The sequence below is a fragment of the Nicotiana tabacum genome, chromosome 19, assembly GCF_000715075.1.
Source record: "Nicotiana tabacum cultivar K326 chromosome 19, ASM71507v2, whole genome shotgun sequence".
Taxonomy (NCBI): Eukaryota; Viridiplantae; Streptophyta; class Magnoliopsida; order Solanales; family Solanaceae; genus Nicotiana; species Nicotiana tabacum.
In genome coordinates, this window is record NC_134098.1 from 138,246,337 (window position 1) to 138,317,839 (window position 71,503).

At 36.6% G+C, this 71,503-nt stretch overlaps 4 protein-coding genes across 14 annotated transcripts; 3 read left to right on the forward strand and 1 right to left on the reverse strand.

The window, feature by feature from the left end:
• Positions 1-7,468: 7,468 nt before the first annotated feature.
• LOC107783770 (potassium transporter 7) lies at positions 7,469-16,345 on the forward strand. 3 transcript variants are annotated; one of them, XM_016604790.2, is made up of 10 exons: positions 7,469-8,136; positions 10,517-10,745; positions 10,834-11,082; positions 11,235-11,285; positions 12,159-12,419; positions 13,003-13,055; positions 13,218-13,332; positions 13,546-13,800; positions 14,565-15,087; positions 15,486-16,345. In XM_016604790.2, the coding sequence occupies exons 1-10, from the start codon at positions 7,846-7,848 to the stop codon at positions 16,018-16,020; spliced, it is 2,562 nt and encodes an 853-aa protein (XP_016460276.1). In that variant the 5' UTR covers positions 7,469-7,845; the 3' UTR covers positions 16,021-16,345. The 3 variants fall into 3 exon arrangements, with proteins under 3 accessions (XP_016460276.1, XP_016460277.1, XP_016460278.1); XM_016604791.2 differs by having other exon boundaries at positions 7,526-8,147; XM_016604792.2 differs by lacking the exon at positions 7,469-8,136 and adding an exon at positions 8,536-8,675.
• A 344-nt stretch (positions 16,346-16,689) lies between these two features.
• Positions 16,690-47,583, reverse strand: LOC107811884 (copper-transporting ATPase PAA1, chloroplastic). 2 transcript variants are annotated; one of them, XM_075238737.1, is made up of 17 exons: positions 46,965-47,583; positions 46,833-46,886; positions 43,065-43,218; positions 36,706-36,780; positions 36,312-36,589; positions 34,420-34,653; positions 34,089-34,187; positions 33,805-33,954; positions 33,502-33,648; positions 33,181-33,231; positions 32,906-33,084; positions 23,999-24,137; positions 22,885-22,982; positions 22,541-22,781; positions 18,909-19,112; positions 18,185-18,265; positions 16,690-17,653 (listed from the first exon to the last, which is right to left on the reverse strand). In XM_075238737.1, the coding sequence occupies exons 1-17, from the start codon at positions 47,424-47,426 to the stop codon at positions 17,405-17,407; spliced, it is 2,895 nt and encodes a 964-aa protein (XP_075094838.1). In that variant the 5' UTR covers positions 47,427-47,583; the 3' UTR covers positions 16,690-17,404. The 2 variants fall into 2 exon arrangements, with proteins under 2 accessions (XP_075094838.1, XP_075094839.1); XM_075238738.1 differs by lacking the exons at positions 16,690-17,653; positions 18,185-18,265; positions 18,909-19,112 and adding an exon at positions 21,003-21,234.
• Positions 47,584-53,799: 6,216 nt separating this feature from the next.
• On the forward strand, positions 53,800-59,538 carry LOC107764305 (protein DA1-related 1). 7 transcript variants are annotated; one of them, XM_075238733.1, is made up of 13 exons: positions 53,800-53,951; positions 54,087-54,118; positions 54,254-54,313; positions 54,927-55,017; positions 55,209-55,290; positions 55,944-56,018; positions 56,347-56,416; positions 56,590-56,691; positions 57,203-57,406; positions 57,497-57,550; positions 57,884-57,993; positions 58,685-58,746; positions 59,148-59,538. In XM_075238733.1, the coding sequence occupies exons 3-13, from the start codon at positions 54,272-54,274 to the stop codon at positions 59,426-59,428; spliced, it is 1,173 nt and encodes a 390-aa protein (XP_075094834.1). In that variant the 5' UTR covers positions 53,800-53,951; positions 54,087-54,118; positions 54,254-54,271; the 3' UTR covers positions 59,429-59,538. The 7 variants fall into 7 exon arrangements, with proteins under 7 accessions (XP_075094834.1, XP_075094830.1, XP_016438351.1 ...); XM_075238729.1 differs by having other exon boundaries at positions 53,801-53,951; positions 54,087-54,160; XM_016582865.2 differs by having other exon boundaries at positions 53,811-53,951; positions 54,087-54,160; positions 58,688-58,746.
• Positions 59,539-62,897: 3,359 nt separating this feature from the next.
• On the forward strand, positions 62,898-66,294 carry LOC107797823 (protein DA1-related 1). 2 transcript variants are annotated; one of them, XM_075238735.1, is made up of 10 exons: positions 62,898-63,020; positions 63,225-63,306; positions 63,531-63,605; positions 63,752-63,821; positions 63,900-64,001; positions 64,554-64,757; positions 64,852-64,905; positions 65,073-65,182; positions 65,603-65,661; positions 65,787-66,294. In XM_075238735.1, the coding sequence occupies exons 1-10, from the start codon at positions 62,924-62,926 to the stop codon at positions 66,065-66,067; spliced, it is 1,134 nt and encodes a 377-aa protein (XP_075094836.1). In that variant the 5' UTR covers positions 62,898-62,923; the 3' UTR covers positions 66,068-66,294. The 2 variants fall into 2 exon arrangements, with proteins under 2 accessions (XP_075094836.1, XP_075094837.1); XM_075238736.1 differs by having other exon boundaries at positions 62,952-63,091.
• Positions 66,295-71,503: the final 5,209 nt, after the last annotated feature.

Genomic DNA, 71,503 nt, shown 5'->3' on the forward strand with positions numbered 1-71,503 from the left:
GATGAACACTCATCCCCTCACACCCCAAGATTGTCTTCTTCATGCATGGATCATCTCGTTAAACAAGAACACATCCTTCTTGTTTGACCTAAGAAGAAGAAATTACCTTCGCGTTAACGCTTCTGAATCGTGAAAAGTAAACTCAATACAGCTGCAAACACTGCGTTTGATGGTTCCGAGAGGGGTATAGTGCTATATGTAGTTAATGAATGATGATTGTCCAGTGAAATTATCTCGATGTGGGATAGGAAAATTCACTGGTCGGTTGACGTTAGCCTTCTCCGAATTGAACTCAATTTGGACAGAAAGAAGAGTCACTGTGAGGATAGGATTCCTTTCCATGTCTTTCTCATGTAGTATTTGTCTCCTTGTTGGAAATGACAAAGGTGTAAGTTTGCGCCATATGGTTAACTCACGTGATTCGTTAGGTGTTTTCTGTTACTTCACCTTGGAAAAGGTGATCATATTCATGGCAATTAAAGCTCAATTGTTACGAGCAAATTTCCTTGAAATTTGAGAGCACTCCAACAAGTCTTGAAGTAAGGAACATTTGTGGGCATATAAATTTTGTAGAAATTAAATTTATAAAATAATTTGGATTATATTTTAAATTCAAGATATATTAGTTCAAATAAATTTATTGGGCTAATATAATTGGATTAATTGTATAAGTCCAATATTAATAGATTAAATAAATAAGTCTTAATCCATTGGGCTAGCTCATTTAATTGGACTAAAGTGATGAGCCCACTTCATTAGGCCCAAGATGTCATCTTCCTATAGGCCAAGTTTGGTGCCACGTGTCAAATAACGTGGTGCGCCAAGTCAAACGGAAGGGCCAATAAGATCATGACACATGTCAAAATGACAAGGCATGTCAAGTCACATTAGAAGGCCAATGAAACTGCGCCACGTATGCAAGTGACATATTTTGGCCAATCAAATGCGGTCATGTCATACTTCAATTTGATTGGTCGGAAAGAGTTTGTTCTTATCACAACTCCTCCCTTCCACAACTATAAATAGGGGTCTTTATAACTCAGAAAAGACACTAGAAGTTATAACAAGAAGCAAAAAAGAGCTCGTGGATCAAACACTGCAAATTTCTCCACAAGTTTCAAGCTTCAAGCAATCAACTTCAAGCTCTAGAACGAAAAACAAATCAAGTTCAAACTCAATAATGAAGAACAAATCAAGTTCAAACTCAATAATGAAGAACAAATCAAGTTCAAACTCAAGAACGAAGAACAAATCAAGGTCAAGTTCAAGCAATCGAGCTCAAGCTCAAGAACAAGATCACCGTTCATGGCAACAACTACATATTCAAGATCAAATTCAAATACCCTTGAATTTATTTACTATTGGAAAGAAGAATCAGAGGATTCATAGAGATTGTAATATTCAAATATTTGAAATAAAATACTACGATTGTTGCGATATTTTTCGGTCTTGATTTTATTTTCTTGACACAAATTTATTGTCTACAAATACAGGTGCTTTACTAGTTAGACATACGATTAAAATTTAACCTTAACATATTTTTGTATATCTATTATCTCTCTCTATTGTTTAGTGACGCGCTATAACTAACAATTAACATAGCATGCGTGCAACATGTATATAGAGTAATACACAAATAATCTACTAGTCTTAGTAAATTTGCTGACCAAGATAAAAGAAAAAATTGGCATTGGAACATCAAATTTTATTTTATTGGTAATTGGTTTAACTACTCAGCGATCACGCTGTAGACACCTTGATATTATCTATATTATATTAAAAAGAGGGTAGTGAATCATGAAATTAAATCAAGTGGCTTATTGAGAAAATGTAACTTGGCACTTATAAGACAATATCAAAATAGATTTTAGGACAAAATCTAATATAGATTTTAGGACAAAATCTAATATAGATTGACAAGATTAGGATAAAGATAATATAAAATATGGTATATTTAGGAACATTATGCTGATTAGAAGAATACCAAATCTGTTAATTGTTCAAGAAATTTTTATGTAGTAAATATTTTTATTTAAGGAATATTCTTTCTTTAATTTTGGTCAATGTGAAAAACGAAAGAATTGGATTTGGACTGATTTTCCTTCATGATACATTTCCAACTAAAATTTAGGTGATATTATCCTTTTAATTTAGGTAAATATTAACAAAATATTTAGTTTGACAAATATGATATGAAATTTCATAATTAATCTCTCTCAAGATATCCATTTCCTCCTTACCTAAAATATCCTTAATAACATACTAGCCACTGCTTGTCGGCGACGAACAAATTCCAAACGACACATTCTTCTTTTACATTTTTCTTTACTTTTTTCATGTTCTTTTCCTCATTCATTCTTTCTTTCTTTCTGTGTCTTCTTCTCTCTTTTTTCAGTAGGGGTGGTTCTATACCACCAGTGCCACCACTGATGCAGGGTGGTGTGGACTTATGCGACAGATTGCAATTGCGGTGACAGATTCAACATCAGAAAAAGAAGAAAACCCAGTCGTTGTGTAAATCGATCAACATAGAAGGTGTTTCAATATTTTTTTTATGATTTCCAATGGTGGATTGTCAAGTAGGTGATGAAATGGTGTAGAGGAAATAGGTTTTATGGAGGTTTTAGTGATGTTTTTGATGAGTTTTGTCGGTGGCTGCCGGTGAAATTTTCGTCCAGAAATTAATTGTATTTCTATTAAAAAATAAAAAAAAATTGACTCTATTTGACAAAAAGGTAGAAAAATCTTTTAAAAAGACACTATCAGCTTAAGTTAAAATGTTAGTTAATTATGTGTACTAATTAAATGGAGAGTTGTCCAATAAAAAAATGACATGTGTCTATATTAATCAGATTTTACTTTACTTCTTTGCCTCACATGCCTCAAAGCGAGTGAGCAGACTCTCCCTGCCACGTCAGCACTAAAGGGTATATTTATTCAATTTTAAAGTAGTTCAGGGGTCAATAAAAACCTCGTAAAGATAAAGTGTGCCATAAAATTCGACTATAGTTCAAGGGGGTACTTATGCATTTTCCCTTTTTGAGAAACAATCAATTAAATTTTCATTTTGTATCTTACATATTAATTTTAAGTTGAAATAATAATTCTTTATTTAGTACAAGCTTTGTATCTGGCCTTATTTGTGTACAATATACATTACTATAGATATCTTTAATTAAATTCTATGTATAATTCAGTTATGGTATGTATCCTTTTTTGAGAAAGAATTAATTAAATTTTCGTTTTGTATCTTACACATTGATTTTAAATTGAAATAATAATTTTTTATTTAGTACAAGCTTTGTATCTGACCTTATTTGGGTATAATTACATTACTGTAGGTATATTTAATTAAACTTTTGTGTATAATTCAGTGATGGTAGGTATCCTTTTTTGAGAAAGAATCAATTAATTTTTATTTTGTATCTTACACATTGATTTTAAGTTGAAATAATAATTATTTATTTGGAAAATAAATAATAAAAAGTAGTACAATTTTGTTGTATCTAACCTTATTTGTGTACAATATAGATAACCGTAGGTATCTGTCACGACCCAAAATTTTCATATTCGGACCGTGATGGCGCCTAACATTTCACTTGCTAGGTAAGCCAACGTTAGAATAATATTAACTATTTTTAAAATAATTTTAAATTTATTAATAACAAGGAAACAAATGCGGAAGCAAAGTTTAAAATATAATAAAATAATCCATCAAAATAACGGTGTCTAAATACCATCCCAGAATTGGTGTCACAAGTGCACGAGCTTCTAGAATAAATACAAATAAAGGTCTGAATAAAATAAAGTTGTCTCGAAACAAACACACAGCTAAAATAAAGTAGACGGGGACTTCAGAACTGCGAACGTCGTGCAGTTATACCTCAAGTCTCCTCTGAATAGCTGAAATCCGAGCAAGTCTACGGTACACCGCTGGGACCAACTCCAAAATCTGCACAAGAAGTGCAGAGTGTAGTATCAGTACAACCGACCTCATGTACTGGTAAGTGCTGAGCTTAACCTCGACGAAGTAGTGACGAGGCTAAGGTGGGTCACTTACATTAACTTGTACGTAATATTAGTAACAACAACAATAATAGAAATAATTCAGGTAACTCATTTATTATAATTGAAGCCAACTCAGCAGTCATAACCAATTATCATTTCCATCAATTCTGTTGCAGCGTGCAACCCGCTCTCACAATATATTCACATTCGGTTCTGTTGCGGCGTGCAACCCGCTCCTCCAATATATTCATTTTAATCAAGTCTGTTGCGGCGTGCAACCCGATCCACCAATATATATATATATATATATATGTATGTGGGCTTTTAATAAGTCTATTGCGGCGTGCAACCCGATCCTCCAATATGGACTTTTAATAAGTCTGTTGCGGCGTGCAACCCGATCCTCCAATATGGACTTTTAATAAGTCTGTTGCGGCGTGCAACCCGATCCTCCAATATATTCATTATAATCAATCATGTTGCGGCGTGCAACCCGCTCCTCCAACATATTCATTTACCAATTCTTATAGAAGAAATTTTTCCAATAAATGTAACAATTAATATAAAATTATAAGACAACAAGCATACAATACTTATGATTTAATTATGAAACAAACAATGACAAATAGCAAATTATTATAAAAATCAGGGAGAAAATAGGCAGTTTAATATTTAATATGCTAAATGTCAAATAACAATTAAAACACATAATTCAAATAGAATGTAATAATTAATGCAGGAATTCAAGAATTAATGTTTGACAAAGAATAGGAGAGAAATAATTATTATAATAATTAATTTATGATTTAAAATAATTTATGATTTTTCAAGTAAGCAGGCAAACAATTAATTTGACGACGTATAGACACTCGTCACCTCGCCTATACGTCGTTCACATGCAATTCACATAGCAAATAATTTAAGGGTTCTATTCCCTCAAGTGAAGGTTAACCACAACACTTACTTCGCTTTGCAAATTCCAATCAATTATTCAACCACAACTTTTCCTTTTAAATTTGGCTCCGAAAGCTTCAAATCTATTCACAAATAATTCGATATATTCAATACGAATCATAGGAATTAATTCCATATGAATTTATAAATTTTCTGGATAAAAGTTCGAAATTCATTTAAATATTTGACAGTGGGACCCATGTCTCAAATCCCAAAAAAATATGCGAAATTCGAACACTCGTTCCGATACAAGTTCAACCATATAAAATTTGTCCAATTCCGATATCAAATGGACCTTCAAATCTTAATTTTTCGTTTTTGGAAAGTTTTACAAAAATTTCAATTTCTTCCGTCTAAATCCGAAATAAATGATGAATATATGCTTAGATTTATGAAATACAATCACTATATGATAAAGAACACTTATCCAGTTCGAAATCGTAAAACATTCTTTTGAAATCTCCCCTAAGCCGAGTTATAATTGAGGTTTTGTGAAAAATGGGAAAAATCCCGTTTTGATTCTGTTTTAAGTCACAGGGGTCAGGCTTTCTTCGCGTTCGCGATGAGTAGCAGCCCGTGGCTTTCGCGTTCGCAAGTCCTCCTTCGCGTTCGCGAAGGCTTCCCCCTGGCCTTCGCATTCGCGAGGCATTGCTCGCGTTCGCGATGAAGGAATGATCAACCCTCCCCCATGTGTGCCTAACACTACGCTTTCGCGAGGAGCTTGTCGCGTTCGCGAAGGGTAATGCCTCCATCGCTTTGCGTTCACGACCAAGCCTTCGCATTCGCGAAGAAGAAAACTTCAACTGCCCAGTTTACTCTTCGCGTTCGCGAGAGTACCTTCACGAACGCGAAGAAGAACATGCCAGAACACTTACTGCAGCAAAATACCAGATTTTCAAAGTCCAAAATATCCCGTAGCCTATCCGAAACTCACCCGAGCCCTCGGGGCTCCAAACCAAACATGCACACAAGTCCTAAAATATCATACGAACTTGCTCGCGTGATCAAATCGCCAAAATGACACCTAGAACTACGAATCGGACACCAAATCAAAGGAGGTTTTCAAGAAAATTTTAAAACTTATATTTTTACAATCGGACGTCCGAATCACGTCAAATCAACTCCGATTCCCACCAAATTCGGCAGACAAGTCATAAATATTATAGTGGACCTATACCGGGCTCCAAAACTAAAATACGGACCCGAGGTCAATAATTCCAACATCAGTAATTTCTTAGAAATCATTAAGCTTTCAAGCTTTTAATTTTTCATCAAAATTCCATATCTCGAGTTAGGGACCTCGAAATTCGATTCCGGGCATACGCCCAAGTCCCAAATCACGATACGGACCTACCGAAATTGTCAAAATACTGATCTGGGTCCGTTTGCTCAAAATGTTGACCAAAATCAACTTAGTTGAGTTTTAAAGCTTTATTTCACATTTTTATCCATTTTTCACATTAAAACTTTCCGAAAAATTATACGGACTGCGCACGCAAGTCGGAAAATGATAAAAATGGTGCTTTTCGAGGTCTTAGAACACATAATTACTTTTTAAATTTAAAGATAATATTTTGGGTCATCACAGTATCTTTTTTGACAAGGAAACAATCAAAATACACGTTTTGATATTTGCACATACCTTTTTTAAAAATTAGGTTTTCAGATACCTACGATACCGACTCCTTTTATAGTATTTCCTTAGAAATCTTTGTTTCAACAACTTTTGCTTAGGTTTTGCTTCTCTACATTGCTTAGGGTATAACTTTCGCACAAACAAATTGTGATTTATTCAATTTGAAGTTGCTGCAAAGTATGGCTCCAAACTATAACTATATCAGCGAAATATCAATGTCCAAAATAAGTTGGAACTTGAAGGTTCGTGTTGTTAGATTATAGCACGTTCCAGACCGCGAGAAACCAGAAAATTCTAACTCAATTGAATTAATTATTCAAGATGAAAAGGTGCATACTCTTTACCTGCTATTATTTTTTTCATGTCTTTTGAGTTGTGATGTATTTTCTTCAAGTTATGTGCCTTACTAACTTAAATTTCTTTTTAAATTTATATTTTTAGGGAGATCGAATTCATGCAACTATTCAAAGATCTGTTATGCGTATTTTCAAAACAAAATACATGAAATGACATTGTATGTTATGAAAAATTTTGTGGTTGGACCAAACAATATGAAAATTAAGAGGACAACTTCTCGAATATGCACTGCAATATGTCCATGAGCACTTGCTACAATAATGTTCCCTTAAGCACATGCTTCATATCAAGTAAATTGTATAGCATCATTATTTTTAGTTGAACATTTATATCAAGCAAATTGTATAGTATCATTATATTTTATGGAATATTTATTAGGAGATGGAATAAAAGTTTTAATGAAGTCTCAAAATACTTTTAATGTTTGGTTGTAAAGACAGTATTAACACTAGCAAATTAAACTTTATGATGCGGATCGTTCTTTTTAATTATCCGCTCAAAAGCAAAACAAGCGCGGGTTGTCGCAGATTTACTAATTCACGGCGTGCACCACCACGCTTTGGCTGTTTCAAACAAAAAGGCGTTGCCACTTGCCATCCACGTAACCCCTCACTGCTCGATCCATTCAAAGCAAAATACCAGACACACGCAGCTGAATTTTTTTTTAAAATCTCATCCAAAACCTTCTCTAACTTCTAGGGTTTCGATTCATTGCACTCTCTCAGCTATAGCTACTCTTTTACACCATTACGTCTATATTTACAGAAATGCATACGTATATGAAAACACATACGTCGTCGGAGGAACGTTTCACTTGCCGTTGATTGATTTCGAAATGGCATAGTTCTGATTCACAAGCGCACAAATCGAAGCCTGAGAGTAGTTTTGAGATGATGGACGAGGGTTTAGAGAGGGAAAGGGACCAGGAAAATGGCAGATTAGCGTCTATGGATTCGATTGAATCACGCTGGGTATTTCAGGACGAGGATGATTCGGAGATTGATAGTGTTGATCGCGATACTGTGGACGGAGATGGCGATTCGACACCGCGAAATGGCTTGGAATTGGACTCTGACGATGAGGATAATGCGGAGCAGAAGCTGATCCGTACTGGTCCTCGTATTGATTCGTTTGATGTGGAAGCTCTTGATGTTCCCGGTGCTCAAAAGAACGACTATGAGGTGAATTTTCGGTAATTTCTTTATTTTGCACTTGCTATTAATCCTACTAATTTTTCTAGAAGCTTCTTATACTATCAGTTTATACCTTCCAGACTAATATAACAATAACTACGCCTTAATAGTAAACTATTTGTGATAAGCTATATGAATCTTCTACATCCGGTCACTTTATTTGGGCCAATGTCATTCCAAATTGATTACTGAAAAAAGTTGAAAAAATGAAGTTTTCTAATGTTGCTAGTTAATGCCAGCGGCTGGTGCAACTCTTTATTGCTGTTCTTTCTTTACATGATCAACCTGTCATAGAATCTATTTGCTGTGAGATCATTTTCTTAACAACAACAAAAGAAGGAACTGAAATGTGGAGTCTGTTGATGCTCATTTGATGTACTAGAGGTAGATAAACAGAAGACTAGAAGGACTTTAATAAAAGGACATAAAGAGTTAGTCAAGCTTAGAGAAAGAAGCATGAAACTCAAGCTTGTTTAAGCCTTTTACGAAGAAGGAAAGAACAAACAAAGTTGTTGAACTGGATCTAGGTGCGTGCCTAGCTCTTTTCTTAGTAATCAGAAGCATTTATCTTTTTTCTCCTATTCTGTTTATGAAAATTCTCTCAGTAAATCTGCAAGCTGATATTTCCTTCTGCTACTGAAACTTTGCACTCCATCCCATTAAATTAATGCCTTTAATCATGCATTTTATAGCTCACCAATGCCGATTTATTTCACGTAATCAATCTTGTTTGCTTTTCTGACAGTTAATCACGAGAAACTCTCACTTAGTGTTGTTTTAATCTGACTGGAAGTTTCACCTTTTTGACTAAGCTAATGCCCTTTGTCCATGTTCACATCCTACCATTGCTTGATATAGTTTCTTTACCATGAATGACATGTAAATACCAGTTACCTTCTTGTTAGAGACAAACATTTCCAATGTAGATCGAGACTAGGGCAGAAGTCATTTGATGGCTATACCTGTAGCAAATTAAGGTGTGAAATGACTATCCAGCAAACTTGAAGCTGTGTGCAGAAGAATGAGTATTTCAGCCCGAAGAAATGGCTGAAAGCAAAGCCAGCATTCTGCAGTGAATGCTCTGACAGTGTCATTGGCTGCAAATCTTTTAAAAGAAAAATGATGCTGCCAGAAAAATAGGCTAAAATCAAGGCGCAAAAGGGGCCAAGAATCTCTTAGTGGTGGTTTTTCACTTTTTTGTTATCCACAGTACCTTACCATTTAAAAAAAAGGGGCGAAGAATCTGCCGGCTAGTATTGCTACAAGATAAATGGTAATGCTTCACACATGAGCTAACACCAGCTAGTCATAATGGGCCAAGTCAGGTACTAATAACAAATACTAGAAAGAGGATATAGTTACTACAAGCTTCTAGGTTGGCAGTTGCTTCAAAAAATCTGGAAACTTGTTTTGTATTTTTTTCTTTTTTCCATTTTTTTTTTTTTTTTTGCAAAAGCTATTTTTGAACCAAATACCAAGTCAGGCACTACTAACAGATATCAATTTTATTTGGAAAACTGAAAAAACTTTTCTTTCTTGATGTTTGGTTGAAAATAAGTTTTGCAAATAAGTTATTATTATTATTTTTTTTGCAAAAACCCTTCTCCATTTTTTTGCAATAATTCTTCTTCAAATTTTGAAGCAACACCACCTAAAAACTGAAAATTTCTTCTTTCTTGTTGTTTGGTTGATTTTTTTTTTTCTAAAAGATTTTATTTGCAAAAATCTCTTCTTCAAATTTTGATGCAAACGCCACCTAAGTTCTTGACTGCGTCAACCACCGATCAGTGATAGACTTAATATGAGAACCTTCACCTGCAATTTGCCTTTGGCTTTGTCTAATGGTTCCTTTTTCTATCGAACATGAAAACCAGAAAAAGCGTTAAAGTCTGTTGATTTTTTAAGTGCAAAGAGCTCATGAAGTGCGAGCTTTAATGAGAAAGGTGCAAATGAAGATGCAATGAAAAAATACATGTAATACAAGAAAATAACAATAAGCAAAAACAACAATTATTTGGACAAAAGAATTGAAAAGAATTATTGGAATAGCTATTGTGTAGTGCTGTCTTCTTCAATACGTAGCCTATAGGTTATTGGTGATGAGATGTAAGCCTTAGCGGCTTGGTGCCTGAACTAAAGCACTGCCCAAGGGAGGCGAAGCACTCAGCCTATTGTGCACCTTGCTTCAGGGCTGAAGCATGCCTCAAACAAGCCTTTGACAATACTGCTTTTTATCTTAACTTCGTTGGGCAAAGGTCCTTTCCAGGGAATGCTGGCTTTTATTTGACTTATGTTTTGACCAAACTTGCTTGATTTTGATTTTGAACAACAGATGCAGAATTATCTAAATTTAATGTGTATTTTGCAGGATGTCTCAGCGGGTAGGACAATCCTGTTGGCTTTTCAGACTCTTGGAGTTGTTTTTGGCGACGTGGGAACAAGTCCCTTGTATACCTTTAGTGTGATGTTTAGTAAGGCCCCGGTCAATAGCAATGAAGACGTTCTTGGTGCATTATCCCTTGTTTTATATACCTTAATCCTCATTCCCTTGGTTAAATATGTCCTTATTGTTCTTTGGGCCAACGATGACGGTGAAGGTAAGCTATCATTTAAACTGGCTAATCGTTTCATGACATTTACCACATTACACTCTGATTTATTCAATTAGTTGGTTAATAACTGCAGGTGGTACCTTTGCTTTGTACTCATTGCTTTGTAGGCATGCAAAGGTTAATCTTCTCCCCAATCAACTTCCATCAGATGCTCGCATATCAAGCTTTAGACTAAAGGTGCCATCTCCAGAACTTGAGAGATCTTTAAAACTAAAAGAAAGACTAGAGGCTTCATTGACATTGAAAAAACTTCTTCTGATCTTAGTTCTCGCTGGCACTTCAATGGTGATTGCTGACGGTGTTGTTACACCTGCTATGTCAGGTATCCCTAGGACATTTTACAAATTTTTTTGGTTCTCAGAAGTGGATGGTTTCCGTATTATGGTCCTCTGGGTTCCTTTTTCTTTTGTATAAATTAGCCTTCCTTGTTTCTTTGTTGTACTTAATGTTAGTTTTAAACTATTGCTGATGCAGTAATGTCTGCTGTTGGTGGCTTAAAAGTCGGAGTTTCTGGGGTTAAGCAAGGTAATACTATCTGTACAAAATTGTTCACTTTCTGAAATAGATAGCATTGCCATTTTTTATTGATCTATTACTCTGTCAGTTATAAAAGATTCACAAACTGAAATAGTCTTACAAAATGGAGTGCTCATAATTTCCATGATACCACCACCCCTTTAAGGACATCTGTGAAAATTGGAAATATATATATAGAAAGTAAGCACTCTTTGCAAGATGACACATGCTAATCAAGAAATGGTTCAAAATTTGCTTTATATTCTGATAGTTTACGGGCAACAAGGTGTAAACTTCACTGCCATCACCTAGCTCAGTAATTGAAGGATTTTCTGATTATGTTGCATGTTGCATTGCTGAGTATTCGTTGTTAGTGAATAATGTCAGAACTAAGATTGGTAAAGGAAGACTATGTGTGTGATATGAGATATCTCCATCATGACCTTAATATAGGCCTAATTATATCATCTGATGTAGTGATTTTACTAGCCTTTTATTTTTGGATTGTCATATCTAATGTTGTTGAAGTTTGATGTGGAATTGCTGCTGCTCAATTACTCTCAAGTATTTGTTCTTTGAATCTCGTGGTGATGAAGTCCTTAATTATTACTGCACAATTAGTGCACTCAATGAATGTGGTTGCATGAAGGGGATTCTTGTGAGTTATTGACTTGCTAGTAAAATTGAAGATGCGATAATTTGGGCCAACACTGATTTATAAAAAACTCGTTTTCTGAATATCACTTGAGCAGAAAGTGCTAAAACTAAATCCGGAATACTTTCTGAAATCAGACGAGAAAATGAATTCCAGTCACTCTTTTATAATTTTGCACCGTCAAGCCCTTTTGTTTCAAGTTTCTTAGATTTCATTTTCTTTTGCAGATCAAGTAGTGATGATCTCGGTGGCATTTCTTGTAATTCTCTTCAGCGTACAGAAGTATGGGACAAGTAAAGTGGGTCTTGTTGTTGGTCCTGCTTTGTTTATATGGTTTTGTTCCCTGGGTGGTATTGGTGTCTACAACCTCATTAAGTATGATTCTCGTGTTTGGAGGGCATTTAATCCTGTTCACATATACTATTATTTCAAGCACAACTCAACAAAGGCCTGGTACTCTCTTGGTGGTTGTCTTTTATGTGCAACAGGTAGACACCTGAGAACTGATTCTTTTTGATTGTTGACACTGTAATTTGATGGCCAGAAAACTAAAGGGATGGTTCTATGTGATTTTCTTTCCATGGGGTTTAATTGAGTTGAGTCAACAAGGTTGATGTTTGCTCCACTGAGCTTGCTTTCTGAATGTTGGACTTCTCTATTCTCTTCATATTGGCACAGCATGAGATGTATTTGCAATTTACTTCATTAACATTTTCCTGCAAACTTATTGCTAAGAAGCATCATTTTTAACCTATCCATTTCTTATCCCCCCCGGGGGGAAGTGAGAGCATGGATTTTGAATGGCACAAACCTTTAAACTTGGCATTGATATTGGCCCACAGTATTTTCCTAATGTTCTTCTTGTACCATCTGGACAAAGATAGCTTTTGCTTATCTGTTGTATCACCCTTTTTTCTCGAAGAGTTTGTTTGGGCTTATAAAATGCATAAACAGATCGAGTATCTCCTTTTTGAGTTTCTAGGATATGTTGTGTTTATAATTTTTCCATTATAGCCTGTTCTTTTATATATTTTCTGCGATATATAGCTGATCACTAATTCTGAAATTCAGGTTCAGAAGCAATGTTTGCAGATCTTTGCTATTTTTCGGTGAGGTCAGTTCAGGTATGCAGCATGAGAGTTTTTTGGTGGAAATGGGTGCTGCAATTAATATAAACAATAGATCCATGCATTTTTGGGATATAACCCTGCCTCCCTCTTATATGTCACTAATGATGTCCAATTTGACAGATAGTTATTGATTATATAACGTTGTTTAATTTGCAGCTTACATTTATGTTCCTTGTGCTGCCATGCCTTCTATTGGGATACCTTGGTCAAGCTGCTTACCTGATGGAGAACCATGATGATACAACACAAGCTTTCTTCTCTTCTGTGCCAAGTAAGTTTCTAGTCCTGTAGCACTCACTCTGACAACATCTTGTTTATTTATAATTAATTTTGGAAAAATTATGAGAATAACGACGTGAGACATAACAATATATATCGAAACAGAAGTGTCATGATTTTGTGTAGTTCTCATTACAGATACGTTTCTGAATATAGAAGGGCACACAGACAAAGTAGTTGGGTGAAATTCTGCAATTGTATGCAGGTGGAGCTTTCTGGCCTGTCTTCTTGATTGCCAATATAGCTGCTTTGATTGCCAGTAGAGCAATGACCACAGCAACTTTTTCTTGCATTAAACAATCCACAGCTCTAGGCTGCTTCCCTCGCCTTAAGATTGTTCATACGTCTCGGAAGTTCATGGGTCAGATTTATATACCAGTCATGAACTGGTTTCTTCTGGCGTTGTCTTTGGTGTTGGTCTGCTCTATCTCAAGTATATATGAAATTGGAAATGCTTATGGTAATCTTTTTCTCTTTAGACCTTGCAATTTCGTTGCTGATTGCTCTCTCTGTTTTACCTTAATGCTTATTGTTTGTTGTGATGTGCACATGGAGCTTCCTGATAAATATTTGAAAGTTGGTAGATACAAAATTGAAATACCTTGTCCATCTAGTGTCTTGTTATTTGTTAACTTGTCTCCCGATGTAACCACTGCATAATCGTTGTGCTTCTTTTGTTTATATAAGATGGTCGCTTATAAAAAAAAAGATCTACTTGTTATTACATTGATTTGCCCGGTGTTCAGAATTAAAATCCTTGGAAACGCACTAACGCAGTGTGTTTTCAAACTCATTTGTGAAAATCTACAATGTCGTACTATCTTTCAATATTTTAATTTTATCTTTCAAGCTATCAATGCCAAAATTTGAAGATGACAGGAAACACTTGTAGAATGTTTGATAAAGTGCTGGTTTGTTGTCATTGAAACCCTAATTCTCATGCATCAGATGCTCTACATATTCTTTTGCGGTACAGTCCGTTTGAAGTGTGTAGTATATGTACAATGATTGATTTGTTCATGAAGAAACTTAACGTACCCCTGGTATGAAGAGTTATTACTTGTGAACTATGGTAGGCAGGAGAAATCATTCTTGTAGTTGTTGGATTTCAATTTAGAGTTGTGTAGTTGTCTTTTTAGATGAAAAACATAAGGTGCTTCCAAGTTTTCATCAAATTATTTATTGACTGCCTTGTTGATTTCTTATGCAAACCCTGTTTGACAGCTGTAGCGGAGCTTGGGGTGATGATGATGACAACAATATTGGTTACTATTGTTATGCTTCTGATATGGCAGATCAACATCTTAATTGTGCTAAGTTTTCTCATTATATTCTTGGGATTGGAGTTAACATTCTTCTCATCTGTTTTATGGAGTGTGGGAGATGGAAGTTGGATTATACTTGTCTTTGCTGTAGTCTTGTTCCTGATTATGTACATCTGGAATTATGGAAGCAAGCTGAAGTATGAAACTGAAGTCAAGCAAAAGATGTCTATGGATTTGTTGCGGGAACTGGGCCCCAACCTTGGAACTATCAGAGCTCCTGGAATTGGCTTGCTTTATAATGAACTAGCAAAGGGAATACCAGCCATATTCGGACACTTTCTCACCACTCTACCTGCTGTGCATTCCATGATCATTTTTGTTTGTATAAAATATGTTCCTGTTCCAGTTGTACCTCAGAATGAAAGGTTCCTGTTCAGGCGAGTCTGCCCCAAAAGCTACCACATATTCCGTTGTGTTGCCAGGTATACTAAATTTCCCTGTTTTGCTAGTGCCTTCACTACATAGACCAACTGATGTGAAAGAGAGCTAGAATAAATCTACACGCTTGCACAAATCTGGAGACCAACCTTATTAAGACTGCTGCATGACAGATGGTTAAATGAATGTGTGGCGGACAGTTACCTTTGAGAAGCTGGAAATTTCTTAAATCTTTTGGGCAAACCTATGTGTATGATGGTTAATTCTTTTCTATAAACAAATAATGGCTAAACGACCAGCTTATCTTGTATGCCCTCTGCTTTAGCTGCTTATAAATTTTAAACAGTTTCCTGTCATAATATATGCATTCTCTTCTGCAATTGATGTGCATTTAAGTTTTCTTGGCTACTAATTTTATCTGTCCAAAACTTTGGACCCACAGATATGGGTACAAGGATGCTCGTAAAGAAAATCACCACACTTTTGAGCAACTGCTCATTGAAAGTCTCGAGAAGTTCATACGCAGAGAAGCTCAGGAGCGATCACTTGAAAGTGATGGCGATGGTTCGGACTCTGAAGAAGAGTATGCCTTCTCAAGGGTTCTTGTAGCTCCAAATGGAAGTGTTTATTCACTAGGTGTTCCTCTCTTAGCGGATTTTAGGGACACAGGAAAGGCAGTTATGGAAGAAAGCACTTCAGAAGAGCTGAAACCTGGGACTTCTTCTGAGTCGTTATTGTCTGATGCAGAGCAATCCCTTGACAAGGAGCTCTCGTTCATTCACAAGGCTAAAGAATCTGGTGTGGTCTATCTTCTTGGTCATGGAGATATTAGGGCAAGGAAGGATTCATGGTTCATTAAGAAGCTTATCATAAATTATTTTTACGCTTTCTTGAGAAAGAATAGTAGGAGGGGAATTGCCAATTTGAGTGTACCACATTCACATTTAGTGCAAGTTGGCATGCAATATATGGTGTGAGTTGGCTTTTTCTGTAAAGGTCCATATGAGCTATTTTGGCAAAAATTTAGGTAATCGCCTATCAGTCAACTTGGTTGTTATGTACAGCATAATCATGCCACAGTTTGATTGATGGATACACAGAAATGACCACACCAGAGCTGAATTTTGATGTCCCTCGTCTTAGAAGCTTGGAAGATTCTGCGTTTGTTATAGTTATACAACGGATTCATCACCCAAGTTTGTCGGGTTGCACCTGGGACTGTAATGATTGCCAAGACATGCAAATCCATGTAATTGTAATTTTTTTTTTTAATAATGCATGATGTTCAACCTTGAGGGTAAATTTTATAGGTTTTGCTTGTGGGATGAGTGGTGTGTTTGCAGCTCATTGCGGTGATGAGTTCATTTAGGAAGAGAATCCCTACATTGCTCTACTTTGTTTTATTTATTGCAAATGTGCTAGACAAAAGACCTGTAATAGTTTCTTAAAGAGAATCTTATGTAAAATACCACAAAATAAAGTTCGACCCTATTCATGGGAAATTCGGTGACTATTCAAAAAATGGACAAAATCAGACCAAAAGTTGTTTGGAAGAAGTATCTACAAACTCGCAAAATCAATGCTAACTTACTTAAGTATCTACAACCTCGCAAAATCAATGCTAACTTACTGAAGAGAAACAAAAAGAATGCAATATCCAATGATATATAGACTAGCTTAGTTAAAGATTTGGCTGTTAAACTTGTATGTTGGTTTAAGCGCAATATAGAAATCTATAGTTACAGAATTTACCTTAAATGACATAACACCTTAGCACTGGAATGAAATGAATCCAAATATGATAGAATGACATTGCCAACTCCAACTAAATTTAAGATTGGACTACAGTACATTGATTTATATCCAAACGCTTCATTTTCCTCCAATCCATACCGACGGGGAACTGGATTTCGTTATCTTCTATATCTTTTTAATCTTTATTGCAGCCCATCCTCCTCATTTGGCATGTTGTGTAGATCTCGGTTATGAAAAATAAAGGCGATAATGGACGTCATTCTGTACCTCAAATTCAGAGATCTACCAGTGGCATTTTCTTGGCACAAACTGACAATTACACTTCACATCATTAACCAAACTGTATGCAACTCCTAGACAGGTCGATTCAGTGCCTAGCAACTTATATACTCACTAAGTAGTTAGCATGTGTAATCTGTGATGAACAAAATGATTCTCAATCTCCCAACCATATAAAACCGCATAAGCTTGAGCTGAGCATATTCCATTATTCCCGTCCCTTCAAACTGCGCAGTTACACGGTTAGGATCCCTTCAATTGGTAGGTATCTGAAGCCGAGGATAATTGAATGTCAGAATCAATCACTGACTTGGCTTTGTAGGATCACTATCTGGAGGTTGGATACGGGTGTCTTAACTTTTCTTGATTCAAGCTATTAGAAGCATCAGAAGGAATTTCAACTATTACTGATGGTCCATGAATTTCCTTCTGCCTTGATTGAAACTTGAGTCTCAGCAACAATGAATTTGTCATCACGCCAATAGAGCTCAAGCCCATGAGAGCTCCTGCTATTGACGGAGTAAGCATGGTTCCAGTAGATGGCAGCAGGACTCCAGCAGCTACTGGAATTCCAACCTGTAGTGAGCAAAGATGAGAAGAAAGACAATATGAAGAAGAAACCAAATAAAATGTATGAATATCTCAAAATTGCGGATACAATTGCACACAAATTATCAGCAGCAAGATTAATATGGAATCAGATATGTGACATATACGTAGTTTTAGATCTTCAATATGTGACCGACTACTCAAGATCTTGAAAAATAAAGGAAATGCAGAGAGAGAGAGAGAGAGAGCATTCCCATCAGTAATAAAAAAAAGAATAAAGAGCATTCCCATCAGTGATTTCAAGCAAACTGACAGATATTGGTTAGGTGTCCAAAAGGAACGACTTACTGTGGAGGACAAGAAGCAAGAGTCTTCTCCCCTCCCACAAGTTTGAATACGCTTTAATAATGGTCATTCTAACTTTTAAGTCCTTAATCAATGTTTTGCATGTAGCAAATCATTGTTCTCTATAGATTAACCAGTTTATTTGTCTAAAATGATAATGCACATAGAAACACTTCCTGTTCGCTTAATGGACAGCTAAGATGAAAAACTTACAATGTTGTATCCGAAGGCCCACCAAAGGTTTTGTTTTACAGTCTTCATGGTTAGCCTGCTTAGCTCCAGAGCATCGAGCAACTGCAGCAACGTGATTTTGTTCAAAAATTATGGTACAACACACCGTGCAAGATAAAACATCATAAAGAAATTTTAGTATCCAGATCTAGATCTCTGTGTGTGTGTGTGTGTGTGTGTGTGTATATATGTATAGATTCAAGATTCAACCCAAAACCTGTACATGAGCATATAGAAGACACAATTAATTAAAATTGTGCTCTCTCTAACAAGGTAAGTAAATGTTTAGATAAGGTGTATGTGACAAGCACCTGCAGATGGTCCTTTGAGGCTAGGTATTGCATATTTTAACAGTCAACTTATTCAAGATGCTCAGAAATTAACATATAAGCATGGGATTTTTCATTCCCGAATGCTATGTCAGGGAATTCATTATTCAAATGGCTCTTTTAGAAAAAGTAGTTATCCGTTCCAAACAATCCCATTAGTAGTTTAAGTATAATGCAATAACTGTTTATACTTGTAGAAATACAATATTTTCAGCATGTATTCTGAAGGTGGAGAGAGATGGATAGAGAACAAGACGAAACCTTGGAAAAGAAAAACAAGCGACCATGTTTGCAGCTTGAGGCAAGATTACTCTAGTTCCAGAAAAGACAAAAGAACATGAATGGCAAGGAAGTTGCAAAAAAGAGAGGAGGAAAACCTGAGATAGCCGATCGTTCATCAGTACAATAGAAGACACATCACTTGCAGCTCCAACTCCACCACCAATAGCTATTCCTACATGTGCTGATGCCAAGGCTGCAGTGTCATTTATTCCATCGCCGACCATAGCTACAATTTTCTGATCCTTTTGTAGTCTGCTTACAAACCTACTCTTTTCATCTGGTTTGACTCCATAAAATACCTGAATTCAACCATTTATCTTATTGGCATTTCTAATTAAGTGATGTAGAACTTGTTGTAATGTGTTTTAGCAAAAGGGTTAAAACAGTTTAACAAATATTTCTGTCAAAGGCAGTGCTTATACAGATCAAAATAAACATGCATATAATACCAAAAAGAAATGCAGTAAAATTTTTATTTCTAATAAATGTGCAAGACTAATGAGTACAGCCAATCTGGGACCAGCATTTTTGTTATATTCCACTTCTGCAATTGTCTTTTAGCTTCTATTGCCGACATACTTACGTAGAATGCTGTCCTTTAATTTTGGAAAAGATGACAGAGAGCAATAAGAGATGCATTTCCCAATTGAATCCAATAAAATTACAGCTCGAATATATTATCAAAAGCTAAACATACAATAACAACCTCCCAGGTCAGAGGTCTCTGTACTAGTGATCCACACATTCCTTTTTAGAGGTTGTAACAGTAAAACTAAAGAGCCAATAAGGTGACAAGGTCCAGTCTCAGGCAGTGAAATAAAAAAGATAGGGAAAATGACATTGTATAGCCGCTCTCAAAATAATAGCCAAAAAATGTATATTTTTTGTATATATATACGTTTTGCATGTTATATACAAAAATTATACAAATTTCATACACTTTTTCGGCTACCAAATGTAAATAGTTTCTGGCGCGGGCTAAAAGTGAAAAAAGCCCAAAAATATAGGGTTAATTACTTCGACCATCCCTAATTTAACAAAAAAGTAAATAGAGCTCCTCCCTAGTTTGACGTTCCATTAAACATATCTCTTTCGCCACTATGAAGTGTTAAACATCCGTTTAAAACAAATGGTGTCAGCAAAATATGATAGCAACACAGATTATGATACCCTTGTGAAAAGTTTGAGACATGGGGCCTGCAGGGTTGGAATGTTACCTTCAGAAGGCTCCTCAATGACTGGGAGTTTACTAGAGTGATTGAATTCTTCAAATTGCTGGTTAGTTTCAAGGTACTGTAGAAGAAGAGGACAAAATTGTATGGGAAAGAAATAGCAAAGGAGTATATACTATATACTGTGAAGTCAGCATATGATAACTTAAATAGTTCCGGTCAACTACAAGCAGGGCCATGGCACTGTAAACACATCTGGAAGGTGAAAATCCCTTTTAAAATAGCATGTTTTTGGTTGGCTTGTATCAATGAAGCTGTTCTGACTCATGACTGTTTGATGAGAAGAGGAATGCCATTGTGCTCAAAGTGCTTTTGTGTGGAGGTGAGATTGAAACAAATAGTCACCTCTTTTTACATTGCAGAATAACCAGCAAGTTGTGGTATTTATTCATGAGTATGAAAGGGTCGAGCTGGACAGTTCCTAGGACAACTGCAGAAATGATAGCATGCTGGAATGATCCAGGTATTTGACAGAGGCAGAAGAAATGGTGGAGCATGATTCCAGCATGTATTTGGTGGACAATATGGAAGGAAATAAACTCAAGATGCTTTACAGATAGAGCTAATTTTGAAAGAAGATACAGATGGATTGTATATTTTTGTTTCACTTTTGGTGTAAAGAAGCCCTTGTAGAGGATGTAGAGTCTGTAGTTAACATCGTTGGATCCTTGTAACTACCACAAGACTAGGTTTTTGCTCTTTTTGGGGGGTCTTGTAACTTTGTTTTACCAAAGCAGGTGTCTCTCTCAATTGGTTAGAGTCTCGTGTTGATAACGTGTTATGAAACAATAAAAGGAGAAGAAGAATATTGCAGAGAAAAATAGAGAGAGAGAGAGAGAGAGAGAGAGAGAGAGAGAGAGAGAGAGAGAGAGAGAGAGAGAGAGAGAGAGAGAGAAAGTATGTGAGGAGGTTCCGGACTAATTTCTATTTCTCCCATTCAACCCCACCGAGCCCCACCTTTTCATATTTAAGGAAACCGACACCAGCACACCACTGTTCATGTGGATTAATTACCCCTCCCCTCCCCCTGCACTGGTGCACAAATGTCATCCCAGCCTGCAAACAACCATCACGGTCATTCCTTCGTGAGTATTCCAGCCAGCATCAGACCTCCCTACCACTCCTTACTGTTTGATCCCTATGCTTTCTTTTCTATTTCTGATTCCATTTGCTGTCCTTCTATATCAATCTGTACAAATTGATTTAAAGGAATAGTAAGGAATTCGTATTGAATGATAAGGGAGGCTTTTGATTGTGAGCGAAAGAAGGTGCATTGAACTATGGTTATTTTTATAGTTAGGTTTCTTAGGATGTTTCTAGGATGAAGAAGGCAACTTGTCTTCACTATCCTCACAATTTGAGAATCTGAAAGTTGGAAACTAAAATAAGGAATAACCGAATAACAATGAAAGGATATGTCGCTCAGGAAACAAAGAAAATAGGGTATGGCAGGAGGATTAGAATTTTTGTCAAAACATATGCAATTTTAATCCGCTCATATCATTAGGTGGAGAGGTGTCAAATATTGTTCAACGAGAGAGATGTCCTTTTAGTTTCATTATACGTTTTTGATAACCCTTTTTAGTTTTATTATATTTGGAGGAAGGTCCAACTAATTGATCCAAAAAGTTAGATCTTTCAACTTTTATTCAGTTTGAACATACTAAAAACAGGATAATTTCCATGCACAGTGATGGTCGTAGAGGTTAGTATTCGTCTTAAATCTGCTAGTTAATTTACCATATCCTTCACACAACACCTAATTTCATGACTATATGTCTCGCTCTACTCCAACAAAATTGACCGGATTAGTCCATTTTCATGGACATTTTTAAAAAGCAGGGGGAACAGGAAAATTTGATATAGCAAATTTCTATTTAGTTAGCCATTATCAACTGGGAATAAAAGGAAACGGATGCTGATTCCTATTAGCTATCATGGACTAATAGATTGGCCCTAATTTCTAAGCTAATTCTCCATAAAGAACCTACGTTATGTACCGAAACTATAGTGGAATTGTGGAAACAATATAATGAGCTAATTCTTTCACATCTCAGTGTAGTTCAAATATTGGTGTCGTCACCCAATAATAAGCTGTACATCCAATTAAGAACCATCTTGCGAACTGTCAGTTATGGACTTCTACCATTCTCTCTTATGAGTCTTATCACAAAGGCAATGAATGACATGAAGTACAAATTCTTCGAGTGAGACCAGAGATCAAGGTCTTATTATTATAAAGCTCATAAAAACTTCCTCCTACCAGTTTTAGCTACTTTGCTTTTATGATGCATATTTCTCTTCAGCGCAGCAGTTACTTCCTATCATTAGCTATATCACTTTTTTCTGATGACCCATTAGCTATATTACTTATTGTGGATATTTTTCTTTGGAATCATTAGGTCCACTAGGCAGCTTGTAATGCACAAAAAGATATAAAGAATGGTCCCAGAACTAAGATGGATTCTGGTCTTAAGAAAGATGAAACCGCTTACATTTTCCTTAGGGATGCCAACAACAGATGCGACGTATTCGGCAGCATTCTTTTTGTCACCAGACAGTAAGTAAGTGCTAATCCCTTGTTTCGACAGAGATTCTACAACATGCCTTGCGTCTTCTCTGATCTGATCCTCAACATAAATTAGACCAGCAAGGGCGCCATCAACTCCCACATATACTACTGATTGGTTCTTAAAGTCATCAAATTCTAGGAACGGATTCTCAAGAACTCCATGCCTGCACAGTTTCAAGATGTAGCATCTAAATGGGACTGTATTGAAAAGGATAAAATAGTGTTCAACAGAAAAAGATTGTGAGAAGTGCAAAAAGAAGAAGCTACCTTTTGACCCATTCCAGTGTGCCGACAGAAATCCTTTTATTATCAATATACCCTACAGCACCAGATCCAGGCTCCTCCATGAATGTTCCATCCAAAACCTGCATGTACACATTTAAGAAATTGGACGCTCACACTGCTACACGGTGACAGTGGACACAACAAATACCTAAGCCCAACTATATCCCTAGATTAAATTATGAAATCCCAGGTGTTATGCCTCCTCTGCATCTTAATGCTCAGCCAGCACAAATAGAACAACAGCATGTGATCATACATACATACATATATATGAGAGAGTAGTGAAGTCTTACACAAAGGAATAAGCAATAAAATACCCCAAAGTTTCTTCCTCAACAAGCCCTAATTAAGACAGAGTTAATGGTCTCAAGCTTGTAAGCTGAAATCCAGCTAGTTACAGTCAGATAACCAAGCAACACCCAATTAAACATGACGGATTCTACTGCAGACCTAAATAAATAAATAAATCTCCTCTCTAAGACTCTAACAGCTTAAACTTTCAAATGAGATGTACACGCAATGCAACATGGCACGACAGCAGGCTGCTGTTCTGAGTCTCACATGTATCCACCAATAAAATGGTTCCATGGTCAAAGAAAAGTATCATGCCTGCACATGAGCCGGCATGTTGCAACCATAAATAAATAAATAAAATAAATAAATAAATAAAAGTGTTTATCTCTAACAACTTAAGCTTAGATGATGTTCACACAATTCAACAAACTCAAATAAGACGTGTCAAGGGGCAAACTGAAACCTCGTTGACAAAAAATAGAAGGTATTTTGAATTCCATTTGACTATCCTAATAAGGAAGCTGAAATTTCTAAAATCTCAACTTGGAGAACTATACAAGTTTGAGGCATAGAGCAGACGATGATTTACTAATATCTGTAAAACCAAATTATCATTGGATCGCCGATATATGTGCGTGTGTGCGCGCGCGTAAGAGAAAGATAACATGGACAAATACTGTTAATATATCATGCAATTCAAAGGGCTGAGATTCTCGAATACAAAGGGCATGTGCATAATTTGGACACTCTTCCTATATAGAAATAGGTAAACACTTGAAAAGGAGCACTTAGCATGACTTACCTTCAATTTTGGAGAATTCGCAGTCAGAGCAGCCTCTACAATTGCTTTTCCAATTGGATGATTGGTATTTGATTCAACTCCAGCGGCAAACTTCAGAATATCAACTTCTGACCACTGAAAAGGTGAAGTTGAATCTTGTCTGCACCAAAACTTGGCTCATTATCTCCAATGAAAAAATATCGTTAACACCTTTTCTTTTACCAGAAGGTGTCTGAAGTCCACTTTAACTTTACACATTTTCATAGGTCAACTTTCTGATCAAAGAAAAAAAATCCAAAGATTGGCAACTAAAGTGCAACACGGAAACTCACAAAGCAACAGATGAGAGCAGCAATAAGAAGGTTATTTAGAAAAGGAAGGGACAGAGAAAAAGAAATGAACAACTAGAACAAGAGATGAGTTAGCAATGAGTATAAAGGACGTTAAGTGCTTATTGGTTGCTCTTATTTCATCATGCAGAAATGTTCATGGTTTTCCTCTTTCTAGTGTACTCATGTCTCATCATTCAAACAGTACGAAACAAGTATATGAGGAACAAATGTTAAGTGTTTCATATTGCTTGAGGGAATGGGTTGTTGTCTCCTTCCATGATCTTGGCAATGCTCACCTTATGTGCTAACTTTTGGTTGAGTTAGACACAATATTTTCTTAACATGGTATCACAACCAGACTCATCCTAATTCTTGGTTTACCGAATATTCAGCCACGTTATGTCGTCCACACGAGATATCTGAGAGTGCAGAAAGGTGTTGAACCACATTAGTTGGAGGAATGGACTATTGCCTCCATATATGGTCTTGGGCAATCCTCACCTTTTTTTTTTTGATAAGGTAAATTGTATTAATCAAAAGGGAGAGAACTTCCGTGTACACAAAGTATACCAAAGACGTAGAGAATTTATATCAGAACATGATTCTCTACAAAAGACGCCCAATCTTCTATACAAGTAGGGGCTAAGTGAGTGCACCAAAAAGCGATCAAAGATAAAAGACTATTCTTAAGATGTGAAAAAGGAGACTCAATCTCCTCAAAAGCTCTCCTATTTCTCTCCCCCCATACTACCCACATGAGAGCTAACAGAGCAAATTTCCACGCCTTTTGCTTTCTTCTTCTACGAAAACTGCCCCAGCTATATAACATTTCCTTTACCGTGCTTGGCATCACCCATTGAACACCAAAGAGATTCAGGATTGCCCTCCACAAAGCTGAGGACACAGGGCAATGCAACATAAGGTGATCAACTTCTTCTCCTGAGCTTTTACACATGTAGCACCAACTAACAAGTGTAATTCCCCTCTTTCGGAGATTTTCAGCAGTCAAGATCACTCCCCTTGCCGCTAGCCATGCAAAAAAGCACACCTTCGTGGGCGCCCTAGGAATCCAGATCGAGGAGTATGGAAAAGTGGTCTCCTCTCTCACCAACATACTCTGGTAAAAAGACTTTACGGTGAACAAACCATCGCCACGCAAGCCCCATCTCCAAGAGTCGCAGGATGGCTGGAGCATGTCTTGCCCGTATAGCAGTGCCATCAAAACTTGAAGCTCCGCAATCTCCCAATCTTGCATGTTCCTCCTGAATGAGAGGTCCCATACTACCCCCTTCATGCTCCTTGCGAATCTGTTGGACCATCAGTTCCTTCTGGTTTGATACTCTGAAGACGTGGGGGAAGGAGACCCTCAAAGAATCCCCTCCACACCACCTATGATTCCAAAAGCTGATTCTCCTTCCATCTCCCACCCTGTAAGTGATGTTGCCACTGAATGCTTCCCAATTCTTCATGATACTCCTCCACATACCACACCCGAAAGGTGTTGTGATCGCCTTGGTCCTCCAACCCCCTCCCGTTGAATCATACTTTTCTACTATGACCTCCCTCCATAGAGCATGCTCTTTTACCCCGAATCTCCACAGCCACTTTCCCATTAAAGCTCTGTTAAATACCCTAAGATCTTTAACTCCAAGCCCACCCCACTTCTTTGGGGAAGTGACTGTTTGCCAATTCACTAGATGAAACTTTCTAGTTCCATCTGCCGCATCCCATAGAAAGTTCCTTTGAAGTCGCTCCAGTTTTTCTGTGATGCTCACCGGTGCTTGCAACAGGGATAAGTAATAGGTTGGCATACTCGATAAAGTGCTTTTGATAAGCACTTCCTTACCTCCTTTTGACAAATACCGTTTCTGCCACCCTGCTAATCTTTTTTCAACCCGCTCGATCACTGGATTCCAAACCGTAGTATCCTTATATGAAGCGCCCAAAGGGAGGCCCAGGTAAGTAGTGGGAAGGGAGCCCACCTTGCATCTGAGAACGCCAGACAAGGCATCAAAATTAGTAACCTCACCTACCGGGAAAATCTCACACTTGCCGATGTTGATTTTGAGTCCTGATACTAACTGAAACCACTGCAGGACCTGCTTCAGGTAGGTCAACTGATCCATATCGGCATCACAGAAAACCAGTGTGTCATCCGCAAAAAGCAAATGTGAGACTCTTCGGGCACTGAGCACCCCAATCGGAGCTGAGAATCCTCTCAAGAAGCCTCCGCCCGCCGCACGATCCATCATTTTGCTCAGAGCATCCATCACTAGAATGAATAACATGGGGGATAGGGGGTCACCTTGCCTGAGACCCCTGGAGCTGCCAAAGAAACCACACGGGCTACCATTAACCAGGACAGAGAATCTGACTGAGGAAATGCAGAACTTTATCCATCCCCTCCATCTTTCCCCAAACCCCATCCGCATCATAATGAAGTCCAGGAACTCCCAATTGACATGGTCGAAAGCTTTCTCAAGATCTAACTTGCATAGTAAGCCGGGATCTCTATTTTTCCTTCTGGAGTCTACAAGTTCATTTGCCACCAAGGCAGCATCCAGGATCTGCCTACCTTCCACAAACGCATTCTGGGAGGACGAAACAGTCATGTCAAGAACCTTCTTGAGTCTGTTGGAAAGCACTTTAGAAATAATCTTGTAAATGCTCCCCACGAGACTAATAGACCTGTAGTCTCTGATACAAGATGCACCTTCTTTCTTAGGCACAATAGTAATAAAGGAAGCATTGATACTTCTCTCGAAAACACCATTCGCATGGAAGTATTCAATGGCTTCCATCAACTCCCCCTTGATGGTGTCCCAAAAGAGCTGAAAGAAAGCCAAGGAAAAACCATCAGGCCTGGGGGCCTTATCACCAGCACAAGACGACACAACCTCGTGCACCTCCTTCTCCTCGAAAGCCCTTTCTAGCCACTCGTTGTCTCCCTCCCCTATATGGTTGAACTCTATTCCCCCCAAAGTCGGCCTCCAACTAACTTCTTCTTTATATAAGGTTCTCATAAAACCCCACTATCGCCCCTTTTACTTCCTCCTCTCCCTCAATCCTCATCCCATCCACAACTAAGGACTCTATGAAGTTTCTCCTTCGATTTGCGACCGCCACCCTATGAAAAAACTTGGTATTCGAATCCCCCTCCTTTAGCCAGAGCGCCCTCGATTTTTGCCGCCAACTAGTCTCCTGAGCTATTGCTAACTCGACTATTTCCCTCTTAACCTCCCCCAATCTCTCTTTCTCAGATTCATCTAACTCCCTCGCCCCTTTCCCTCTTTCTAAATCCCCCAATTCATGCATAAGCTCCCTCATTTTAACCTCTACCCTCCCAAAAACCTCCTTATTCCATCTAATAATATCTCCCTTGAGCAATTTGAGTTTCTTCGAAAGGCGGTATGAAGGTGTCCCTGATACCCCATAGCTTGTCCACCATACTTTCACCTTGTCACTGAAACCTGGCACCTTCAACCACATGTTTTCGAATCGGAAGGGAGCACGCATCCCTCTCCCTCTGCATCCATCTAGCAAAATAGGCAAATGATCTGAAGTCAACCTAGGTAAAGGAATCTGCAGCGCATTCGGCACCAGCTCATCCCATGAGGGAGATGTCAGGAATCTATCAATTCTAGACCTTGAGTTGGAATCCTCCGTCCTGGCCCAAGTAAACCTTTCCCCTGACAGAGGAAGGTCAATGAGAAGGTGATCATTGATGAAGTCAGAAAACTCCTCCATGGCCCTCGAAAACACTCTACACCCTAATCTCTCCTCCGGGAATCTAATAGTGTTAAAGTCTCCCCCTAGAACCCATGGAATGTCCCATTCCCCATAATATTGGCCAGTTCCTCCCAAAAAGACACCTTGGACCCTTCCCCTACCGGCCCATACACTTCCCCAAATCCCCACTCCACCCCACTCACTCTATCTTTGACGAGAGCTGCCAAAGAGAAAGCTCCCTTCCTAATCTCCTTTACCTCCAAGCTTCTATCATCCCACATAAGTAGGATGCCCCCCGCACTTCCCGCTGCTGGAACCCAGTCATATTTCACCCAACTACCTCCCCAGACACTTCTCACGATCGCATCCGACAAAACTTCCATTTTGGTCTCCTGAAAACAAATTAGGTTGGCACCCCACTCCCTAACTCCCACTTTGATGATGGCCCTTTTGTTTGGGTCATTCATCCCCTCACATTCCATGAAAGGATTTTAACTTTCATAAGCGACAATAGCCCCCATTTCCCCACCTCCCCTAGCCGAGGTCCCTTTCTCTTTGTCACACACTCGCCCCCTTCTCTGATACACCACTACATCCCCTAGGTTATTTTTCTTAACAAATTTACCCAACTCCCTCCCTGCACCATCGTAAAGAGATTGTTGCTCAATCTCCCTCAACAGTTCTAACACACTATCTTCCTTCCCTGCAACAGATACACCTAGAAACTTCCCAAAGTTTAAGAGTTTGTCCTCCATCCAAAAGGACATATCCCCTCCTCCGGTCCTTGACGAAATTGGACAGGCTTCTTCTGCATGTGCCCTTTCCTTGCTACTACCAGAGGAATACAAGACCATAGCATTGCTAGCACTAGGAGTTTTAACCTTCGAAAGGGTCTCACCATTTCCTGGGGGGTCAACAACCTCTGAAAATAACACCCCGCTGCTATAGGAATGTCCAGAACCATCAGTAGGGTAGCGTGGCGGAAGAGAGAATGGAACCCTTGGTGGCATATTAACTGAAGATATTGGTCCGACACTAACATCAATTGGGACATGCTCACCAATCTCCCCAGAAAAAGAAGAAACTTTGAGTGTGTCCTCAGCACAATTAAGCCCAGGAGCAGTTGAGTGGTTGATGGAACCGGGCCCGACAGAGGTAGGGGGTCGTGGATTAACAGCACCATCCTTTGCCGGTTCTGCCCCCGCAGCGGCGGCCATCGTAGAGGGGCACATGTCACTAGAGCTCGGTGAAGTAGTGTCACTGTGTGAAGCATCATGGCCAGAGGAAGGAGGAACCAATGTTCCCATATGCTTAGGAGCCTTATCATGCGCAGCTTGAAACAAGTTGGGCCCCTTAGGATCAATTCTAATGGAATTGGGGAAAGTTGCTGGGCCCATGTGAGGAGGCTCAGGCCTATACTTGCTGAAAACATGTACGGCCCTATGATAGGTAGATGGGGACCGTCCCATTTTGCCTTTCCAGCCCGCATCACTGACCCATTCACGTCTTCTCCTGTTATAATTTTGTCTTCCTCCCCCAATTTCAAACCTCCCGTCTCTTCTCGGTCTAACGTCTGATTTCGGCTTAATCCAGTGATCCGGTGAACCCTCCCCTCCCTTTAGAGACTGATTTCCCCTCCCTTTTCTTCTGTTTGACCTTCCCTTTTCTTCCGTCGCTATCACAGGCATAAAGATAGGGCGAAATTCAGGGCTCAGCCAAACCCTATAACTCAAGTAGCCATCTTCCACCACAGTGGAGACAGGGATTCTGCCCCCTTTCCTCACCACAATCCTCACTCGCGAGAGATCGTGTAAACTGCAAGTGACATCAATAAAACCCCCACAGATTTCCCCTATCTTCTTGAATAGGTCAAGACACCAAAGATGCACCGGGAGACCCACCATGTTGACCACCAAAGTGTCGCCAGTGAAGCGAGGGTCAAGACACCCATCATACTCCACCCATTTGTCTAGATTTAAAAAGTTCCCATCGAACCACCTGTTTCCTCTGACAAGAATTTCCGAAGCTTGAGACTTGTCAACAAAACGAAAGAGATATTGAGTGTCCCCCAATTGCGATATTTTCAGTCCATCCTTGACGTTCCATGCCTCTGCTGCCCAGTTTCTAACAGCCTCCGGAGAACCAACCCATTTGGAGAAAGACCCAATGAGACTAGATTCCAAGAAACCCTTGCGTCTGAGAGTGTGCTCCTCGGACAGCGTGAAGTGCGGTTCCTGTCCTACGTCGAGCTTTCGATGGCATCTTCCCCCAAGTTCTAGGGATGGCCAAGAGACAGCTTTCATAAACGACATGTTTTCCAGTTTTCTGGATTCTAGAGAGAAAAAAGAGCTTCTCTCTGTACAATCCATCATATTCTAAATGCGGCTGTCCCGGAAAAGCTGGCCGAAAAAACCTCAATTGTTGGAATAACAGTATTCACAGTGGTCGGAGACAGAAGGGAGGAATGTTTCCTCGTACTGCTGTCTGAAAGAGAAAAGGAACTGGGGTTTAAAGGCCGGAAAAAGAAAAAGTCGTCGGAATTTGGTGAAACTGGCACGGGATGGTTCAGAAATGCCTCGCGAAGAGGCTGTCTGAAGGAAAAAATTTGAAAAGTTGCCTGAAAAGGCCACACGCGCCGGCGCGTGGCAGTGACTGGCCGGAAAGTAAGGCGCGTGGGTGGCACGTGGGGGCTCGGTTGCCGGAGAAATTTACTGGGGTTTGGTCGCGGGGAGCTTGGCTCTTGATGGGTGTGGTGGAAATTTAGGAAGAAGAAGAGATGGAAGAGGCTTGGCCATTTCTATGGGTGTTAGAACTGTTTCTCTCTTTCAGAAGGAAGCGTTAAGCACGGGTTCTTTGAAATCTAGGGCAATCCTCAACTTATGAGCTAGTTTTTGGGGTTGATGAGACCCCATCTCCATTTTATTAAGAGAGAACAAATAGGAAATGCAAACATTGGATGCTTTTCTTGTGGATGTTCGTTTAGTATGAAGTCAAAAAGAAGGTAAGAGAGAGACTTAAGAATTTATCCGGTAGATAGTTTATTCTTCAAACAAAGTCAATTTATTAACATATGTTTATTGAGGAAAATAACATGTTATTAAAAGAACGGAAAAGGGCCAAAACTGCCCTCAATCTATTCGATTTGGTATAAATATGTCTTCCGTTCACCTATTGAGCCAAAAATGCTCCCACCGTTGTCTTTCAGACTCACTTATCCCTATGACTAACAGTCAACACCAAATAAAAAAAAAGTTATTTAAATTACACGTGGCAACTTCTTACTGGTCCAACTTTAAACCATAACCCCAATATCCGCCTATAACCCATTTTCTTTTCCAACCCAAAAATCCGACCCGCCCCAAAAAAAAAAGGTCAAACTCTTGATTGCCAAAAAGTTTAATTTCTCAATCTTCCCAACTCTACCACTACCATGGCTGCCACCACCCCCTTTCCTCCATAGCAATTACGCTGACACCACAACCATGACTCGCATGTTTGCTCCATTCCTCAATTTCCAAACAATAACAAGAATGCTATGCTAATCGAAAGGGCCCGATTTGAAAATCTATAATTTTTTTCGATTTAATGTCCTTTTTTGTTGTGAAAATGGGATTTTGTTCAAGGATGAGGCCATAAAAGTTCCAATTTCTACAATAAATTACCTTCTGGGTCTAACATCTTACTAAGATTTTACAAAAATCACAAAAAATATGAAGAGAAAAATTAGACTATTCGCGAATTTGAAGCCCATGAATTCATAAAGGGTTCTTAGATTATCTTACGATGATGAGAAAGAAAATGAGAATTACCACTGTAAGTGACATTTGAGTGTGCAAATTAAGATCTTTTGATGAACATTTCCGATAAAATGGCGGCTCCAATGGTAAATGTAAAATGAAGAAGATGATAAAAAAAATGAAAAAGGGTCAAAACAGCCCCTAGACTATTGGATTTGGTACAATAATATCCTCCATCCACTTACGGATCTTCACATACGGGTGGGTTTAATTCTATTTGGAGTGGAGTTTAAGTTCAGCCAATAGGAAGTTGACACGTGGATATTAATTGATTTTTTTTAGATAGGACCGTTAGTCATAGGGGCATAAGTGAGGCAAAAAGATAACAGTGGAGGCATTTTTGGCTCAATAGCTGGACCGAGGGCATATTTGTACGAAATCGAATAGTCTGAGGGCTGTTTTGGCCTTTTTCCGTTAAAAGAAAATGCTATAAAGAAAAAGCAATTTCCTTATTTGTTATGGCCCAAAAATTGGATACCTAATATACCTGTGATTGACCTGCAATGCAAACAAAACTAACAGAAGTCTTCCTGAATGATAAATAAAACTTGCATCATTCAGTCTTCCATATTTCAATCACTCTTCATTTCCCGGTAATGTAGTATATTAAGAGTTTTAAAGTGCCTTGACAGAAAATACTTTTATCAGAGAATAGTCAAATCTACATGACATGAAGGACGCAAAGATGGAATTATAGAAGCTCATAAAAGTTTACTCATTTCATCCTAATATAATAGTCTTAGTTTGCACGAAATGTCTATGAAGTGAAAGAGTTAAAGTACGAATTGCTTAGTATTTATTAGAAAACAAGTGGGCCCTGTGTGTTTTAAGAATAGAAAAGAAAAAATTGTATTTTAAGAGTTTCTCAATTTTTTTTTGTTCACATAATTCAAAAATTATAGGATACCCATTTTTGCCTATTAAACAATCATTTTGATAAACTCTTATGTATAAAAACTTTATATTGATGACGATCAGAAGTTCCTTTTAAAGAAAGTGGATTGCATTTTGAAACGCCTAATAAAGGCATGAGAGAGGTAGTATAAATACACTTAAAGTTTGCACTCAACCTTGCATCTGGATCTTCTTGATAGCCTTGACCTTGAGACACCACTTTGGTCACAGTTGGTCTACCAATAGTCAGTGTCCCTGTCTTGTCAAAAACAACTGTATTCACCGTTGAGAATCTTTCTAGGACACTTCCACCACGCAAAAGCAAGCCTTTAGTGGCACCAAGTGAGGTTCCAACCTTTACACAAAAATGTCTAATCATTAGTAGTGCATCAGCTGTTAGGATCATGCCTGGATTTAGTATGACAGCACTACAGGATATGTATGTCTTTACCATCACTGCAGTAGGAGTGGCAAGACCAAGTGCACATGGACAGGCAATAACCTACAACCACAAACCCGAAGCCAATTACGGCAAAACAAAGAGATAGAAGTATAACCATGGGACAGAAGCATGCTTACATGATGCAGAAAAAGACAATGAAACTAAAAACAATACAGAAACAGCAGTAGTGAATCAAAAGATTTTATAAAGGATTACTCAATCAGATTTGAAAAATTATCTTGTGGGATGATGCAGCAGTAGTCAGATTTGAACCTTGTTAGTGATTACTGAAAGTCAACTCAGTACCTATGAGTTTATACATTAACGTACCAGCACAGTACATGAGAGCTGCAACGCTAGCGAAACTACACTTCCATGATAAAGGGTGGATGGTAGAATGCGAGCACCAAAAAGGTTCCAGAACATAAATGTGGCAGCAGAAAGTGTCATTACCCCATAGGTAAAATTCCCAGCAACCTAGTTAATGGAAGCAATTAAGCTTTTTTCAGGACAAGCCTACAAATAAAATTCCTTTTGCAAACAATATTAGACAGTCATTTGGGTGAACCACGTAACCCACCAACTGCCAAATATTGTGTACATAAGGAGAAAAAACAGCTTTAAAATGGAAACCTTGTCAGCCAACCGCTGTACAGGAGCTTCTCTACTCTGTGCTTCTTCTACTAATTGAACAATATCCCCAATTGCAGTCTCACCACCTGGTCGTCGCACTTCAACAGTAAGTGTTCCATTAAGGTTTATACTTCCTGCCGCAACTTCAGCCTAATTCATAAGAATATATCTATCATGATATTATAGGAATTGACGATGGTGTTTAAATTGGATATCTGTCCATCCATAAAGCAATATTTTAAAAGAAAAAAGTAGTTATCGATATGAGAAGATAGGTTGACTACCCCAGGTAACTTCGTTACAGGTAAAGGCTCCCCAGTAAAACTTGATTCATCAATTGTGCTTCTACCAGCTCTGACAATTCCATCAGCTGGAACACGGTCCTGAATTTCAACAAACAAGTATCAGTAAATTCAACTGCTATTGCTTGCTATTTCTGATCAGAATATCTCTACTGATCAAATAATATGCTTCATTTTTAAGCTAGTAGATAACAGGAGGGAGATCGACAACTCAGCCGATTCAAGTAAGAACTGTCCCAATACCACTGAAAACAGATCAAGGGAGACCTAATAAGGTACAATGTAACGTGAAGACAAGCACATCTTTACTTACCCCAGGTAAAACAATGATCTGATCCCCGACAGACAGACTGTTAGAAGGAACTTCAACAGTGGAGCTTGATTCCCCTGAATCGCTACTGACTACAAGTCTTGCTTTAGATGGCAAGACATTGAGAAGGCCTGTCATGTCGCTTGTGGCTTTAATTTTAGCTCTCTGCTCAAGATTTCTTCCCAGCAAGACGAAAGCAATCAACATAACAGGCTCCTCAAAGAATGTTTTCCAGCCCTACAGCAAAGCTAATTAGATGAATGCTAGCTGCAGGTATAACTGACTCAAAGCTAACAATAATCACTCTGAACGACTGGGAAGCAATTGAATACTGTATTATAGGGAAGTTAATGCTCTTTTTATGGACAAAGAGAGAAGTTTCTAAAGCCTCCAAGTGAAGAATACAAGGGATTCTTATTTGTATAGATAATTGCATGCACTTAATAGAGGATGCTTGCTCCTAAAGTTCATTGATTAATACCTACTATTTACGGCTTAGCAAACCTTTCTAACAAAAAATTTACTAGTTATCGGAAGAAAAATCTTTTAGAAAAACAAATGGTGGAGCCTCAACAAACAATAAAACATATTTAGGCTGAAAGCCTTAAGGCACTTTAGAGAAGTTCAGAAAGAGCCTCCTCGCTTTACTTTCAATTATGCTCCCACTTATATTCTGATAACACTCAGCTTTGTCTTAGTAAGAGATGATATCAACCATCTAGCGATTTTCCTATTTGACAACATATAGATGGTTAGATACATTATACACATAAAAAACCAAATACATAGACAACCCCTTAAAGTTGTCAGCAAATTCCATTTAGACGCCTTAACTGAGGCTTGTACCTATTAAGCACCTATACATCATTCAGAATGTACCTATTCCAAATTCTTTGATTGCTGCTTGTTGGTTAAGTGCGGTTGAAATGGTGCAAACTTGTGGCATGAAGAAGAAGAAAATTTAGTCATTTCTTCTTTAGCCGGAGATTTCGCCACTTCTTCTTTAGCCAGAGATTTCGCCATTGGTGCCGCTTCTATGTGCCGCTAGGAACCTAACCACTACCTTTCTAAAATTAGATTAATTAAGGTTCTTCAATCCTAAGAATTAGGGCTAAACTGCAAGTTTGCAACCTTAAGTCTATTTTAAACATGAAAAAATATCTTAGGGCTGGTGGATATGGTGGGAGAGATTTGGAGAAGAGATGGAACTGCGTGTGTGTGTGTGTGGGGGGGGGGGGGGGGGAATTTATGCGGAAATAATTTTTTCCTCAAATTTTTAAATAATCTTTTAGCACTAATGCTACTAGTCCTCGTCTCATTCGTCAAGTTGGTATGTCATTCGTGTTTGAGTTACACGCACTTCTATCTTTTTAACTATTATGATTGAAATGTTCAATAGGTATACTTTAAATGATGTTAGGTGCTTAATAGGTACAAGCCTTAGTTGAGGTGTTTAAATGGAATTTGGTGACAACTTTAAGGGGCTGTCAGTAGATAAAGCAAACATGACGGCAGTACAGAATAATACAAAGAGAGCACAATGCATGTCTCTGAAGCAGGGAGCAAATGAATACTAGCCGATCTTATATACCAGACCTTATCTTTACCATTTCCTTTTACATGGACATATTTTTGGGCATGTTAACGGCTTTAGGTTCAGAATTAAGTTTTAGGGGTTTGTTTAACTTTTGTAAGCTGCTATTTAGGATTTTCATAAAATCATTATGTTTTACAGTCAAAGGGGACTGGATGAATGGAAATGTTTTTATACTCCAGTATTTTGCCCCAAGTACACAGTACCTGCTGAACCTGATTACATATAGTGTATACTCAAATCTTTAGATGAAACTTTAATTCACCAGAACCAAGTACAGGATATTGGTAAAAATAGTTACCAGTTTTGGTATTAAGGCTGCCATTGAGCTGACAGCAAACGATGACAAGGCCCCAAGACCAACTAATGTATTCATGTTTGGCGATCCTTTAATTAGGCTTTTCAGACCATCAATAATAAGTTGTCGACCAGGTACAAGCAATGTAAACAGAGATAGAGTCATATGGAAACCCGTGGAATGCATTGCATGAATCCATGAAGCCTTAGCTCCAAAGAAATGAGAGAGATGGCCGACAAGGCACACTGCACATAAAGCCCATGAGACTGCAAGCCCCCGACCTGTTAAAACATTAGGTTATTAGTGTTGAGGTTATTACATTCTGATAAAATAGGTCCCTTAAATTGTGAAATCTCAGAAAATGGCTAGAAGAGGAGCTCTTAAGTAAGGTATGTACCACTTTCTTTCAACTGAATACGCTTTGCATTCATCTTCTTCTCAAATATCTCAAAGAAGTTTTCCCTTCCGGAATCTGCATTGAAATAGACCCATGTCACGCCAATACACATGCAAACACTTAAAACAAGAAGGTGATATGCAATCAGATCAAGAAGGAAGATATCAGTGCTGATGATATTATTTCCTAGAATTTATGATATTTTAGGGGATAACCACAATGATCAAATGACTTCTAGTTGATTCTTCCAGGACATAAACTGTAACACCCCGGAAAATTTCGAAGTGTTTTAAGACCATTAAGAAGATTGACAGGTATTAATTATATTAATTCGGGTATGAACAAGACTAATAATATGAATGATATCAATTGATCATGATAATATATGTATGAGGTGCATTAAGAATGGTTTATGGTCTAAGAAGAGCCCCAAGGCTAAGTCAAGTTGGAAATTATATAATGGGGTAAAGTTTCAACTGAGTTCGCACAAGACCTAACTTCAAACGAGCATAACTCTCAAGATATGAAGTTTTATATGGTTTATGACCTATTAAATGAAAGGTCTATGTGTCTAGTTTCTAATGCTTCAAACCGTTGGTCATTTGGAGATTCCTACAAGAAGTTATGACCTTTTTACTAAAGGGTGACAGAATAGCTACGCAAATAACTCTCAAGATATGAAGTTTTATATGGTTTATGACCTATTAAATGAAAGGTCTATATGCCTAGTTTCTAATGCTTCAAACCGTTCGTCATTTGGAGATTCCTACAAGAAGTTATGACCTTTATACTAAAGGGTGACAGAACAGCTACGCGAGTCTTGTGTAGCTTACGCAGTATAGCAGCGTAGCCTACGCGCCATTGCGTAGGCAAATCCAACAACTTCTAATTAAAGGGGAATGGAAGTCCACCCTGCGTAGCCTTTGTGCGTAGCCTACGCAGGAGGCTACGCAGCTTCAAGGGTCATTTTAAGGAGCTGAAAACGTGGGTTTAGAGAGAGAATGTGTTAGTTCTTCATCTTGGAATGGATTTCTAGAAAGGAGGAGCTCTTCCACCATGGATGCACTTCAAGGTAAGTTGTTTTGGCACAAGGATGATTATATAACATCATTTAGTGATAACACTAACATTATTATGGATCAAATCCATAGGAAATGGGTTGAATCTTCAAGAACACCAAAAAGAGGAAAAGTGAGATTCTTCCACCAAGAGGTAATCCCTTCACTTGAGCTTCATATATATGTCATATTGGAGTATGGGTAGCATGTTTATGAGTTTTATTTGAAGTAATAATGGGATATTGTATGAACCCTAAATGTGGGTCTTGAGAATGCCATTTTTAGGTAAAGAAGAAGATGAATAGTGATGAATTGATATAAACACATATGTCTTGAGTTTCTAATGATTCCAATAGACTTGATAACTTAATTGATGAACGAATTTACTTGGGAATCACCATTTGGAGAAGATACAACACTAGTTCTTGAAATGGATATTCTTGAACCTAGAGTTTTGTTGGAGAAGGTAATGAATAATGACTTAATGATGTTGGGTAATTAACATAGTATTATTATTGATTCCAAATGAGTATTAAATGATAAGAATTAAATTGAATATGCTAATGGATGAGCCTATTGGATAATTTGGGATGGTTGAAGGCTTGTTGTCGAATTGTGAAGCCTAAATGGATATTTATGAATCTTTTCGTATTTATTTTGATGTAGTTGAGATATCTAATGGTAGGTATTGAATTGTGGGTGATATTTGGACATTTTAATCAATTGGATCATTGTAGTATTTTCGGAGCTTAAAGGTTGAGATTGGGATTGCTAGGATTTTTGGAACATTGTAGTAATTTAAGAAAAGCTCAAATCGAGGTATGTTGGTTAAACTACTCTCTTAGAATTGAATTTCAAGATGTTCCCGTAAGTTTCAAGTATGGTTGTCTCAAGCTCCTTATTCTATGTTCCGAGATGTTCCCAATAAATTCGATTGTCCTGAATAAGCAAAGTGTCGAGAATTATATATTCAAAATATGTTACGAATGTTCCTATCACATTATGTTATCCTTTGGGAATGTGTTCAAGAATGATATGTGTATTAAAATGCTATGTCTTTGAGTCATGTTTCAAATGAAGGCTATGATGCCAAATTGTGTGAGAAAATCTCAATATGCTTAAGACTCTTAATTGCTCATATGTGTACCTAAAGTCTTGATTGGAAATGTCTTATTGTTGATAATCTATAAAGATGGTTGGAAGTGAAATAAGTGAATTGGGGGTATAAAGTGTGGCCAACGTGCCAAGAGTGAAAGTTATACTTGTGGCCAATGGTGCCAATGAAATAAGATGATTTGAGAAAGATTATGAAATGAGCTTTGATTCAACTGTTCCAAAATCGACTTCGAAAATAGAATTGCCTAAAAGCTTATGAATTCAAGTGATGCCCATATGTGGTTGTTTTAACTAATGCTATGCTTTGTAAGTAATTTTCAATGTGTTTTGAGCTCTTATATATTCATGAGTTAAAACGGTGTATTGCCCTTTTTGGGGAAAAGTATTTCAAGAATAAATGGTGTGTTACTTGTTTACGATTTTAACTTGTGCTTCGATTGCCAATCATTTTACTCCATTTCTTAAAAAAAAATCCACTGTGTTTAAAGTCTTCATTACTAATGAACCTAAAGTTATGGTTTTCGGAATATTATATATGTTGATATTTGTGATGATGATCCATGAAAGGAAAGAATGAAAGTGTGGAATATGAAATACGGCCATTGTGCCATGAATGAAGAACCATATGCATGACCAAGAGAGACAATGAAATAATGATGTTGAAAGTGCCAATGAGGCTATATACGGTATGAAAGGTTATGACTTATGAGGTAAAGGCATTTGTATTGTTGTTACCTTTGTGTGCAAAAACAAAAATAATATTTTTGGAAGTATCGATAGTCACCGAGGAAGGGTAGGTTGAAATAACCTAACTCTGAAACTACACGTGCCGGTATAGGAGTAGATTGTAATTATTCCCCTTATTTGGGATGAGATTGATATGATAAAATTATTCCCCTTAATTGGGATGAGATGATAGATAGAAAAGGATGATGTCGATCCACACGGCATTGTGGTGAGATGGCCTAGCCGATCGGGTCGTGATCGGACACCATGCCGCACACATGGTGATTGTGCTGGAAATTATAATTGAAATTGTGATTGTGGTTGATGTCTCGGATGAGACGGCCTAGCCGATCGGGTCGTGATCATACTTCGTGCTCAAAGTACGGTGGTATTGGTATTGTGAACAATGATATATATCATATATCAGTGCTAAAGATCTCCCAACCAAAAATATATAATATTATCTTCGTATCTTGAATATTACTATGTTTTAACTTGGCTTTTGGATATCATTGATTGTTGATTGTGGTTTCCATGGATTTCCCTTTCTTACATTGGCATTCTATTTTGCCGGGGGCGCTGCATCTTCAATGGATGCAGGTGGTTCATCAGCGGGCAACTTTGGTCCTCGTTAGCAGTCACTATCTATTCAGCAGATTTTGGTGAGCCCTACTCTATTCCGGGCTTGGTGTCATTTGAGTTGTACATTGCGTTTTAAGGTACAACCATGGCCTTGTTGCCGGCACTTCCATACTACTCTTCTGTTGTACTTAGAGGCTCCGTAGACAAGTTGTGGGTGGTGTTTGACGTGGGGAATTGAACTAGAAATGTTGGTATTTGGTAAACATATTTTTCATTATATCTATAAACTTGTAATATTTTGGAAATTTTGAGCGAAACTTCTAATGAAAATGAAATGGGAGTTGTTAATGAAAATCTTTTCAATGTTTGATTAATGGAGTTCATCTCCTCTTTATTCATGGATGAGTTTGGGTAGAAGGAAATCTAACAGGCTTGCTCGGTCGGGTTCAATCGGTTGAGCGCCGGTCGCGCTCCCCGATTTCGGGGCGTGACATAAACAAAGTGTTGGGACAAAATTAGGAGGTCCAAAGAAAAGCATTAAAACAAGAAAAATATGCTAATCATCCAAGCAAGTTTAACTAGATTGAGTTTACACAAACACAAACTATGGTGTCGTACAACTTCATAAAAAAAAATACGGTGTTGTAAAATCACTTCATTCAATAAATGTTAACCATTATTCATGTTCACAACTGTACCGCTATTCCTTTACACATGCAAACCATTTCCACAATCATTTTATGCACCTTGAATTTGATTAAGTGGGAGGCAAGGGGGGACACAAGTGAAGGAAACTATTTTAATCAAAATAATACTTCTGAGTTCAAAAGATTTTGAAATGAAGTTGAGATTTGGACATTGAAAAGCAGATCCTGGAAAAAATTCAGAAGTGCATCCATTTAAACTACTTTCTCCTATTTGATGATCATGAGTTGCTTAAAACTTATCCTTTTCATCACTAACTTTATAATCCAACAATTATCTCATGCAGTCTACTTCAGTTGCAAAGATCTTTTCCTCACTGTGCCTTCCTTACCTTTTATGCGAATTGACTCTAGGAGAGTGCCTTTTAATTAATAGGCTACCGCCCACAACAGTTTAAGTTAACCAATAAAACATTAGACAATCATATGTTTTTTTTAATAAGGTTGATAATTTTATTAATATGGGATAAGTCAGATAATTCTCTACCAAAAGGTAAAAAGAACCTACACAAGAATAGAGATCACATGTGTTTGACAACATAAATAGAAGATCACTTAATAAATTAAACTAGTACACAAAAGATTTACAAAATGGAGCGGAAGTGTGAAATGAATCAACAATAAAAGATTAATGCTCTTCCACATTTCTAGTTTATGAGATTAAGGTTCAGGCTAGTAATAAAGTTGTATCACTTTTGTTTTTATGGGTCAGATTCTTTCACAACACATTAGTCTAACTGAAAACTGAATTTAGTTTCTTCTTTGATGATCTGTCCAGTGAATAGAAGAGGGGGGGTTCATGTCCAGAAAAAGATAAATTTTAGAAGGGAGACCCAAAAGGTGGACCAAAACACATTACATCATTGCAACAGGAAATTCCATTTTGGAGTTCAGAAATTACACAACAGTTACAAGAAGAGATTCACCAGAATGTCAGACTGCAGAACCTAAAAGATTTCCTCCACTTTTATACTAAGGGCGAAAGATACAACAGGAACGCAGCCGGCCTATCCTAAGCTAATGTCTTCACGACCTGAACTACTACAGTGAACTTTTACAGGAAGATGGCTCCTATTAACTAATAACATTTATAAACTTGTCTTGGTACAATTATTCAAAATGCACGAGCCTCTTCATCATAGAAATTCCTCCCTTCAACAAATCCACCAATACTTGCCGCTGAAACTCTCACCTATAGATGAAAAGGACCTTGTTGTCAAAATCAAAATCATTATTTTAACCTAAATGTTCTATTTTTATCAAAGGCAGGGAGAAGTGACTAAGAGGTGCTGGTGATAAGGGTTTTAGTCAATATAACAGGGACATACCATGAAGGACAATGGTTGCTCATTTCAACAAAGCTTTTGCATATCATGATGGAAAATCCCCTTCAATCGCTCCCTCACCTGTCAATTACCCACCAAGCTTCACATGAGTAATAAAAACCCCAAGTTTATTGCAGTCTCTGATCTGCTTGAAATATAAGAGGTGCTAATGGTCCAAAAACAGAATACTATTCTTTCATCTAGCACAAAACCAGAGAGATATTCTTAGTTAAATTCCTATTCTTAAGACGAAAAGCAATATTATTCAACCCCAAAAAAGAAAAAGAAAGAAAGAGAGAGAGAGAGAAAAGGCGGTGGGTGGGTTTCTGTTGTATTCTCATAGCTTGTTCCTTTCCTCTTAATCAATAGTGTAAAACTACCACTCACCTTAGATAAATAATAAACAAGGAAACAATGTCAGGCAGCTATTTAAATCACTCTCCAAAAATGGTCCAGATTTACTATAGGTTCTTCTAAATCAACTGTGGCGACCTAAAGCTACGCATGGTCACTACCAAAGCGGAGGAACCTTGAGATGGTAGGAAGATTAAACACCAAAAAGATATATAGCAAGTCTACAACTGCTCTTGCAGAATCTTTCACAAACATGCAACCATTGAAGATGTTCTATGCACAATCTATTTCCTTAGTATAGCACCCTGTCCGGCATTTGAAGTGTTAATTTTACATATACACCTACAGTTCCAATAATGCTAGTCAGAGAAAGTTAGTTCAAGCACAATCCACATTTGGAGATTTTCAATGAGATCGTTATGCTAATGAACAACATGTAAAATGCAACAGTACAATTGGAAGCAGATCAAATCAACAATAAAGAAAATGCTAACCTCGAACATTAGATGTGAACCCGCAAGTAGTCAAATGCTTAGCAAGGGCCTCCCCTATCTGCTTTTGCCAATTTGGTACAACCTTCGCGTCAGATACTGGCCACACTATTGCTGTCTCCGTCGTAAGATTTACAGTTGCAGAAGAAACTTGTGGCTGTTGATAAAGAAATTCATAATATCAAGTGAAAGAAATACGAATAAGGAAATAGAAAACACGTGAACTAGGATACAAGTTATAGAAGAAAAGGCTAGCTAAACTGTAACGACCCGACCGGTCGTTTTGAGCATTTACGCACCTTTCAACTATTTGAAGTCTTGAATAACTTCCTACGAGGTTTTATGACTTACCGGGTTAGTTGGTTCGTGTCCGGAAGGAATTCGGAGTGAAATGAGACACTTAGTCTCATAATTGAAATTTTAAGTTAGAAAAGTTGACCAGATGTGGACTTATGTGTAAACGACCTCGGATTTGAATTCTGATAATTCCAATAGCTCCGTATGATGATTTTGGACTTAGGAGCGTGTCCGGAAAATTATTTGGAGGTCCGTAGTGGAATTAGGCTTAAAATGGCGAAAATCAAATTTTTTGGAAGTTTGACCCGGGGGTAACTTTTTGATATCGAGGTCGAAATCCAATTCTGAAAATTTGAATACCTTTGTTATGTCATTTATGACTTGTGTACAAAATTTGAGGTCAATCGGACGTGATTTGATAGGTTCCGGAGTCGTTTGTAGAAATTAGAAATTTCAAAGTTCATTAGGCTTGAATTGGGGTGTAATTCATGGTTTTAGCGTTGTTTGAGGTGATTTGAGGGTTTGACTAAGTTCGTATGATGTTTTAGGACTTGTTGGTATATTTGGTTGAGGTCCCGGGGGCCTCGGGTGAGTTCCGGGATGGTTTCGGATCATTTTTCCTTGTTTTGCCACTGCTGGAACTGGTATCTGGCATTGTTCTTCGCGAACGCGAAGGGTCTCACGCGTTCGCGAAGAAGGAATTTGGGCTGTTGGGATTTACCCATCGCGAACGCAAAGAAGAGACTAGGGAAGCCTACGCGAACGCGAGTGAGCTGACGTGAACACGAAAAGGAAAGGGAGTTGGGGCATGCCTGGGCTAAGCCTTCGCGAACGCGGCTCGTGTCTCGCGAACGCGAAGGGCAGAGGTAGGAAGGCATCGCAAACGCGAAGCCATGGTCGCGAACGCGATGGAAGGCATTTCTGGGCAGAATTAAAAGTTTCAAAACGGGGGTTTTGTGTTATGATTTTGAGTTCATAACACAAAATCAAATTGGGAGCTCGGTAGAAGGCGATTTTTGGAGAGATTCTTGCGTGAGTATTTGGGGTAAGTGATTGTTATCCAGTTTTGATTAATTTCCATGATTATGTCATTGAATCCATCATTTAATGGGTGAATTAGGTTGAAAAATTTAGAGAACCCTCTTGGTTTAAATTGAAGATTTGAGGGTCGAGTTGAGGTTGGATTTTGGTAAAATTGGTATGGTTAGACTCGTGGTTGAATGGGCTTTCGAATTTTGTAACTTATGTCAGATTCCGAGACGTGGTCCCCACGGGGCGATTTTTGAGCTAAATTTCAGATTTTTATGGAAAATTAGCATTTTTTTATGGAATTAATTCCAATAAATTTTATTGACTGAATCGAATTATTTTTGGCTAGATTCGAGGCGTTTGAAGGCTAATTCATGAGGGAAAGGCTTAGCGGAATAAGAATTTCACGGTTTGAAGTAAGTAACAGTTATAAATCTGGTCTTAAGGGTATGAAACCCCGGACTTTGTATCATGTGATTATTTTGGAGGTGACGCACATGCTTGGTGACGGGCGTGTGGGCGTGCATCGAGGGGATTGTGACTTAGTCTGTCCCGTGGAAACTGTAAAGTTGAATAACTTGTTCTTAGCTATGTGCTCTCTATGTATTGTGGAAATTTGACTGTAAGTCATGTTAGAAACCATGTTTAGGCTATATGTTGGTACTGTTGGGACCCACAGAGGTCGTGTACATGTTGAACTATCTGCTTAATTGATGTTTTGTACTCACTTCCCAATCTCTATATTGTTCATTATTGATGCATCATATCATTGTTGTTTGGGTTGATTTCATGATTATTGAGAGCCCGAGAGACTGGAGAGATTTGTGACTGAGTGAGGCCGAGGGCCTGATTGTGAGATATTATATTATAGCACGTGAGTTGTCCGTGCGGGATATTATAGAACGTGAGTTGTCCGTGCGGGATATTATAGCACGGGAGTTGTCCGTGCAGCACGTGAGTTGTCCGTGCGTATCTTTGTATTATACTATAGCACGTGAGTTGTCCGTGCAGCACGTGAGTTGTCCGTGCGGATCCAGATATTTATACTATGGCACGTGAGTTGTCCGTGCGGATCCAGATATTTATACTATGGCACGTGAGTTGTCCGTGCAGATTATAGCGCTTGGGCCGTAGAAGCCCCTCCGGAGTCTGTACACCCCCAGTGAGCGCGGGTACCCATTGAGTGTGAGTGCTGAGGGCTGAGAGCCGAGTGGTTGAGCTGTTGTGACGAGTTGAGTAATTGTTGCCCTGAGAGGCTGTACTTGCTTTTCATTTGTTGTTGCACTTAGTTGCTATCTGTCATTGTTGTGAAATTCTCTAAAAGATTTTATATTCGGATTACATGAACATGAACAGTATAAAATTGATTTGACTTAAACTGTCGGATTTGAAAGCATGTCTATTCTTTGCTGGAATGATTGGAAATGAACTATAACTATGTAGCTCGTCATTATCTTCAGTTCCTTATTTATTATTGTTACTTGATAAGTTGGTTGTACTCATACTACACCCTGCACTTCGTGTGCAGATCCAGGTGTTTCCGAACATAGCGGGTACTGATTCTTTCGCACGGTTGATTTTTCGGAGATTCTGAGGTAGCTGTCGTGTTTCGCAGACCTTGCCCCTCCTTTCCTATCTCCTTATTTACTGCATTTGGTCTCAGACTATTATGGACCGTATTTCCAGACTTGTATTCATATTAGATGCTTATGTACTCAGTGACACCGGGTTTTGGAAGTGTTTATATATGTATTTGTGAGTTTTTCTTCCGCTAAATTTAGATATTATGTTTTTAAACTTAAAAGATATGGTGGTTTATTGAGATTGTCGACTTGCCTAGTATTGAGATAGGCGTCATCATGACGGGTGAGATTTTGGGTCGTGACAAATACATAAACATCTGTAAATTATGCAATTTATGCACTCCAAAAATCATAGACAACTGAACTGTTCTTGGGATATTCGGACTTCTAACTCAGTGGTTACAAAGTACCACCGCACCCACTTTTCCTTTGTGATAATGAATGCAGACTTGGTTACATAAGAGAGAGAGAGAGAGAGAGAGAGAGAGAGAGAGAGAGAGAGAGAGAGAGAGAGAGAGAGAGAGAGAGAGAGAGAGTTTTTAATTTAAACTATATATAGAGGTTTGAGTCCACAATGTGAGTCCACAATGTGGATCCACCCATGGTTGGGAAAATTAAACACTCTAGGCCAAGTAAGACGAGTAGTTTTTAGCTTTTCTTTTGGTACTGAGAGCTAATAATTCTGTTGATGTAATCAATCATTTTCATATTATTTAAGGAACCAAACAGTCCAAAAGAAGAACAGAGATAGCTCCTCCTTTGGTTCCGAAAGCAAACCTTGTACTCAATCTACTGCAGTATTTTTGGGCTATATAGCATGAACATGAAAGCTTAATTGAAGAGAAGTATTTTGAATACTTACTTGACTTTCTAAAATTCTCTTCACGCTCGCAGCACAGCCGCCACATGTCATTCCCTGGAAATGTGCACTCACAAATTTGAGGACTATTCAATGCCAATACAAATATTGCATTATCTAAAACGAGTAACTTACGGTAACATCGAGGATAATGACGTCAGAGGACAAAGCGGATACATCTTCACTCGTTTCAGCAACAACACTAGGATTTTCCTTCCCGCCGTCTGTCGCACCACCTCCATTGCCCCCTCCGCCATCGCCATTACCACCGGAGCCATCATTTCCTCCACTGCCAGCTGCAAACGAAGCCGCAGAGCCAGAAACTCTCCGCAAATCCTTCCGAACCGGGCGCAAGTTCGCCGCTGCCAAGCTCTTCGACAGCAAAACCGGTCCGAACCGGTTCAAACGTCGAACCTCACCGTTACATACGGCTCGGAGATGGAGCCGAGCGAGTTGACTCAGCAGTACAAAGTGAGTCGGCCGAGTAGAAAAATGGCGGTGAAGTTGAGAAATTAAAGGACTGCAATTGCAATTAAGAGTTCTCGATGCTCCCAAACGAGAAATTGCCGCCGGCGATGTCAATAGTGAAGACTCCATTGTAGATCTTCGACTGAGCTACCAGCAAAAGAACTCCCTCTGCAGTAACGTGATTTATACGTAACGGATTACTTGCCAGTAGTATGGCTGTGGCTTTATCACTTTTTACTGCCTCATCAGTTCTCTTCGGATTATGAAGCAGTAGCAGAACGGGCGTGAAAGCGAAATAAAACTTGTTTAGGGGTAAATCAGTAATTATAAAACATGAATTCAATTAGCGGTAGGTGGCGTTCAAGTCTTTAGATCACGTGTAAGGAACCCCCACCTACTTCTATATCCTTTTTACTGGACTAATCTATCTCTTTTAATAGAGTACGTTTTCTGAAGAATTTTTTTTTTTTCGTTCGCTCTCAAGTTATATTTTGAGATGTTTTGATTTTTTAAATATATTTTTGTCTTATTTGGCAAATCATTCCAAAAAATATACAAACACTTTCTCAAAAAATGTATTATTCGTTCCAAAATGGGCGCTTGACTGATTTTACCAAAAAGAATACCAAAAAATTATGATAGACCTAAGGGCGGGCGTTCGAACTGTTTGGATTAGACATGAAAGTTTCAATTTGGATTTTTAATTTTTTGACAATCCAGATCCAATTCAAATAAGCACTGATTGATCGGATTTTTTAAGTTCGATTTCGAATTAATCGATTTGAATATTTCAAAATTTTAATTTTGAACCTATAAGTTGATATGTTTCTCTTTTTTATAAAAATGAACATCCTAACGAAGTTCTAGTTAATAGTTTTATTATTTTTCTTGTCAATTGTAGCCTTGTAGGTTATCGATGTCTTTCCTCGTGCAATAAATAATATTCATCTCGTTTCAATTTAAGTGAACCTATTTCATTTTTAATATGTGACAAAAAGAATGATCCATTTTCATATTTAAAAACAATTTACTTTATGCAGTAATTTATAGTCACACAAACTATATATGACTCATTTTATATCATAAGTTCAAAATTTTTCTTTTTTATTAAATTTCGTATACACTCAAATAGATTCACAAAAACTAAGGACCCGTTTGGCCATGAGTTTTGCCAAAATAAATTTGGGATTTATTTGGCAAACACATCTTTGGCCATAGATTTTGCCCACATTTTGGCAAAATCCCAAATCCCAAATCCCAAATCTAAAATTCCAAAATCACCTCAATTGTTGATTTTGGGCCAAAACATGACCGTTACATTTTTAATTTTTTTTTAAATATTACCCCAAACTTTTATAATTTGTAAAAAAGCCCACATTTATTACGACTAACTAAATATTTGATGAATATGCTCCCTTATCAGCTCAATTCTTTGTGCATCTTACTTTTGCTTCTGATTTGTAGGCTAAATGGCTTTCTGAACACTCATATCAGTTAACTTTTTCTTTATGTTCAGGGCTATGGTTTGTGATAATAATACTATTGGGTATTTATGATAGTTTTTAGAACTTGTGGATATAAGTCATGTTTCATGTTTTTTTAAATAAAAAGTGAAATATGTTTTGAAAAATCATGTCCAAACACATTTTTATCTTCAAACCAAATTTAACTCAAATCAAATTTTTTAAAATAAATTTTGAAATTTATGGCCAATCGCTAGCTAAGAAAGAGCGGAAAATGCTTACTCTAAAAATTAGTGTCAACAAGCACCTGATAAACATGGATGTCAGTCATATCACCAGCCCTCCGGTGGGTCTTTCCGTGTATCATTCGACTTTGCTCGTTTTTCAAGTGGACTATGGACCATAGACCATGGATAGGAAAGTAGAAAGAGAAATTAAAAGAAAATAAAAATGATAATATGAGATCCAGGATAAGTTAAGTTATATGTAGTCCATTTCAATTTAAATATACATTTTCTTTATTAGTCCATTAAAAAAAAGGATACATTTTTATATTTGGAAGCAATTTAACTTTAAACTTTTTATTTTACCCACTCCCTTAATAAGAAGTTTTTATAGCCACACCAATATCATGGTCCCACGAAATTTTTGCCCCTTAAATTTTTAGTACCACATATTTCAAAATTCTTCTTTTTATTCTTAAACTTGGTGTTAAGTCAAACTACACCATCTAAATTGAAATGAACTGACTATTACAACAACAATAATCCAGTATAATCTCACTAGTGGGGTCTGGGGAGGGTAGTGTGTACGCATGTCTTACCCCTACCCTGGGGTAGAGAGGTTGTTTCCGATAGACCTTCGGCTCCCTTCTTTCAAGAACTCCCACCTTGCTCTTTGGGTGACTCGAACTAACAACCTCTTGGTTGGAAGTAGAGAGTGCTCACCACTAGAGCAACTCACTCTTGTCGAATGGACTATTACCATAATACAATTAAATCATCAACAACAACAACAACAACAAACTCAGTGTAATCCCGTAAATAGAGCCTGAGGATGGTAGTGTATACTTAGACCTCACCTCTACCTTATAAAGATAGAGAGAATGTTTCCGATAAAACCTCGGCTCAAGAAACTGTAGAGATAAGATAAAGTAACCAAGTAACAAACAATGGTGACAACAATGTAATTTGGTGACGAGGCGAATGACACAACAACACACCATGTAATAATAAAGAATCATGACTAAGATAGTACAAAAATAGTCCTAGTACTACTGGTAAGCCTAGGAGGAACACACTACTAACTGTCAACCTACAACCCTAATCCTCGACCTCCACACCTTCCTATCATGGGTCATATCCTCGGTAAGCTGAAGCAATGACATGCCCTGCCTAATAACCTCTCCCAAATATTTTTTAGGCCTACTAGGGGTGGGTATAATACCGACCGAACCGAAAAAACAGGACGAACCGAAAATTTCGATTTATTCAGATTCGGTTTTTCGGTTGGTTTGCGGTTTATAGTTTTAAAAAGTTCAGTGTTCGATTCGGTGATCAATTTTATTGGTTCATTATTCGGTTAAACCGAAAAACTGAATTTGTTTAGCCTAAGCCCAAAACCGAATAAAACTTGGCTCTTTGTTGTAATCTGATCTACTCTTTGCAGGGAAGGGATAAAGATTGCATTCTGCTATCCTTTTTAAGGTCAAGTGAAAATCCAAGAAACTACATTTCTTCATTGCTTGGAGACTGGCATAGGATTAATGTGGCCCTTACACGTGCTAAGGTTTAGATACTGTTCCTGTAAGAAATTTTACTGAAATTTTCTCTTTTTGAAACTTTGTGAAGTTCCTCAGATTATATGAAATAATGTACTTCTCTTTCGATTGAACAGAAGAAGTTGATAATGGTGGGTTCATGCATTACACTGTCAAACATGCCTCTGCTAAAACTTCTCATAGAAAAGGTGGAAGAGCAAGGTGGCATTTTGAGCATCTGATGTTGCTCATAAGCCAGAATTAAAGAGATGCTCCAACCTGAGGTGATGGCATAAGCCAGAATTAAAGAGATGCTCCAACCTGAGATGATGGCATAAGCCAGAATTAAAGAGATGCTCCAACCTGAGATGATGGTAAACATGGTAAAGATGTCGTGCCCCCGCCCCACCATTCCCTCCCCCTCCTCCCGCGAGTAGATCAGATTACAAAATATGGAGGCTGCAGCCTAGGCCCGAAGCCATGAAAAGAGAGCAAAATCAAAACAATTTGTAGAGATCATTGTTGGACTTGGAGTTTTTGGTTACCCTTTTTGGCTATTCTCTCAACAACTAATCTATTTTTGTTGTTTTGTAATATTTTTGTCGTGGCTTGAAATTGAAAAATCGAACCGATTAAACCGAATCGAACATGAATAAATGACCCGAACCGAAGTTATTATGATTCAATTTTGGTTATTAAAATCACAAACCAAAAACCGAATAAATCGAATAAACCGAATCGAACTTCTACAAAACCGAACCGAACCGACCGATATCCACCCCTCCCTTCCCTTACTCAGACTCGCCAGGGACAACCCCTTACACCTTCTGATCGGTGCATCTATGTCTTTTCTCTTCACATGTCTGAACCATCTCAACCTTGATTCCCACAATTTGTCCTTCGCAGATTCCAGTCATACCTTATCCCTAATAACTTCATTCATAATCATGACCTTCCTGGTATGCTCACACATCCATCTCAACATACTCATTTCGGTTATTTTCATCTTCTGGATATGGGACTTTTTGACAGGCCACCACTCAGCCCCACACAATATATTCGGTCTAACCACCACTCCGTAGAACTTGCCCTTAAGTCTAGGAGGCACATTCTTATCACACAAAAAACCCGAGGCAAGCCTCCGTCTCATCCACCCCGTTTCAATACGATGAGTAACATCCTCGTTAATCTCTTTATTGCCTTGAATAATAGCCTCAAGATACTTGAAACTATCTCTTTTGGGATGACTTGAGTACAATCTTCACTTCCACTTCTTCTTCACGTAACCCATCACTAAACTCGCACTCCAAGTACTTAATTTTTGACCTACTCAACTTGAAACCTTTAGACTCAAGAATACAATTAAATCGTTCGCTTTAAAATTACGATCTCCTATCTAGCGATTACCATTTTCTTTTTCAATAGTTGTTCTTTTTGAGTTAGATTTTTTTTTGATTTCGTATGTAAATGATACTAGCAGATAATATCTCAAAATGCATATGAATAATTAAAGTGTCATTAATTTTAAAAGTTATATTCTCTAAATACTGTATCTTTAATATAGAAAGGACACAATACGAAGAAGCACGAATAACAATGTTATTATGCAAGAAAAGCAAGAGAAGCTGAGTTTCCTCTAATACCTCTTACATAGGGTGTGTGTGGCATAACTGAAAAATATTTTCCGTCAAAAATATTTTCTTGGAAAACAAATAGTAATCTTATTCCTTTTTCGGTGTTTGGTACGCAAATTAAGGAAAATAACTTCTCAAGAGTATTCATAAATAATTTAGATATATTAAACATGAAGTCATAAACTTTCGAACCAACAACTTTTCGAACCCACAAATTTCATAAACGTACGAATCGCTAAACTTTTGAAACCACGAAATTTCGAACCCGTAAACTTTATAATTTCTAAACCCGTAAACTTTCAAACACATAAAACTCTGAACTCATAACTTTGGAAGTTGTAAAATTTCGAACCTGTAAACAGAAAGATGAAAAAACTAAAACTGAAAATATATAAAAAAATATTTTTTCCCGGGGGAGGGGGCAGGGGGGGGGGGTGATGCAGAAAAAGTAAAAAATAGAAATTTGAAATTACAAAAAAAAAAGTAAAAAAAAAACTTTTTCTTTGTGTTGGGTGGGGGCATTAGGGTAGACTGCCTACATCACACCCCCTTGGGGTGCGGGTGAGGCCCTTACCCGGATTGTGCGTGAACATGAGATGCTTTGTGCACCGGGCTACCCTTTACTTGTGTGTGTGTATATATATATATATATATATATTTATTTATTTATTTAAGTTCTTTTATGGCCACTTCAATATTTACACGGAAATGAACTAAAGTATCTTTGCATGAATGCATTTCATTATGGTTACGGCGAAATACCCATAGAACTATGCCAGATCGGATTAGAGATTCTAACACTACTAGGCTAATTTCTTACAGTTTCATACTTCAACAATTATGAGCAATAGTCCTCACTGATTAGACCAGTGGGCAGTCGCCATAGTCCAGTCCTGTCCAACTTACGACTGGACTAGAATAACAAATCATGACCTTAGGCAATATTGGGCTAATGGCCTCGTTCCAAATTCGAACCTAAGTACAGGACGGCGTATTGGTGGTGACATAAGGGAAGATTCTAGTGCAGTGACAAAGGAATTCAAATTACTTTACGCTATACAAGTTCAAATCCTAATCTGACATTTTAGTAGTACTTGAGATGAAAAATTAAGCCACGTGCATTTTGAGTTCTCGACCCAATAGACACGAAACGATGGTCTTTTTTTTCTTCCCTGCAGAAAGGTTTATAATCTTTATAAAAGGTTGTGATTTGCTTGATGACTACGGCTTCCTCTATTTTTTCCCTCTAAAAGTCGCTAATGAAAGTTCACTTGAATTTTAGTTTCCTCCTTTTTCAAGGGTTTTCTTTCTACCTTCCTAGTTTGGTCAAGCCAGAGTGTTGATCCTCAGTCTATACATATTCTAACAGTTTGGGAGTTTAAGTTCTATATGCATTATACAAACTTGTAAAATATGTAATTGCAAATGGTAAAGCCGAACACAAGTAATGTAGTAAAGGGGAAAATTGGAAGGTGCCCAACTGTTGCTTGCGGAAATGATTATCCATCTTGTAATCTTGAGGTTATTTTGCTTTCGTTATTTCTCCTTAAGATTTTAAAAGGTGACAACTTTTTATGACTCTTTGAATGAGGGAATAAACGTAGAGGGATTGGATTTTAGAAGCGGGCGGGCCTGTTAACATTCAGGAAGACTTGACAAGGTCAAAGTCTACGAAAATGATTAATCAATTGTTATAGTATTATACTATTTCTGATGACAAGAAACAGGGCACCAAACTACCACTTGAGTTGAGTTGCTAGTTCTTCATGTGCTACCAGCCCAATATTTGTTGTTTTTGGTAAGTACGACCAACCGAATATTTATTAAAAATTTATTTCTTGGTAAACCATGTTTTAAAAATTAATTTGGTACGCATGTTACTCTGCTGGTTTTTCTTTCTTATGACTGAACAAATTGCCTATGCCATTTCAAGCATCTCGCAGAAGCTTGAGGTCCTGTTCTCTGGTTAGTGATCATGATTCTATGTCCAGTCCATTCTATTTTCTGGTAAACTTGCCATTTTCTCCACCATTGATGTTTCCTATTAATGCATTTTCATGTTTTTGCTGCTTTATTATTGTTATATTTCTTTAAACTCAGAGGATTTAACCTTGAAAAATGTCGGCTTATGGATTCCTGGATGAAGGTCCTTCTTACGAGGTATCGTGTTTAATTCTGTGACTTTTGTAGCATAAGTTTTGTTATTACCATAATCATCATATCATCATTAATATTACTATCATTAGATTAGTGCTTCTGATGTTATTAAGCCTGTAAGAAAATTTTGATTGGAAGTCCATATGATGCAGCTTTATATCTTAGTGAGGATTACATATCTTGCAATTTATCTGAAAGTGGCCTTTGATTTATCTTAATTGATAGTGGTTGTTTTCTTTTGATTCAGTAACATGATAATTGTCTAACAACTGACACAGATAAGCTTAGGGACCATGATCATGATGCTGTTAACTACGCTAGCCACACTCTCTTAATTAACAGTTAACAACTAAGTCATTTCATTAGTTTTGCCATCTGGTCTTTAGCTACATCAAAATCTGATTAAAGATCTGCTCTTAAGCCTTTCAATAAGCACCTATTCGGTCATAGTACATGATGAGATCAACTTCCTCATGATTTCTAAAGCTAGGGGAAATTTGTCAGTATTTTAGAAGATCTGTGTAATTAAAAGTTGTAAAGAAAATGGAGAGTATTAAAGTTTTTGCCAATTCATCTCTTAAAGCATGATTAACCCATTTGAAGAACTTCAACGCAGGTCCAATTCTCAGAAGATGAGAATGAGGATGTGGTTCGTGCTATTGAACTCTCTCTTCAAGAATCTCAGGCAAAGGAAATAAACATGGGTGGTAATGATGTAGCCTTTTCATCTCACTTTTTAATGCTAAATTCTGTCCTAGTAAGAAGTTAGTATATTTAGCTCAACCCATATCACAAATTTGGAGCTTCACTTGGTTATTTTTCCAGAACTATAAATGCTTAACAAAGTTCTCTTTCTAGGCAAGTAGTCTCATATATAAGTTTGGTCATTTTTTGTCAGACATGGAGTTTCCCCAGATTGATGAAGTAGAAGAACTTGCACAAGAGTTGGAAGAAAGCACATTATCTTCTACAGATTTAAGGTAAATATGGCCTGTGGATCAACCTCTCATTCCCTTGTTATTGCAGTATCATTCCTTCATTTTAATTAAATTTACTCTTTATGGAGACGAGATTAGGCTTCAGACCGACTTGTTTATCTGCCATAGATTCGACAAAATCATGTAGATAATGAGACGGTTTTTAATCTTCATCAACCATCGTGCTACTCAGTAAATCTGCTGTTAAGGATAACGAATTAGACTCTGAGGATGCGGAGTCTTATAAAGGAGGTGATCAAGATTTGAATATAACGCAGTGGCTGCAGAAATAATTCATAATCCTGATCCTTGAACATTTAGTATGCACAACCAACAGATTTGGCTGAACACTTCTTTACAGATTTCACTAGTTCCATGTTTTTCAACCTGTTGAAAACATGCAATATTCCATTAAGTTCATGATATATTGTCTATTTCCCATTAGGATGTGGGGGATCATGTCTCTATGAGCACATGGCCCGAAAATAGGATTACTTTTTCGTATACTAGTTCATAGTTATCCTTCTAAATTTATGGCAGCAAAGCTGGTATAACTGTTTCGCATGTCACGTTTATGTAATTTTCCTACCATCTCCAGTTTGCCGCAAGCTGATTAAGATCAGACATCTGTTTACTAAAGCTTTACCTCATTACAGTGCCAGTACTGGAGGCATAGAACTGGAATGGTGGAAACTTTTCAAGGATTTTAATCCATCTGTCCCTACATCAAAGTAAGTGTAACACAATCAAGTGCTTGTACAGAAATATATACAATTAGGTATTTAGTTATCCATGCGAAGAGAATAAAATCACGCTTCTATTTGTTGTAAAACTAGTTCTTCTGGGAACTAGTTTCTTGAGAAGGTTGTTAATCCTCAATTTTGGAAATAATAGCAAGCAGTATAAGAAAGTAAAGCAGTTCATGATTAATAAATACATTTTCTTATCTTTAGCTTTAGCTTTCCAGGTTTCATTATCATAGTGGCATTCTGCAGTATATTTTACCTTAATTATTCCATTTAATCAAATTGGCGTTGGCTTTCTTTTCTGATTTTGAAGGGGCACTTCTTGGTGGAGAAAGAGTAGCAAGCAGTGCAATACACTTGTTTGTGATGTTTGTGAGGAGCAAGTTTGTGTTCCCTTTCCTCAAATGTCTTTCCTCTTTTGCACTTTGTAATCATTCTTTCTTGAAGTAATTTATCCTTGTAAAATGTAAAGATGATTATAAAGTTTCTGGATGAGTTAACTGATGCTTCTATTATGTTTGATTATTGCCTTTTAACATCATAAATATTGGTACAGATTTGCTCGGCGTGGTTAAGGTGTACCTACTGGGGCCAAACTTTCTGTCAAAAGCACACATCTGATGGAACCCCCTGCTGCTGCGCCTGTTCTAGATTTAAGGTTTTCAAACACCTTCTATATTAGATTGAAGCTGTTCCTGATTGAATCTATGTTCATTAATAAAATGAAAGTCAATAATGAGCTGAGCTTTGTTGAGCCTGAAGCACTAAAATTTCCCTTAATATCTTCTAACTCAGCCTTTCAAATTTAATCCCATCATATAGAAGGATTTATAGACATGCATATAAATTGGATATGCCATGATTCACAGACAGGAATGAGTTGATATTTAGCATAATTAGTTTACTATGATTTACTATAGCATGTTTCAAAAAAATGGCTAAGAATCTTTAAAAACAAAATGCAAACTAATCTTTTTAAATAAATCAATCTCTAGCAATTGCATGATGAATATTGCTGAATAGCAAAATACACAATGAGCTTTCTAGTTGCGAGACTGGCTTTATGCAGTAATAACAGATGTCAAGTTAAATATATACCTCCTTTAAATTTATTTTACGGTTGCTCAACTTATAACATGTTAACTGAGAACTTACTCACCTATTTGCAGATAGGAGATATGAAGTATATCACTCTGAGTGATGGTCGAAAACTTTGCCCTGATTGTCGTCATACAGCAGTGATGGATCCTGAAGACTGTAAGCCCCTTCTCGATGAAGTGCACAGATTTTTCAAAGGATTAAACATGAAAATCAGATATTACATTCCAATTCTGTTAGTAGATAACGACGAGATTATCAGAATCCATAAAAAGGTGCGTTGAAAATGTGTCAACATTATCAAGAGGAATTCTATTACTTCCATCACATCTTTTAGTAGTAATAGCATTTGATTGGTTTCACAGAACCTATTTGGATCGACGCTTTATGAGAAATTTGAATTGGACGCCGTAAATTATGTGAGTACATCTGTTTCTGTTACAGTTCTGTTAGATGGGTTGATGCATTCTGCAATGGAATGAAAGTTAATACAACTTTTATGGTACGCAGTCAGAGGTGGATCCAAAATTTCAACTTAATGCTTTTAACTTTTATATTCTCACTATTGAACTCAATGGATTTTTGCAATTATGAGTTTAGATTTTAATATTTGTAGAAACTTCATTGATTTATTACATGTATATATATTCTCCGAGTAAAGAAAGTTGAGTTTTGATTATATATTGCATCTGCCTCTGTACACAGTGAATGTGATCTACTCTTTCATTTTGCATTCAAATCACTTATGCTAGGTGACAAGGTCAACACAAAAGGGTAAAAGTATTGAAGTGGTGAAAGAAGTAGAACAACTGCTTCCAGGACGCAAAGTGAAAGCAGTGCTGCTTTTATATGGCTTTCCAAAGTAATCTTCTTCTAGACTTCTATATTTTCACATAGGTGGTATTATGATGGATTCAGTTTAGAACTCCAATCAATTTTCATTTGGTATTTCTGAGAGAGTAAATAAGAAATATATCCCATGCTCTTTATGTAGATAGGATAAGCAAACAAGCTATTTCAGTTTTGATCTGTTCACGGTCTTCTTTCGATGCTATGACTATGAGATATCAGATATGCTGCCCAATTCGTTTATCTGCAAACGTTTGCATTTTAAAGTGAATGTGCATTATGGTATTCTAATTAATGAACATCACAAAATTTTATTTTTGATAAACATATCCTAGAATAGTAAGTATCACCAGTTGAAGAAGAGAAACTGATCTAGATCGTAGTAGAGATGTTATCAATTTTTAAAGACGAAATATTTCTGGAACACTAACAGCCATTTCCAGCTATTGTTTTCACCCAAGGGTAGGTTCTTACAAGCTAATCTTCCCATGATGTCACCAAAATTGTGACAACTAAGAAATATTGAATGGCTATCAGCAGGGTTTCAGATGTTGCTGTCCATGTTCTATCCATTAGTGGTCTGGTTTTCTTGACTTAGATTGAAGTTAATAAAGATATACCCTTTTTTTTACAGAAATAATTTGCTTCCAGTTTCATAACGAGTTCCCTACTTTAATATCATGGTATGCAATGGTCTTTGTAAGCAGGATAGCATTGGGAGCAACTTTGGCTCATGAAATGATGCACGCTTGGATGCGGGTTCAAGGTGGTTTCCAGCTCTCTACTACTAAATTAAAGCTTGTTGCTTTTGTCTATTTAAACTAAAAAGAGTCTGAATTTTGTATATAAACTATGCGTAGAATTTTTACACCATCAGGTTAAGTTGACCTACAACAATATGTAACTCTTTATTACAAACCTGATTTGGTAACTGGAAGCTAGAGTAGTAACCTGTTATAGCCGGCTAAATTATGTCAGTATATATAACTTAAATCCAACTAAAATAAAGGAAAGCAAACTTGTGGAAAACCACATTCCTCATGAATCTACCTTTTTAGTTCAGCAAAGGAGAGAAGAAACACAGAAATGTCCTTCTCCCCTACTTTCCCTCCTATCGAGAGGAAATTTGATCACTCTTTTTTAACAATTTACCTCTCATATTTATAGGCTATCCAGGACTGCCCCTACCCATCGAAGAAGGTCTTTCCCAAGTTATGGCTCACAAGTGGCTAGAATGGCAATCTTTTGCTGGTGATGACTACATGAAAGGTACAAGTGATAAAGCTCAGTTCTTGAGAAATCTGAAAGAGTTTCTGAAATATGGCATAGAAAAAAGACATTCCGAGGCATATGGTCATGGATTTAGAGAAGTGAAATGGGCAGTTGAACGTTATGGTTTAAGATACACACTGGAGCATATAGCTCGTGCACGAAAGTTACCTAAATGACTAATTACTTCTTAGGTGACATTGTTAATCTTTGTGCTAATTCGTTGATCATTGTCCAAGAATATCTCAGGTTTATTCAGTCCTGAATTAATGTCTATTTAAGCAAGATAGTAGAAATGATTTTCATACATAATTGATTCTTATTTCTGAATGCAATGATGTTTAAGTTTAATCTAAGAAACAGAAGACTGCAAATTCGAAATGGTTAACGTCCCTATGTTGAGCTTCAGTAGTCAATTGCCACGGCAGGGTGCGATCAATATCATTAAGATACAAAGTGTATGAGTGTATAGCCTCCTCTTCCATACCCAACTATTTTATGTGCAAGTTTGGGGGACAGCAAGCAAAGAACAAAGTGAAAATAATATCTTAGGAAAATAATCTTTATGCTGAAATCATTTTATGTTGAATAGTTACTAGACATATTTTCCAAGGAAAACCCTTTTCATCAAAGTAGGAGAAATGACTTCTCTCCCTTGAGTGCCAAAGTTATTTTTCTTAAAATTATCTTGAACTATACTCAGTAGCGGATCCAGGAATATAAAGTCATGGGTGCTAACTGATAAAAATTACGAAAGAAGAGGAAAAAGAAGTTTAATTATGGATGCTCACTCAATATTTATCTAAAAGTTTTTATAATTGCCTGAGAAAATTTACTAAACAGGGTAATGGGTGCTTGAGCACCAACAATTGTTCATGTAGATCCGATATACTTGATAATGCTTAGACGTTATTATTAATCTTTTAGTACTCAGAAATTTCATCAAATTACACTCTAATTTGCTAATATTATTACTAACTTTTATTATATATTTTTCCAACAAATGTTTTATAAAACGCAAGAAAATATCTTTTTACGGAAAACACATTTTTCAGGGAAAATAACTTCCGTAACAGACGCATTCATTATTTTCCTTTAGTTATTGCTAAGTTTTCATTATCTTAATTTCGTTAGGGAGAGTAGCCTTTTTTGTCTTTTCCGCAATAATGTCCTTGTCTCTCTAACTTCAAATTGGCTTTTTTCTTCTTTCTAAGAGTCAAGTCAGTCAACCAAAAACCGAGTTTTTTTCCCATTTTTCTGTTACGTTGCTTTTCTCATAACGTCCCATTTACTTTCTGGAAATTTGATGATATCTCCATTAGATACTACATTGACTTTTGGCTCTACAAGCAATTCGGAGAAACTTGGATTATTTATTTAATACCACTTAGGTAGATTGCCTGTGAGGACCCTATAATAAAATAACCTCAAAATGAAAAGTTTAAAGAGAACCAGTCCACTTAAGAAATAGTTTACAAACTGAGCTCGTAAAATATCGAAAATAGTAACCGAACAAGGAGTAAAGTAGTGAAGGTAAAAAGGAATGTTTAAAAATTATACGTGCACAAATAATTAGTCCTTGTAATCTTGAAGTAAATTACATTATCTCATGTATCTGTTTTCCGTCGTCACTTTTCATTGAGATTTTAAAAGGAGACTTTTTGTATTCTCTTTTAATGAGAAAAAGAATCAGAAATATGAAAAACGTAAAGTGATTAGAAGCTGAACTGCTAGTAACATGAAGCAGACTTTGTTTATAACTTTTATGAAGACTTGAGTACGACATGGTCAAAGTCTTGGGAAATGATTAATTAATTGTTATATTATATACTATTTCTGATGACAAGAAGCAGAACACAAAACTACCACTTCAATTGAGTTGCAAGTTCTTTATGTGCTACTTGCAGAATATTTGTTGTTTTTTGGCAAGTCTTACCAACCGAATACTTGTACTATAAATTTATTTCTAGGTAAACCATGTTTTAAAAATTAATTAATACACCTGTTAATCTGCTGATAGCCTAAGGCCCTAAGCCATTTCACGCATTTGGCAGAGTTTGGGATCCTGTGCTGTGGGTACGTAGTGGTCATAGCTTCTACTTCCACTCCATTGTATTTTCTAGTAAACTTGTCATTTTTTTCCACCATGGATATTTCTTATTAAAACATTTTCATGTTTTGCAGCAGTACTGTTATATTACATTAAACTCAGAGGATTTATTATTATTATTATTATTATTATTATTATTATTATTATTATTATTATTATTATTATTATTATTATTATTATTATTATTATTATTATTATTATTATTATTATTATTATTATTATTATTATTATTATTATTATTATTATTATTATTATTATTATTATTATTATTATTATTATTATTATTATTATTATTATTATTATTATTATTATTATTATTATTATTATTATTATTATTATTATTATTATTATTATTATTATTATTATTATTATTATTATTATTATTATTATTATTATTATTATTATTATTATTATTATTATTATTATTATTATTATTATTATTATTATTATTATTATTATTATTATTATTATTATTATTATTATTATTATTATTATTATTATTATTATTATTATTATTATTATTATTATTATTATTATTATTATTATTATTATTATTATTATTATTATTATTATTATTATTATTATTATTATTATTATTATTATTATTATTATTATTATTATTATTATTATTATTATTATTATTATTATTATTATTATTATTATTATTATTATTATTATTATTATTATTATTATTATTATTATTATTATTATTATTATTATTATTATTATTATTATTATTATTATTATTATTATTATTATTATTATTATTATTATTATTATTATTATTATTATTATTATTATTATTATTATTATTATTATTATTATTATTATTATTATTATTATTATTATTATTATTATTATTATTATTATTATTATTATTATTATTATTATTATTATTATTATTATTATTATTATTATTATTATTATTATTATTATTATTATTATTATTATTATTATTATTATTATTATTATTATTATTATTATTATTATTATTATTATTATTATTATTATTATTATTATTATTATTATTATTATTATTATTATTATTATTATTATTATTATTATTATTATTATTATTATTATTATTATTATTATTATTATTATTATTATTATTATTATTATTATTATTATTATTATTATTATTATTATTATTATTATTATTATTATTATTATTATTATTATTATTATTATTATTATTATTATTATTATTATTATTATTATTATTATTATTATTATTATTATTATTATTATTATTATTATTATTATTATTATTATTATTATTATTATTATTATTATTATTATTATTATTATTATTATTATTATTATTATTATTATTATTATTATTATTATTATTATTATTATTATTATTATTATTATTATTATTATTATTATTATTATTATTATTATTATTATTATTATTATTATTATTATTATTATTATTATTATTATTATTATTATTATTATTATTATTATTATTATTATTATTATTATTATTATTATTATTATTATTATTATTATTATTATTATTATTAATTTATCGGTTAAATCTATTTGAAATTTTTGAATGCACGGCCAGTCATCAGAAGATGAGAATGAGGATGTGGTTCGTGCTATTAAACTCTCTCTTCAAGAATCAAAGGGAAAAGAACTATACACGAGTGGTAAGGGCCATTAATGATGTTGCCTTCCCATCTCGCTTTTTTAAGCTAAATTTTGTCCCAGTAAGAAGTTGGTATGTTTAGTTCAATTCCATAAAAAATTCAAGATTTTGGAGCTTTGTTTGGTTATTTTGTCAGAGCTATAATTGCTCAAAAGGTGTTTCTTTATGCAAGTAGTCTTATACATAGATTTGGTCACTTTTTCAGATATGGAGTTTCCTCAGATTGACGAAGTAGAAGAACTTGCACAAGCATTGGACGAAAGCACATTATCTTCTACAGACTTGAGGTAAATATGGCCTGTGGTATCAACCTCTCATTCCCTGGTTCTTACAGTATCCATTCCTTTCATTTTAATTAGATTTACTCTTTATATGGGAAATGAATATTTCCATCTACCATTTCCTTATGTCACATATTTCTGTAATTGTCCTATTTACCTCCCCTTTGTTCCGAGCTGATTAAGTTTAAGATCAGATAGTATTTGTTTACTAAAGTTTTACATTATTACAGCACTAGTACTGGAGGCAGAGAACTGAAATGGTGGAAACTGTTCAAGGAGTTGAATCCCTTTGTCCATACATCAAAGTAAGTGTATAAGAGAGTAAAGCATTTCGTAAATCCACTTTCTTATCTTTTATTTTCCAGGTTTCATTTTCACAGTGTATCTTATACCTTAGTATTTTCTTCTGCACACCATTTAATCAAATTGGCATGTTTTCGTGATATTGTAGGGGCAATTCTTGGTGGAGAAAGAGTAGCAAGCGGTGCAATATTCTTGTTTGTGATGTTTGTGAAGAACAAGTTTGTGTTCTCTTTTCTCAAAAATATCGGAATGTGTTACCTCATGTTTCTACTATGTTTGATTACTGCCTTTAACAGATTTGCTCGGTGTGGCTAAGGTGTACCTACTGGGGACAGATTTTCTGTAAAAGGCATACATCTGATGGAACTCCTCAGTGCTGTAGCTGTTCAAGATTTAAGGTTTTTAAACACCCTTCTATATTATTAAACAGAAGATGTTCCTCGTTGAATCTATATTCATTAAAATGAAGTAAGGTCAATATGAGCAGAGCTCAGTTAAGCCTCATGAGGCACTAAAGTAACTAGACAATCCTGTTTTCTTAACCTTTCAGATTTTAATCCCATCATATATATATATATATATATATATATATATATATATATATATATATATATATATATATATTGGAGTGTGACGATCCACAGACAGGGATTCGGTTAATAATTAATACTAGTAATTAGTTCACTATAGCCCTTAGCATGTTTCAAAAACTGGATGAATACTAACCTCTAAATTAGTTTGAGAATTATTAAAAATGAAATGCTAAGTAATCTTTTTAATAAATCAATCACTAGCAATTGCATGATGATTTCTGAGTAGCTAACATACACAATGACCTTTCTAGCTGCAACACTGGCTTTACTTTCAATGATATTAGATGTCAAGCTAAATATATCAACAACTACTCGGGTTATAACATGTTAACTGAGAGCTTACTCACCTATTTGTAGATAGGAGATATGAAGTATATCACTCTGAATGATGGTCGAAAACTTTGCCCTGACTGTCGTAACACAGCAGTGCTGGATCCTAAAGACTGTAAGCCCCTTCTTGATGAAGTGCACAGATTTTTCAAAGGATTAAACATGAAAATCAGATATTATATTCCAATTCTTTTAGTTGATCAAAAAGAGATGATCGGAAACGATGACAAGGTAGGCAGAGCAGGTGTTTACATTAGCAAGAGGAATTCTATTACTTCCATCACATTTTCTAGTAGTAATAGATAGCATTTGGTTGGTTTTGCAGAGCTCGCTTGGCTTGACTGTTTATGAGAAATCTAAATTGGACTCCGTAACTTATGTGAGTACATTTTCTATTAGTATAAGTTTCTGTTAGATGGTTGATGTCTTCTGTTATAATGATTAATGAGTAAAGTTCAGTAAAGTATACAAGAGGTGGATAAACCTTGCTATCTATGGTACGAAGTGATGTACTCTCTCATTTTGCATTCAATACACTCATGCTAGGTGTCAAGGTCAATACAAAAGGGTGAAAATATTGAAGTGGTGAAAGAAGTAGAGCACCTGGTTCCAGGACGCAAAGTGAAAGCGATGCTGCTTTTATATGGCTTTCCAAAGTAATCTTCCTCCAAACTTCTATACTTCATGTAATAAACAATCACAAAATGCTATTTTGAATAAACATATCCTAGAATAGTTAGTAACTTAGTATGAAGACAAATTGATCTAGAGTAGTAGAGATGTTACTCATTTTGCATTAAGACGAAATATTGCGTGATTCACAGAATGTACCACAAAAATCTGCATTTTTAACAGCCATTTCCACCTATTGTTCTCCCGCAAGGGTAAGTTCTTACACGTTACTCCTCCCACAATGCACCTAATTTGGGACTATATTCTATCCATTTGTGCCCCTGATGCGCTTGACTTAGATCTAAGTTAAGACAAATGTACGTAATTTGATTCCAGTACAAGAGGAGTTGTAATGAATCCCCTACTTTTATTTTATTGTATGCATCAATGGTCATTGTAAACAGGTTGGCTTTGGGAGCAACTTTGGCTCATGAAATGATGCACGCGTGGATGCAGATTCAAGGTGGTGTCCAGCTTTTTACAATGTTCTCTAGTTGTTTTTGCCTAATTTCAACCAAAAATAAACTAGCAGAGAACAGCATACCTCATGAATCTACCATTTATTCGACTTTTCTCTGATATGTATAGGCTATAGAGGGCTGGCCCTAAACATCGCAGAAGGTATTTGTGAAGTTATGGCTCACAAGTGGCTAGAATGGCAATCTTTTACTGGTGATGACTTTATGAATGGTGCAAGTGAAACAGCTCAGTTTTTGAGAAATTTGAAAGAGTTTCTGAAAGATGGAATAGAGAAAAGCTATTCTGAGGCATATGGTCATGGATTTAGAGAAGCAAAATGGGCAGTTGAAAGGTATGGTTTAAGATACACACTGGACCATATAGCTCAAACACGCAAGTTACCTGAATGACCTATTTTTCAGTCACTGTAGCTTTGTTTCTATGTTAATTCATTCATCTTTGGGTGGCAACTAATGGCTCTTGGATGAACATTGCTGCGAAACACTTGTAAAAGAATTTATGTACATAAATTTGTGACTCCAAAGTCTGGTCCTGAAAGATTTGGCTAATACAAATTGGAGTGAGAAAAACCTCCTGCAGTCTGTGAAAACTCAACACAGGCACCCTTTCATATGCATATCCACCAACCAAGATTTCCCTCTACGATCATGATGTTTTGTACTTCAATACCACACAAGGGAGAGTGATTTATGTGGTGTCCAATTTTTCGCGTGCACAGATCATAGAAGGACCTGGTTCTTCTATGTGTTCCTTATACTGCTGTTACGGAATAATAAATGCGGAAAGTAAAGAACATAATTATTTTTACGTGGAAAACACCTGGCTCAAAAAGTGAAAAAATCACGATCTACTACCCAGTAGGATTTTTTCCAACACTTCACTAAATCACTGAGCCAAAAACAACATTTACAAAACTCTTTGTAAACCTAAGGATTACCTCTAACCCTTTGTGGCAACCAGCCTCTAGCTGTTGCGACAACTTCAAGTTAACTCTAACTTGAATACAACACTCAGAGTACCTAGTGCAATTGCTTCTAGATAAAGCTGAAAGGTACAACTCAGAAGCCCTACTACAATGAAATTAGACTAAAAGACAAGCACTTGGAACTAGTTCTTCTATCTAGTTCATGTAGATTCAGGTTCGCACACATGAATCACACAGGAATTGCTTGCAAAATGCCTTGTTATTTTGCTCTCAACTCTCTTTTAACTTCAGCGTTTATGCGTACCTGTAAAATGAGAACATCCTGCAATATATAGAGTTAGTAGAATAGGAAATAACTAGAGTTCTAATGTTATACTCTTCCCTCGGTGGAAGAGTTCTGGTTATCTTCAACTTCTAACTCCTCCCTTATCTAGGATAGAGTTCTCTTCGAGTAAGGAGTCATTCTCGCTATCACTTATGCAACATTTTCGTTCAGGAGATATAAAATATAATCACTTAAGCTTATCTCTTTCACGTGCATGCCTTGTGCTTGAATCTGCCTGTGTCTGTGAACATTATGTATGGACCTGATTCATGCTTGAGTTTCTTTGTCAATCATCAAAACAAACTTCACTTAGGCCAACAAATTCTCCCTTTTTAATGATGACAAACTCTGTGATTTTCATAAGCATAAGCCCTGTTTCAACTCAGCTCAACATCAATACATGTTAGAACACTTTCCAGTTTAAAGTCATAAATCATCAAGGACCAGGTTTATTAGGTTATAAACATCACAGTCCAAAGTAAAAAGCACAACCTATCTTCCCCCTTTTGGCATCATCGAAAAGTTGCATAATCATGTTAGATAACCATATTTTAATAGATATTACTCATGGCCACTGGGCTACTTCAAATGCAATCATGGAATCAAGCATCATATATCAATCTAATGATATTAGCTATCTAATAAGCATCAACAAACAGTTAGAGCACAAAAATAGTTGATTAACATTGATACTAGTCATCCACAAAGCATAAAGAAAAATAAAGATATTGGATCATGAGCAAAAAGAACAAAACAAAATCCCATCCGGGTCACTAGTTTGTCTAACTAGGCTAGGAAGGTTTCAAGGCTGGGAAGGACCAGGTTCTTGGTTTCTGGCCTGAAGTAGCTTTAACATATCATGAAGAATGCCTTCATTCTTCTCCTTTTCCTTTGCAAGCTCAACCCTGAGAACATCCCTCTCAGTTTCTACTTCAGCCAGCCTGTTCTTCAGCTTCTCAATCTCAGCATCCTTAGCTCCACTTTCTTGCACCAAGGCTCTTACTTTGTTGTTCACATGCACCTTCTTGGAGCCTTTAGCAGCAGCATGGACTTCATAGTCACAAGCAGTCAAGGTGTTTGCTCCAAAATGATCCTTGCTTTTACTAACATCCAATTTCTTGAGGGGTACCTTGAAGTAAGCAAGTACAGCCGTGAGAATGAAACGATAGGGTATGTCATGAGTTTTGGTACCAGTTAGAACCCTATCAAGAAGTTGGAACCCAGGCCAATTGATCTGCCTCCCACTATCCAGGCATTCTATAAAGACCAGGTCCATGAATGTGGCAATGTGCCTTCTTTCCTGCCTGGGCAGCATAACCTTGTTAACAAATTCAAACAACACTTTGTGGAGTGGCTTCATCTCACTTTTGTATACAGCCTTGGGCTGAAGCTCTTCCTCATTGTCAGCAAACTTCCTTGTAATGGCAAGTGAGGTGGGGAGATTTTCTAGGCTTGGCCATTTTAACTTTTTATAATCATTGTACCCTTCAGCACGTACTCCCAAAATTTCTCTCAATTCTTTGTCATCAAAGCTCACAGTTACCCCCTTTACCACACTGGTCACTCTGTCATTTTTTATCTCACAATTTGCTATGAACTCCACAATCTCAGTTCTGGCAAGTTTTCCATCCATCTGAAGGACCATGTCCTTCCAACCCTGCAATTGTAGTTTTTCCAGCAGCATCATCATGCCTGCCTTCCTCCTCCAAGTCCCTGAGTAGTCTACCCTTCAAGATGGTTCTTTTCCCAAACTTAACCATCTTGTCCTGCTCTTTATCAGATTCCTCTTCTTCTTCACTCTCTTCTTCCTCCACCACTTTCACTTTTCTAGACTTCATGGCAGACCTGGTTCTTTTTGCCAAGGTAGAAGGCTCTGTAGACTTTGTCTTCGAAGGAGACTTCTTTTTGGAAGTATTTATTTTCTTTGCCTTTGGAGTCATAAACCTCCACATCTTCTGCCTCCTATTCATCACGAAGGACAGGGCCCATCTCCTCAATTTCAACTGCCTCATTAGGCTCACTCACTTTCTTCTTTCCCTTTGCAGCATCTTTTCTTTTACTTTCTTTCAAGGCCTTTTCAGGTTCAACCTCACTCTGCTTCTTCCGACTCCTTGTAGCTCTTTCTCTTGTGGGAGGAGTCTCTACATGAATAGAAGAGGCAATCTTTCTCTTCTTGTTTGCCCTAGCAGTTTCAAGGAGTTTAATTCCTGAACTCTTCTTTCTTTTTGGATTATAGCTGTCAAACACGTGTTTCAGTAGGTCTTCGAGGGGTTCCTGTACTGATGGAACAGGTTCTTGAACATTCTTCCCTAACCTAACCAACCCCTCAGCAGCTTCTCCAGACCCACTACCCCCTTTTTCTCTCAAACTTTCTTCCTCTCCAGCACATTCCTCACTCCACACTACCATAGCTCCCGTTTCTTCAGTCAAACCAACAGGAGTGGGTGAAGATTCAACCACTCCTTTTCCCATTGCCCTCACATCACCTTAGCACCCTCACTCTTTTTTTCTTTTTTCTTTTTATTTTTACTTTCCAGTTTTCCAGATTCAGTTATTTCAACCCCAGCCATAGTTCCTACCAAAACAAATCTATTTTTCAGATTTTCAGCAACCTCAGAGATTGTTTCAGATGTAAATTTTGGACCAGATGTTACCTGCTCTGTTTCAGATGAAATAGTTTCTTCCCCCTCAGTTACAGACTTAAAGGAATCTTCAGATTTTTGGGGTTCTTCTGCCTTACTTGACCTCAATTGCTCATTAATTTTCTTGATTTGTTCTACTCCAATGATTACTTTGCGAGCAAACATCTTGAATCTTCCTTTCTTAGAGATAGGTGTGGTTGAGGGTGTAGTTGAAGGTATGGGTATGGATAATTTGAGTGGTGATGAGGGATTTTCAGAGATGTTATCCATTGATGGATAGATGATGAGAGAAGATGAGTATATGTGTGTTAAGAAGATGAGAGAAGATAGAGAGAATTATTTGGCGGCTGGAAATTTAGAAGTGAAGAAACAGCTAAGGCCAAATCAATATAAAGAGGGAGAATTTAATTGGGTAACGTCAGCTTTTTCAGAAGCTCAAAAGTCTAATCAAACTGGGAGTCAGTTTGAAAAGACGTTGAGGACTCTCCTTTGAATCTAGGCACTTATTGCGTTTTGGGACTCTCTTTGGGTGAAACTGGTTCATTTTGTAACGGATAAGATCAAGGAAGATTAGGATTAAATGGGACTCTCCTTTTGATCATAATCCAAATATAATTATTTCAAAATATGTAGAGTGAAAAGTACGTACCAAGTAATCTTGATGAACCAAGTTCTTCACTGAGAAATCTTTTGTGTAAGTCTGAATTTTCCAAGAGAATAAAGATAATATTATTAGAGATTAATGAGACATTTTAGCACAAAAAGAGTATACTAGTGAAAGTATGAGACTGAGCAAAATTTAATCTAATTATGTACAAAATTCACAAATTATCTAGCCATTTTTTTTTGAGTTAGAACTGGTTACTTTTAGGTGATCTTAATCATCTCTAATTCTAACATGTTCCTTTTAAAGTATCTCTACTTATAGCTTTTGTGAAGATGTCAGCTATTTGCTTGTCAAAAATATAAAATTCTATAGTGATCAAACCCTTTTCATAGTTGTCCCTCAAAAAGTGATGCCTAACATCTATATGCTTAGTTCTTTTGTGATGAACCGGGTTTCTTGGTCATACTAATTGCACTAGTGTTATCACAAAATATGGGAATACAACCTATATTATTTCCAAAATCCATTAATTGTTGTTTGATCCACAACAATTGAGCACAACATGAGGCAGCAATAACATACTCAGCTTCAGCAGTAGATAAGGCCACCGAATTTCGCTTTTTGGTGGCTCAAGACACAAGACATGAGCCAAGAAAATGTGCCATACCTGAGGTGCTTTTTCTATCCACAAGAAAACCTGCATAATCAGTATCAGCAAATCCAACTAAGTTGAAATTACTACCTTTTGGATACCATAGATAAAGGTCAGTGGTGCCTTTTAGGTATCTCAAGATCCTCTTGACAGCAGTCAAGTGAGACTCCTTTGGATTTGCCTGAAATCTAGAACAAAGTCCTACACTAAAAATAATGTCAGGTCTGCTAGCAGTGAGATATAACAAGGAGCCATTCATTCACCTATACAACTTCTGATCAACAGATGAACTAGGTTCACCTACATCCAATTTTGTGGTTGTTGCTATAGGAGTGTCAATTTCTTTGGAATCTTCCATTTTAAAACTTTTAAGCAACTCTTTCACATACTTCTGTTGATGGATCATAGTTCCATTTGAATTTTATTTAATTTGTAAACCTAAAAAGAAATTAATCTCACCCATCATACTCATTTCAAATTCACTCCCCATTAGTTTAGCAAATTCTATACTTAACTTATCAGTAGTTGCTCCAAAGATTATATCATCAACATATATCTGAACTACCAAGAGATCTTGCCTTTTTCTTTCAAGAATAAAGTATTGTCAATTTTACCTCTCTTGTAACCATGCTCAAGCAAGAATTTTGATAGTCTTTCATACCATGCTCTTGGAG

What these genes read in the sequence shown, in the direction of transcription:
- LOC107783770 (XM_016604790.2), top strand. Translation starts at nt 7,846, where the DNA reads ATGATGGACGAGGGTTTAGAGAGGGAAAGGGACCAGGAAAATGGCAGA. An exon ending in TGTTACACCTGCTATGTCAG is followed by an intron (nt 11,083 to 11,234) that starts GTATCCCTAGGA and finishes TTGCTGATGCAG; the next exon opens with TAATGTCTGCTGTTGGTGGC. An exon ending in AGTTTCTGGGGTTAAGCAAG is followed by an intron (nt 11,286 to 12,158) that starts GTAATACTATCT and finishes TTTCTTTTGCAG; the next exon opens with ATCAAGTAGTGATGATCTCG.
- LOC107797823 (XM_075238735.1), top strand. Translation starts at nt 62,924, where the DNA reads ATGCACGGCCAGTCATCAGAAGATGAGAATGAGGATGTGGTTCGTGCT. An exon ending in AATTGGACTCCGTAACTTAT is followed by an intron (nt 64,906 to 65,072) that starts GTGAGTACATTT and finishes CACTCATGCTAG; the next exon opens with GTGTCAAGGTCAATACAAAA. An exon ending in CTTTTATATGGCTTTCCAAA is followed by an intron (nt 65,183 to 65,602) that starts GTAATCTTCCTC and finishes CATTGTAAACAG; the next exon opens with GTTGGCTTTGGGAGCAACTT.
- LOC107764305 (XM_075238733.1), top strand. Translation starts at nt 54,272, where the DNA reads ATGTCGGCTTATGGATTCCTGGATGAAGGTCCTTCTTACGAG. An exon ending in AAAGGAAATAAACATGGGTG is followed by an intron (nt 55,018 to 55,208) that starts GTAATGATGTAG and finishes ATTTTTTGTCAG; the next exon opens with ACATGGAGTTTCCCCAGATT. An exon ending in GCGCCTGTTCTAGATTTAAG is followed by an intron (nt 56,692 to 57,202) that starts GTTTTCAAACAC and finishes ACCTATTTGCAG; the next exon opens with ATAGGAGATATGAAGTATAT.
- LOC107811884 (XM_075238737.1), bottom strand. Translation starts at nt 47,426, where the DNA reads ATGGAGTCTTCACTATTGACATCGCCGGCGGCAATTTCTCGTTTGGGA. An exon ending in CCACTCCTACTGCAGTGATG is followed by an intron (nt 33,085 to 33,180) that starts GTAAAGACATAC and finishes TTTTGTGTAAAG; the next exon opens with GTTGGAACCTCACTTGGTGC. An exon ending in GGGCCTTCGGATACAACATT is followed by an intron (nt 17,654 to 18,184) that starts GTAAGTTTTTCA and finishes TGCTCACTACAG; the next exon opens with GTTGGAATTCCAGTAGCTGC.